The sequence below is a fragment of the Dendropsophus ebraccatus genome, chromosome 2 (genome assembly GCF_027789765.1).
Source record: "Dendropsophus ebraccatus isolate aDenEbr1 chromosome 2, aDenEbr1.pat, whole genome shotgun sequence".
In the NCBI taxonomy this organism is placed as follows: Eukaryota; Metazoa; Chordata; class Amphibia; order Anura; family Hylidae; genus Dendropsophus; species Dendropsophus ebraccatus.
The window spans coordinates 67,183,715-67,255,803 of record NC_091455.1 but is presented as its reverse complement, the minus strand read 5'-3'; the positions used below and the strand labels follow the sequence as shown (position 1 = coordinate 67,255,803).

General features: G+C 40.9%; 1 protein-coding gene and 1 long non-coding RNA gene across 5 annotated transcripts; one reads left to right on the top strand and one right to left on the bottom strand.

The window, feature by feature from the left end:
* Nucleotides 1–382: 382 nt before the first annotated feature.
* Nucleotides 383–2,222, bottom strand: LOC138784495 (uncharacterized). Its single transcript, XR_011361861.1, has 3 exons — nucleotides 2,137–2,222; nucleotides 1,594–1,628; nucleotides 383–748 (listed from the first exon to the last, which is right to left on the bottom strand). It is a non-coding gene; the product is annotated as an uncharacterized lncRNA (long non-coding RNA).
* Nucleotides 2,223–22,911: 20,689 nt separating this feature from the next.
* GATA6 (GATA binding protein 6) lies at nucleotides 22,912–56,702 on the top strand. Of its 4 annotated transcripts, none has more exons than XM_069957709.1 (7): nucleotides 22,912–22,979; nucleotides 27,330–28,248; nucleotides 35,735–35,901; nucleotides 39,866–39,991; nucleotides 41,364–41,457; nucleotides 42,968–43,077; nucleotides 54,096–56,702. In XM_069957709.1, the coding sequence occupies exons 2-7, from the start codon at nucleotides 27,375–27,377 to the stop codon at nucleotides 54,264–54,266; spliced, it is 1,542 nt and encodes a 513-aa protein (XP_069813810.1). In that variant the 5' UTR covers nucleotides 22,912–22,979; nucleotides 27,330–27,374; the 3' UTR covers nucleotides 54,267–56,702. The 4 variants fall into 4 exon arrangements, with proteins under 4 accessions (XP_069813810.1, XP_069813808.1, XP_069813809.1 ...); XM_069957707.1 differs by lacking the exon at nucleotides 22,912–22,979 and adding an exon at nucleotides 26,524–26,578; XM_069957708.1 differs by lacking the exon at nucleotides 22,912–22,979 and adding an exon at nucleotides 26,559–26,582.
* The last annotated feature ends 15,387 nt before the right edge of the window (nucleotides 56,703–72,089 follow it).

Sequence of the window (72,089 nt, the reverse complement as noted above, 5' to 3'; positions counted from 1 at the left end):
TCAGTTTTGCGTTTTCATTTTTTTTTTCCTCCTTGTCTTCTAAGAGCTATAACTAATTTTTCCATCTACAGGTACATGTGAGGTCTTGTATTTTTCAGGAACAGGTGTACTTTGTAATGGCGTGAAGTTAGGAAAGAAAATGCCATTCTGCAAATTTGGGGGGTGGTTGTTTTTACGCAATGCAGTTTAGGGTAATACTGATATGATATCTTTATTCTATGGGTCAGTCTAAATACAGCAATATGCAATATATACATAAAATAAGGCAGCTCACCACACCAGACTGTTCAGTTAGAGGTAGATTTCCAGGAAGGAGCACGTGGATGAAAACGGGCCGTACACCAGCAAATCCAATGAATAATTAGACGAGGGGTTCCACGGCTTTCATAAAACTTCTCAATTTTTATTTCGGCATATAAAAATATAACACAGTAAAATCGTATTCCTACGCGTTTCGATTAACCCTTGCTCACAGCAACACATTCACACAGTACCAAGAACAAGATTGTATGCCAACTCCGTCTGGGAAGGGAGACCAGCTGCCATTAAGCCCCACCTAGGTCGAAACGTTGCCACAGTGTATGTTGCTTGGATAAATGTTCATCACTTTCACTACTTGATGCTGTCAGACCAAATTTTTCTGTGATGTTTAGCAGCCTTTGCTTGGTATTGGAGACCTTCTGACGTGCGTTGCACTTCTTCGATCACAAGACGCGTCTTCTCTACTGATCAGGTGCTGCCGGACACTCTTTTTTTAAAGGTAATATGTAGTCAGGTTATGGCGGTATTATTTGCCCCTTGTGTTATTTTATATTGGTAAAATAAGCCTTAATATACAAAGTTTTTTCCCTCACAAAAAGTATGGTGTTAAGATTTAGTTACTATGTGGTGGTAATATGTGGCCATGATGTGGCGGCAATATTTGGCCTTTGTATTGTATAATGTTGGTTTCAGTATGGTGGGTTTTATTTCAGTACAGAGGTAATATGTATGCTTTTGTTCCTTGTAAAGTGGTATTTGGTAACTGTATGATTATTATATAGAATTACATAGTCCAATATGCTGGTACAAATTTACAGCACAGATTCTTTGTACACAAACCAGTAGGATGTCCAATATGGGGATGCGCCATTTGAAGTTTTAACTTCAGGCAAAAGAAGAGTTAGAAAGCAAAAGGCTAGAATCAGCCCGATATGTAACAGTATGTGCAGAAGGTGAAGAATTACTGAGAATGTATGGCAAGGATAAGAAGAAATGTTGTTATATTATCATAGTAAGTAAGGCGGGAAAAAAAACATATGTCTATCCAGTTTGGCATATTACCCTACCTTTTTTAGTGTTGATCCAGAAAAAGGCAAAAAAAAGGTAGAAGTGTTCCAGTATGTAGCAAATGCTAAATAAAATCTATAAAATGAAGAATGCCTGTAAACTCCCAGTTACATTTCTGAGTGTGTGTCAATCCATGTCTTATTTACACATGTCTACAATGACTTCTCACTGGAGAATCTGTCAGTAACATAACACCTGGATATCTATAAAGTTATTTATTAAAATTGTCCTTTTACATTTACAGCCCGAAGTTTAGTCACTTACCTTTCTCTTTGTCGAGCTGGCAGCCACTCTGCCTTCTATAACAAAGTACACACATATATAATTACTTTATCTCTTATTATAAAGTAATGTGTTTGCCCATTTACTATGTGCTACAAGTGATTTCCTGAAGCTTATCTTTATATCTCGCACCAGCACCGTTTGTTTATAAGCTTCACTATAAGAAATTCACTCTATTCTTAGAGGATTGTGATCTGGGATAGAGAGGATATGTCCACTTCCTGATTCCCAATTATTTTTTTTTTCTTAAATTTGTGACAATCTTGAGCACCATGAAATCTTGTGCGATATTTACTTACTGGATCATTTTCAGGCTATGTTCACACACTGTCAAAATGATGGCCAACTTTATTGGACGGACGCCATTTAACAGCAATTTTTATAATAACAGCCGTATAATGGACATTATATGTTCTTAAATTACGAACATCCTATAAAAATGTCCGTCATTTTGACTGTGTGCGCACATAACCATAAGACTTACCCAGACTTTACCCATATGACTATATTTCACTTGAAACATACCTGAACATCTGATGGACCTCTGACCTACTCCAAGGACACAGCTCATCACCAGGAAAAGCCAGGCCACTGAGCCAAGATGGTGAAAGATATCTGCTTATTTATGAAAGAAGTGAAAAAAAATACAGATTTTTTTTTTATCTGATCAGTATAGTCTAAACAAGATTAACATTTTATGTATCTTACGAAATGTTATGCATCAGTATTGCTTAAAGGAAACCTGTCAGCCGGGTCAGATCCCTCGAACCCAACCTACCCCCGAACAGGGCTCGGCATACATACCGCCTCCTGCGCTCCCGACTCCCGATCCCACTGCAGAGGTATGGCCATCGGTTTATCTGCGCTCTCAATATGCAGATAAGCTTAGATGAGTCTACTGGCCATAGGAAATCACTGGAGCAGTGATTTCCTATGGCCATCGAACTCATCTCAGCTCATCTGCATATTGAGCACACAGATGAACTAATGGCCATACCTCTGCGGCGGGACCGAGACCGGAAGCAAGAAGCGCAGAAGTCGGTAGGTATGCCGAGCCCTGTCCGGGGGTGGGTATGGGGGAGCTGACAGGTTTCCTTAAGAGGGGTATTGTCATTAGCCAAAGCTATCCCCTATCCAAAGGCCCTATTCCACGGAACAATTATTGGCCGATATTGTCCGTCGTGGACGATAATCGTCCCATGGGATAGAAGGCAACGATCAGCCAACATCGTTCATGTCGGCTGATGGTTGTGTCGTTTGTCTTTCAAAGATGTTGAAAGACAAACGACTCAAACAGCAATGATCTGCTGCCATTGCTCTGTGGAATAGAAGCGGCGGAAGCAGACCGCTGCTGTATGCTATGGGCTGCCCGGATGATCTAGCGATCACCAGGGCAGCCCCTCCGCAGCTCCCCATGCCCCCCCCCCTAATCACCAGCTTTCTGCTGCCGCATGGAATAGGGAGGGGGGGGGGGAGCAAACGAGTGCTAATAGAGCTCGTTTACTCCTCTCAGTCGCCCAGTGGAATAGGGCCTTAAAGTATATATATCAACTGTTTCAAGGGGTTGTCTAGACAGGAGACAGATGGAAAAAAAAGAAAAACTCACACTTAGGGGGCATTCCCACGTTTTGTAATTACATTCCCTGTACGAAAGATGGGCTATAGACCAGAATGTGAAACTCCCAGCATCTTAATTCATTATGATATGGGGAGCTCCGAAACTGTTTAAATCTTTCTGCTACTGTACTGACACAGTGTGTAGCATATCTTCCGTGCACGGCTCGTAATCACAGAACCCTTACCGTCTTTACTTGTTTTTTATGAAAATTCACATTTTTCTGAAATCTATACTATATTTATGTAATAAATTACTTTAACCATTTTTATGTGTCCTTTTTATCTGTGCAAACACTGCTCATTCTTGTAAAACTGGTGTGTCCTACATTAAAGCTGAGCAGGTCTAGTGTTTTATCATATGTTGTAGAAATCCAGTATTTACTTTATTGTTTCCTGACCTTGTGCTACAGGTTATTTCTTTTTCATTTTTTATGTACTCAAGTAGGTGACTTTTCCTTCCGTTAATAAGTGTCCTTTATGTATAAATGGAACTGATAGACGGCTCATAAATACGTCAGCTGAATTCTGCTGATCTGTCCATGTACAGTACTCATGATGACCTATTAATACCCCGCACATGCCGTCTGCCCATGCCCGTTCACTTAATGTGCAAAGTCTACAACCCTTTCCCTTGAATTCTGAAATAAATTACCAATGTCACTTGCAGAGAATGCTTTGTCCTGCAGACAAAATGTAACAAGGTCATGGAAGCTAGAAGCTTCCGTATCTAATTAAATGCTTCCTGTAAGTCTCTGCTCCTTGTTGGGCTGGAATATGAACTGTAAGAAACCCTTTCCCTTAAAACCTGCTTCCTGTTTAACAAGAATTAACAAGTCCAACCAAACATATGTAACAACACCAAACCTTTCTTAAGTGCGTCTCTGCGTCTTTAACTCTGTCCCCTCTCAGTCAGAGATCCAGCGAGGCAATCCCTTTAAAGTCAGGCCAAGATGCAAAGATTCTTTGCTTACGATGAGTCACTATAGAACTATATAAAGTTGGAGAGGTCTGATGACTATATGGGTAGCTTTACACACACCGTATCGCAGTGAATTTTCTGCTGTAGAAACGCAGCAGATTTGATGAAAATAACTGAACACAGCATCAAATCTGCACCATCAAATCTGCTGCAGATCTGCTGCGCATCGGTTGTGTGTGTGTTAGCACCCTTTATGTGTAAACCAACTATGTTTAAAGGGGGTTTTCCCTCTCATGATAACCGTTAGGGGCAATATGGGCATTAAAAATAAAATATATTTTGCTGGGGGAGGCATGAAAAAAAAACAACATATACTTACCTACCTGGTTCCCCCAAAGTTCCGATGGGTCGCCACTACAGTCAGTGACTGGCTATCACTACTGTGAGAACTCTTGGAAGTAGGAAGAGGCGGGAACTGAGGGAGAGAGCATGACATCACAGAGGGAGTTCCAGGAAACCCAGGTAGGTAAGGATGTCTTTTTTAGGTCACTCCCAAGAAAATACAATTTTTTGTGCCCAGATTACCCCTTTAGGGACATAACCTATTTTGGACCTTTAAAACTCAGAAATTTCATTTTCTTTTATTGAAACTTCTGAAAAGTGGTAACTAGTGATGATTAAACTTGCTCCGTGGTGCTGCATCCGACTTCTGCAGCCACTGGGAGTCAAACAGCCAACATTCGAGTTCATCCAAAACTAGTGATAACTGCATCAATCGCATCAAGTTGCTTAAATGCGTTGGTTTGCTTTTGGCTGATACGAGGATCCATACTATGGACAGTGGACCATATGTAGTCACTAGTCCCCGGGAAATCCGAAATCTATGTGGGGAATCTCCTGTGCAGTACTAACAGAGCATGCTACCGGCCGGGACGCCTCCATTATGGACATTTATGGTCCGTTTACATAGAGCAATTATCGTTCAAATCTGCGCGATAACAATCGCATTTGATCTATTATAATGCTCCTGGAAATGCAGCTAACGATCAAGCAACGAATCGTTCACCGTGGTCTTTCAATATGTTCTTAAATCATCGCTGGTCTTTCGCTGATAATTTGCAGATCGCTTACTCTAAATAGTCTTTGAAAGATTCACCCTAGTGTGTGAGATGGCCTTAAATGATCTTAAAGCGATCGTAAAAATTATTATTTATTCGCTGCATCTAAAGGCATAAATTGGCATAAAAACAAAATTGTTGTATCAAAATTTTAAACGATCGATTGAGCGATTAATTGCTTAAACGGTCCACAAATGCGCTGAATACTCACTTTATCTTTGTCAGTCTACTTTATGGTGGTGAGGCAGACCACGTGGTCACAGACAGCAGGTTCTTCCACATACAATAACTTAAAGTGTCACTGTCATTTATTGCAGAAATCAATAGTACAGGCGATTTTAAGAAACTTTGTAATTGGGTTTATTAGCCGAAAAATAAATTGTTATAATGAAAAAGCAGTTTGAAGCTCTCCCTCTGTCTTTATGGTTTTCCTATGGAGAGAGAAAGTAAAAGCAGCAAAACAGGACAACAATGAGTTAATTTACATTTACATTGCAGGCTCTCACCTCTGACAGTCACCACTGACCTCTCTGACCTCTGGATAGCACTGTGAATAGCTCCCCCTCTGAGCAATCCTTTGTTCTTGGCTCTCAGCTGCCCACTAATCTCGCTCCTTCCCCCTCCCCTCTTCATAGACCAGACAGATCTGACTGATGAAAAAACTCTCGAGATCTCCTGATTCTGAGCAGTGGATGACAGAAAGGAGAGGAGGGAGGGACCTGGGAAAAGGCTTTTTGCATGCAGATAATGGGATATTTGTCTAATAAACCCAATTACAAAGTTTCTTAAAATTGCCTGGACTATTGATTTCTGCAAAAAATGTTTTAACAACAGTGACTCTTAAAGATAGAAATGTCACAAAACAAAAAAAAAACACAACCAAAATATTCATGTACTAAAACACACTACTTGGGGGGGGAGGGGGGTGGGACTCCAGAACCCCAAAGAAACATAAGAAAACCAAAATGTATAAAAATATATGTGAATGAAGCTTATAGGGTTTTGGAAAAAGCTCAGGTTAAAGAGGGAAAATCCCATAAAATAGCGGTGATGACATTATTCTATACCCATTGCTGGCCTCACCAGTCTTGCAGTGTACAACTATGAAGCAAGTGATGCACATCATTGTAAACAAAGTCCAGCAGGAAGTGTATAAGCTTTTAGGATATATAGTTATCATTCTCTCCTTGGAGCTTGACATGAGCAAATGTATACTAAAGGCTGTATTAGATGGCCTTGCACTGTAAGGGTGGGTTCACACTACAGAATTCTCGCGGATAAATTCCATGGAATTCTGTCGGCTGTCCGCGCGCATGCCCGCGTGCCTTTCTGCCGGCTCCATAGACACCATTCTATGGGCTGGCAACATGTCACTTCTTTCGACAGATAGCGGAATACACCGGCCCATAGAATGGTGTCTATGGAGCCGGCGGAAAGGGGTGGACACACGACGGAATTCCGTGGAGTTTATCCGCAAGAATTCCGTAGTGTGAACCCACCCTAAGCGAGTGCTAATCTGCTGGATCAGTGCTCGCTTACAGAGACTATTGGGCAGCTTGATAATCATGTGGCCAGGACTGCAGGAACATCGCTTTAGTCAGCTGCCGGCTGTGCATCACCCCCTACAAGGAGAGATGGGCATCCCTCAGAAGAATATTTTTACATTTTTTTTAACATGTTGAGAGACAGCGATCAGTCAATGTGCAAGTGTTTGCTTTGACTACACAGGGAGACATCTGCCTAAAATGGCAAATAATTGCTCTATGTAATAGGGTCTTCAGATTTTCTGAAAAAATGTTTTTAAGACTAAACAAATCAATGGTCAATTCATTTCAAGATGTGGATTAGACACATCATACTGTAGATTCGCTTATCTTATTGACACATTGCAGGAAATGGGTAGCTATTACTAGCATTACATCAACATTACTGCTCTCAGTGTGATTGGCTGAAGCGGTAACACGGCTATATAGGCAGGTAAACACTACAGCCAAGTAATGGCCAGTATGGAGAACAGAAGCAGTGGTGCTGAAGTGCTGGGGCTGATTCAGTATGCAATGGCTCTACTGTTATTGTGAGCCAGTTTTAACTTAAAGAGACTATGTCAGTACCTTCCTTGTGTCCTATCTCAGGGTAGCATAAACTATCACTTACATTGTTCTGTGCAGCTGATCCAGAGATATCCTCCTTAATAACATGGACAATAAGTAGTCTTCTCCATTATGTGAGTGAGTCCAGCAGTCCTGGATATTCATGAGAAGCAGAAAACTCTCCCCACCAGCTACTGATTGGCAGTTATCTATCCATGCTGTGTATAGGCAGACAGCTGTCAATCAGCAGCTTGAGGGTGGGGGAGGGGTGTGGCAAGAATCCTATTTTCCTGCATATTAGGAGAACGGCTGAACAGAATGATGTAAGTAATACCCCGATCTGTTCAGTATTTCTGTCACTAGTTTATGCTGCCCTCATTTAAGGTGGAATAAACCTAGTGACAAATTCCCTTTGAGTCAATTGCTTTCTGAGTTCAGAAAACCCTTGTAAGGCTATGGCTAACTATAATATAATATAACATTATATTATATCTACCTATGTAGGTACAAAATATGACTCAATGATTAGTAAAGTGTAGAGTATTTTTCTCTTAGACATATCAAACTAAATATGCATGAATTCTGAACTTTAGTAACCGATGTCAACAATGAGTAGTATGGGAGCCCCTGCCATCAACAACCCCTAGCCATAATAAAACAGAAGGACATTGTCTATTGAGAAAACTATTATATGTAGATATCACCCTGCATCATAGTCTAACCGTCATCAAGGTCAGAAATAATTACAATTCACATAAACATGTTGTAAAATACAAATGTAACACATTTTCTATTAAGTATTTAGTGAAACTGAAAAGACATCTCATGTAATAGTGGACCTGCAATATTTATTACCTTCCCAGTTTTCATTAGGTTTGAAGCCGCCTGTCTATAGTCATACAAATAGAGACACTGTTGCATTGATGGATGAAGTGATAGGAGATGTTGGGAATTTTTTTCAGGAATTTCCCTGTATTCCGGCAAATAAGAATGACTTTTTTCCATTTTACTTTGATACCCTGAGCCAGTTTTACAATTTTGCTGGCTCTTGGCAGCCCCTTTAATGCTCTGGCCCTGTTCTGGTTCACCCATGGGGATACAGGTAAATTCCTGAAAACATTTCTTATCACAGATCACTTCATCCATCAATAGCATGGTGTCTTTATAATTTTGCTGGGACTGTACAACCCCTCTAAGGAATCCCCAGACTGCCACCTAGAAAATGCACCATAAATAGGGCAGAGAGCTTGCTATTTCTTTTTTTTTTTCTTTTAAATAATCTTTATTTATTGAAATATATCATATAACAAATTTCACACCATTTAACACTTATTCTATTTTCTCCAGATATCCCCCCTCCCACCGAGCAGAGCTAAGGGGAAAAAAATTCCAACTAAATAAGTAAATAAATAAATATATAGATTTATATACTCTAACTTATTCATAACTTTCATAAAGTTCTCATGCTTTCTTTCATGCATTTATGTTTGGGGCATTTTCAGACATTCACTTTTTTACTATTTGTAATCTCGCAATAAACGAACTTTTTTTTCCCCATTACTTACAACACCGGAATCCTCCCCTAAAATTATAAGTCTTGGGTCCAGAGGGATATACATTTTTAGCAAACTTTGAATATCTTTTACCACGCTTCCCCAGTAATCCTTCAATTCAGGGCAGGACTATAACATATGTAACCAGCCCGCCGGCTCTCTACCACATCTCATTGAGCTGTTTCTCTCTTCTTTATTTTATGCAAGAAAGCGGAGGTGTAATAACGTCTATTAACCAGATTTAACTGTATTATTCTATGGTTATTATTTGATAATACCTTTTTTATATTTTTTAAAACTAACATCCACTGATCATAAGATATCATTCAGATTTCTTATACCCAATGCTCATTTAGGTACTTTCTATAATAGAGTTTCGGAGTTCCTGTCATTGCAGGTCACTTTCTTGGATGATCAGTCGTGTGTGGACACAGGGAATAGTACTTTTTCAGGGCATTATATGATAATTTTCTTTGATTTTAGACCCTGCTCACTTACTGTCTTTTTTAGTGAAATAACAGCCATTATTTTCAGTCTTCGATGATTTCCATTGGGGTCTATATAAACAACAGCCGTTAGTTCACACAATGCATAGAATGACGGCTATTGTTTGCAGTGTCTGTCAAATTAAAATTCAGGACATTTATTGGCGGCCATTATTTATCCTTTATAGTTTGGAGAGCAGAAGTGGTTTTCTATGGGAGTTTGCTACTTCTCTGGACAGTTCCTGTCACGGACAGAGATGGCAGCAGAGAGCACTGTGTCAGACTAGAAAGAAAACAGTACTTCCTGCGGGACATGCATCAGTTGATAAGTACTAAAATATTGGAAATTTTTTAATGCCTATGTTCAAACAGCTTTTTTTAGCTCCTTTTAAAATTAAGTCCGTCGTTTTGAGTGTAAAATAACAGACGTCATTAAGCTGTCTGGCCTCCCCTTAATGCAATGACGGCTGTTGGCACATTATTCTAGTTTGGGTTACTAAATGGACTTTGGTTATGGCTTAATTAAAAATCTTATTGAATTTATTAGTAAAAACGGAGAAAGGACGTTGAAAAATGAAAAACTGTGTGAACAACTAAAAAATAACGTCCGTTGTTTGCAATAGACGTCCAAAAAGAATTGTCATGATCATTATTTTGACGTCCGCAGGGATAACGTCCGTTATTCAATACATTGCGTGCATTGGACGTCCGTCTTTCCATTGACTTCAATGCTTTGCATTGCAGTCAGTTAAATCGCGATAACTGCGTTTTTTAAAATAGCAAAGGCGGACGGCTTTTTTAAAAATAGCAAAAGCGGACGGCTTTTCTCTATTTTTGACGTTGTGTGAACATTTTTGACGTTGTGTGAACATAGCCAATTACAAATCTTTGGCACTTTATGACCCCAGCTGATATGAAAGAAAACATAATTCCAAGAACTTGAATTCTTTGAACGTTCATAGTATTATTCCTTGTTGTTGAATATAAAAGTTCATTACAAGCAGGAACATAATGACAAAGTACAATTAAATATAACAATAGAAACTCATAAGACGTGTATTATTTTTGCAAAGTTCACTTTGCCATTAAACAGCTACGTTGTACTTTTTGTGGACTTGCCACAGTAGATAATGTGAACGTAGGCATTTTCTATTGAATTACAAATTATCAGAATGGAGATTTATAGACTGATTTACTAGGGGCGTAATTTGTTTCAACACAGCCATAAAAGTTTATTTTGGCTTACCTCCACTATTCCCATATTTACTGAAGTACCATAACAAGCACTTGAGGGCTATGATGCAAAACATTTTTACCAAACCATGACCTCTTTTAATATTACTAATTACTTTTCATTGACAAAACTATTTACCCAATGCTTGTGTGGTTTATCACAAATTGATCATTTAAAAACATTATCAAATAGCGCTATAGCCAATTAACTGGATGCATTTAAAGGCCGAGCCTCTGGGGGAAAACACATATTAGAAATTGCAATTTGTAGTGTTTAAGATGCCTATAAAGATCAGATGCAGCTGAGCCATAAACCACAACAATGATTACTTGTGTGAATGACAGGTCCATGAACAGGTAAGATGCCAATGTCTATTACAGCCAATGGCTTTCTATTAGGCACAGAACATGAATTCTTAGTTGAAGCCCTATGGGCATATATGCCTGCCTATTTTGCAGCAGTACTCCCAGCTAGACTTCTTTACTCTTAGCTCTCTTGGTAATGACAGGACAGCACCTACTTGTAAGCCATCTTCCTCTCTGCCATACTATGACATAGGGTACTATTACACGGAACGATAATCGGCCAAATCAGCCCGATTCAGACGATTATTGCTCCATGTAATATATACAACGATCAGCCGATGACAACGATCATCGGCTGATCGTTGATATAGGTTTGGACCTATTTTCGTCGGGCGCCGACCACGCACCGCTATTATAAGTAGCGACTGACGATATACATGACCTATCCACGTTCCAGGGCTGCTGCTGCGGTCTTCTTCTCCCCAGGTCCTGCGCGCTCTAGCTTCAGAGTAGCCTGTCAGCTGACAGGCCGCCCAAACCAATCACAGGCCGCGGCGGTCCCGGCCTGTGATTGGCTGAGCGGCCTGTCATCTGACAGGCCACTCTGAAGTTAGAGCACGCGGGACCCGTGGAGAAGAAGACCGCAGCAGCAGCCCTGAAATGTGGATAGGTAATGTATATAGTTAAGCAAGGGCTGCAAGGACATCGGTAACGATGTCCCTGCAGCCCTTGTTTTACGATTATCGGGCCGTGTAATAGGCCCAGTAAACGAGCACCGATCTAGCAGATCGCTGCTCATTTACAGGTATTATCGGGCCCCCATCGGCCCATGTAATACCACCCATAGTTCTGGAATAATGCACTGTACTGAATAGATGGCAGAAAGGGTTATTGAGGCACTGGATTTGTAATGTTGTATGTGAGCTGAAAGGAAAAAGGAAGCAACAGGATTACAGCAAAGAAGCGTTTCATGACAAAAGCAGCCCTGGTCTACGCAGTGAGCTCCTGTTGATAAAAAGGATGACTAAATAGCAGAGTGATATGCACATCAGGAAAGGGGTTACATGACAAAAGCAGCCCTAGTCTAAGCAATGAACTGCTGGCTGTGATGATGACTAAATTGAAGCAGAGAGAATGACAGCAAAGAAGGGGTTATGTCACAAAAGCAGCCCAGCCCTGTACAGTGTGGGAGGAATATTACATTTAGGAGGAATTTACACAAGGGACAGCTGCACAGATTTTTGGGGGTTATAAGAGAGGGAGCCCTTAATTTACCTGTCAAGCACAGTGTAGACCTGCTAAAGAAGGCAAGCAGGCTTAGGACACATGCAGTCAGTCCAGGCTTTTATTCTTGCACAACACTATCTAAGCCTTACTCCATACTTCCTGTGTTTTTTCTTGGTCTCTCTTTTGCTAGAGACAGAATTTCCCTAACAACAAGCAGTGGACAGCAGATTACAGGGAAGCAGCTCCGACACACCTAGTGGACAAAGGTTTTTTTTCTGGGGTAAGGAGTTATTTTTGATAAATTAAGTAATTTACAAGTTTAAAAAATGTACACATGAAAGGAACTTTCTAAAAAGTAAGTGACAATTATTACATGGATAACATATTAATGTGCATACCATTAGGAATAAGTACACTAAATTAAAGTTTTATGTTCACTTATTATATAACCCACTTTATAATGATCCCTCCATTTTGAAGTAACTTTACTGTGTTTTCAGTATTTTCGATTAACTCAAGAACTACTGTTAATACATTTGTGTGGGGAAAATAGAAGCTATCGTTGATACTGTATTTCCCCCAAAAAACAGCATCAATTATCTAAAAGTAATAACCTTCAAAAAACAAGATGATGCTGATCACCACAAATGTGGATTCTCTAGCCTAGGCGATCATTTCGGCATGCTTTTTCCTATTGAAATGATCTGCCAGATCTTTCTAGGTCATGGTGGGGATCATCGTGGTAGCTTCCCTATATTACACCCATGTACCCTAACAGATCCTATAAACATGAATTAGCTTCATTAGACAGATATGACATATAGTCAGAATATAACAGAATTACATAACAGAATACCAGTACAGTCCAATGGCTGCTTAGTGGTGTACATTCAAATAGCTCTTTAATGTGAAGAACTTTTATAATGTTGATAAAAATAGCACGATAGAAGAGGGAAGTGTAAATTAGTGAACAGCTTCATAATAAATACTTAATAGGTGTTATAGCACCAGTAACAGTACTGCCATTGTTGGTCTGCTTGTTAAACTCGCTGTTTACTATGGAAAGAAAAGCTGTAGCCTCTGTCAGAGCGGCCAGGAATAATACCACCAGCAACAACAGGTTTGTTGTATTGAGTGGAGCCTGCAGACCATGTGATGTCACCTAATGCTACGTGAAGAATAGAAAGCTTACAGCACGCTGTACATTCAGGGGCCATGCTGGTCTGGGCGCTTCCTCTGTCACGTTACAATATCTGTAATATAACTTACCAGTTTGTTATGGGAAATTCAGGATGGTTATTTTTTTTTTCCTGTCAAAAAACAGATAGATTGCACTATGTGAAAATAGTGAAAAAAATCAATTGATCACGTAGGGTCATGTATTAATAAAGTTGTGTATAAATTGTTTTTAGCAAAAATCTTGCTTTAAATCGTTGTTCCACACTATGCCATAAATAACCATACAGTGCATTTGTGATGGTTTATGCTATAGTTTGTTTCTAATATGTGTACTCAATTGTGCATTTTAGAATATTTCTTACTTGACCCTTAGGCTATGTTCCCACAATGGGAAAATGACGTCCGTCTTTCTGGACGGCCATCATTTTAGCACCTAATGACAGCTGCTTGCCTCAGTTTGCTCTAAAACATAAAGGCCCTATTACACGAAGCGATTATTGGCCGTATTTGGCCGATAGTCGATTTGTGTAATAAAAGACAATGAACAGCCGACTTGCTGATCGTTGTCTTTCAACAGGCTGAAACACAAATAATCAGCCTAACAATTATCTGCTATCGTTGATCTATGTAACAGGGGTGGTGGCAGCAGACCGCCGCTATCTCCTATGGGCTGCCTGAATGATCTGATGATCCAGTACTTATCAGCTGCTGTATGTTCTGCAGGAAATGGTGTATTCTTTCCAGTCTGACACAGTACTCTCTGCTGACACATCTGTACATATCAGGGACTGTCCAGAACACCAGCACAGCCCCATAGAAAAACTCCCCTGCTCTCTATACAGGAAAGAATACCTCTCCCTGCAGGACATACAGCAGCTGATAAGTACTGGAAGACTTGAGACTTTTTTAATAGAAGTAAATTACAAATCTCTGGCATTTTCTGGCACCAGTTGATTTGAAAGACGGCGGCGTTTAAGTGTAGATGACAGGAGCATCTCCTGCTTCCCTTCATGCAGCCTGATCTTCAGTCTTCTGAGTCTGCCACAGACAGGCTCTATCAGAAGATCGCAGATAATACTGATCCCTGCTATGTTACTGATCTAATGTATGTATATGTATGTATGTAAAAGTCCCCTAAGGGGACTTAAAAAGTGTAAAAGAAAATCAATGAAAGTTTTAAAAATGCCCCAAAACCCCTCCCCCAATAAAAGTGAAAATCACCCCCTTCCCTTTTTATACATAAAACACAAAAAAATAATAAAGTTAATTAAAATATAATATACCGTAGTGTGCGTAATCGTACGATCTATTAAAATAAAACATTATTATTCCTGCATGGTGAACGGCGTGAATAAAAAGCTGTAAAAAACGCACAGATTGTTTTTTAAAATTACATTTTATGTATAAAAATTTTTATAAAAAGTGATCAATACGTTTAATCTAGGAAAAATTTTACTAATAAAAACTAGAGATCATGGCGCAAAAAAAATTAGACCCTATATGACCCCGTAGGTGAAAAAATAAAAGCGCTATAAGAGTTACAATAGGGCCATTTTAAATATACCTATTTGCAAAAAAAGTTTTACTGCTAATAAAAATAGTAAAACATTAGAAAACATAGTAACCATGCATATCGCTGTGTTCAGACTGACCCATAGAATAAAGGGAAAATGCCAGTTTTACTGTAAAGTGCATTACGTAAACATGGAAGCCCGCCCAAAATTTGCGGAATAGCATTTTTTGATCCAAATTCATAATTCATTTTATGGCAGATTGAAAGATGCCATTACAAAGTACATGGCCCTGTAGCTGGAAAAATTAAAGTGTTATGGGTCTTAGAAGGCGAGGAGGAAAAAATGAAAAAAATGCAAAAGTGCCAATTGGCCTAGTCCTGAAATTCCCCTTCTGCATGTTCTTAGGAATCCATTTATGGCATAGACAGGAAGCAGCAGAATGGTACCTGGCCATTGCACAACTTTTAAAGGGGTTATCTAGCGAAAATATTTTTCTTTCAAATCAACAGGTTTTAAAAAGATATATAGATTTGTAATTAACTTCTAAAAAATCACAAGTCTTCCAGTACTTATTAGTTGCTGTATGTCCTACAGGAAATGTTTTCTTTTCAGTCTGACACTCTCTCTGCTGACATCTCTGTCGGAAACAGGAACTCTCCAGAGCAGCAGTAAATTCCCATAGAAAACCTTTCCTGCTCTGGTCAGTTCCTGTCTGGGCCAGTGATGTCAGCAGAGAGTCAGACTGAAAAGAAAACAATATATCCTGCAGGACATACAGCAGCTGAAAATTATGGGAAGAGTTAAGATTTTTAAATATAAGTAAATTACAAATCTACTGTATATAACTTTCTGAAACCAGTTGATTTGAAAGAAAAAGATTTTCACTGGACAACCCCTTTAAGAACAGGTAGAGAGGGAGACAGGGAGAGAAAGGGAGGGATAAAATGAAGGTAAGTAAAATAAAATTTATTAATGATTTCACCAGAAGACTAGTGTTAAAAAGAAGTAACACATTTTGCGCTAAGCTTAAATTTTTTGAGCAAAGCACAGATAGAATAAAAACATATTGTGCAAATAAGTGCTTGGTTAAAAATTTGAAACTAAAGTTGTTGTTTTTTACCAAAACCTAGACAAAAACCACTGGTAATTTCCGCCTATGCAGCATTTTGTTGTACATTACTACAGTGGCATTGGCTAGTAGTTCTAAGGGTACAGACAGATATGCAGACTGGTAATGTTTTGTTATCAAAATACTGACACATGTCTGATGGGATTAGAGAAGATGGGCTCTACCTTACTGAACAGCAAGCAATACTGCTGACCCTGGTGACTCCATAGTGATATGGACAGGGCTAATTGGGGTGGTCTGCCACACCTCAGACAGCTGTACCATAAATAACTGCAAGTCCTGCACATATCTCAGTGTGCATTACAAGGAAGTCTTGCAGATGGCCACAAGGATGATGACATGGGAAATGCAGTTGGGGATTATTCTCTTCTGGGACAATGCACCTTACCCATCCTGCAATGTCACAATCTCCGCCCTTATTCCCACGTCCCATGAAATTGTCTGTGAACGTGGATCTGTGGCCACAGGCAATTTTAGGGGACACTGAATCCTATGCATCTATTCATACAATCCGTGTTGTGATCCGCGCCACAAAAAAATAGGACAAGTTCTAGTGTGAAGGTGGATCACAGAACAAATTCCCCAAAAGAAGTCTAAAAAAGTTGCAAATTTCTGCTTAAGGGTGGTTTTACACGTACCTTAACCGCACCAGATTTCACGCTGCTAGTTCGTTGCGGCAAGCCAATGCACTGATTGGCTGAAAACCCAAAGCAAGCCAGAGCGTGGACCGTATGTATGTACCGGGCTGCAGGGGGTTAAGGAGGCTGACTTTTACATACTCGCAGCGGGATTGTATGGAATCTCATTGAAATGACAGTGAAGGTATCCGCAGCTGATTTGACTGCAAACTCGCAGCATGTTGCAGATACGGCGCGTGTGAACTCACCCTTAAGGAAAACTCCAGGACACAAGTAAAAATCAACTGCAGGCTGGGGGGTGCCAAAACAAAGTAAAGAACGTGTACTTTTCTGTCCTTGTGCCGCTGTAGCATTGCATCGCTGCTAACAGACCCCTGCTGGCCTTCACCGGCTCCCACTCCTGCAATGTCACAACTTGGGCCCAGGAATACCCACTCACACTCAGGCGAGACACCACTGCAGTGACTGAGCAGGAACTTTCCCCTGGGTCGTAACATACCAGGAGAAATCGGGAGAAAATGGGGGTGGTGATTCGGCGCTATGGGGGCACAGGATGGTAAGTATACATTCTTTATCGCCTGTTTGCATAGGAAGATGTGCAATCAATTTTGCCGCAGACCAAAAGATGCGATCAGCGGAGGATCGGCTGGTCACTGTCACTTTTACACAGGCTCATTATCAGCCGAATGTGTATTTCTAGCCCATGCTGCATTCACATATACTAGGTCAGTCATGTCAAACGCTGGCATGTGCGCGCCATTATTTTTGGCCCTCCTAGGCCCGACAATAGGACATCGCAACAGATTATAATATGGGCGGTTTTCTTGACCGCCCATACTATGACATGTAGCTATGTGCTAAAGGAAACCTGTCATCCCTGGATGGCCCCCGGAACCCACCCCACCTTACCCCATCCTACTGGTCCCGCTCCTGATGCTGGTCCCGCTGCAGAGATACGGCGGCCCGCTTATCTGCGCAAGGGCGGCCGTATCTCCGCGGCGAGACTGGCATTAGGAGCGGGGCCTGCAGGATAGAGCAAGTATGAGGGTCGTATCCAGGGGTGGGTTCTGGGAGACGTTAAGGGGTGACAGGTTCCCTAAACTTCTAGGCCGCAGGCAGATCCAGCTCCTCCCCCTCCTCTCCTTCAGGCACGTGAGCCAACCTCCATGTAGGAGATAAAATGCGGGCAGCACTGTGCAAGGGCAACAGAGACATGGCCCTTCTCCTAAGGCAGCAAGAGGAACAACTGTGCTCCTGTCCCCAGCAGATGTATCAGCGGCATTCAGGGCCCAGGGTGGCTACTGCGTGGGGCACTATTATAGGAGGCTGGCTACTATTGTGAGGGTTGGCTACAATATAGGGGAACTATTGTGGGGGGCTGGCTACTATGTTAGGCACTATTGCGTGGACTGGCTACTATATTGGCCACTATTGTGGGGGCTGGCTACTATATTGGCCACTATTGTGGGGGGCTGGCTACTATATTGGCCACTATTGTTGGGGGCTGGCTACTATATGGGGCACTATTCTGGGGGCTGGCTACTATATGGGACACTATTGTGGGGTGATGGCTACTATATGGGACACTTTTAAGGGGGCTGGCTACTTTATGGGGCACTTTTACTATGTGAGGCACTATATGGAAAATCATTGGGGGCTGACTTCTATATGGGGCACCATTGTGGGGATTTACCATATCATTTATCGTAGTGCAAAGTGCTTGGTGTCACACACCGCTCTAACAGTGCCAGGAATGCTGCACGCCGCTCATGCTACTTGTACGCTTCAATGAATATCAAGGTTGGCCCAAAATGATTTGATTTTGACACCCTTGTACAATGTGGTCTAGCTCCCACCTTTTACCAGAAACTGCTGACAACTGATACCACAACTAAGGTAAGAATGCATCAGTTGTCACTATTTCTTTAAAAAAAAACACCACTTAGCCTGCTGCAATTTTGTAAAACTGCCAAGGAGAAGACTAATTCCAAAATGTCAATTTTGGTGGTTTCTTTTTGTTTTGCTTTTAAAAACTTGTCTGGCATCACCCTTAAGGCCCTATTACACAAAACGATTATCGGCCGATTACTGGGTGTTCCGGACAGTAATCATTTCATATAATAATGTAAAATGCGAATGCAAAAAATGCATGATGTTGGCTGATTGTTGTCTTTCTGCATGTTGAATCAAAACAACAACAATAGCAATGGTTTCTCCTCTGTGTAATGGGCGCAGTAGCAGACTGCCGCCATCTTCTATTGGCCAGCTGGACAATCTAAAGATCCTCCGGTCACTTGCTCGCACTGCTCCTCGCTGCCAACCTGTCGGTGCATGTAATAGAACCAACAGTGAGTAGGGAACAAGGAGCAAGTGAGCATTGATCTAACATGTCGGCGCTCGCTTGCTCCTTTACTGCGCCATGTAAAAGGGCTCTTAGTCTATGCTCACACAACATTTTTCCAGCTCTGTTTAAAATGACGTCCGTCATTTTGAGTCTAAAAAATGACCGCCTGGCCGCCTGTCAGTTCAATGACGGCTGTTGAAACATTATTCTAGATCAGGTGGACTAATTGCCCTTTGAATGTGGCTTTGATTGAAAAGTCCATTGAATTTAATCGTAAAAATGGAGAAAGGGCGGTGACAAAAGAAAAACTGCGTGAACAACAAAAAAATAACGTCCACTGTTTGCAATAGACTTCCGCAAATAATTGACATGATCAATATTTTGACGTCCACACAGACAATGTCCGTTATTTTATATAGGAATGGTCCGAACCGAGTTTGGTTCGGGTTCATACGAACCCGAACGCTCGACAATGATTCCCGCTGTCTGCCCTCTCTGTGGAGCGGCCGGATCCAGCGGTAGGACCGCCTGGAAAACTGGGATACAGCCACGGAGCGGGCAGACAGCGAGAATCTGATGCAGAGCGTTCGGGTTCATACGAACCCGAACCTCAGCAGTTTCGGACCATCCCTAATTTTATACACTGTGTGCATTGGACGTACATCATCCCATTAAAGGGGTGCTCCACCATGGGGGCACTTTCTGGGGGGGACCGGGGAGGAGGTGGCTGAAATAAAAGACGTCCACTCACCTCCCCGGTTCCAGCGGCGGGTCACTCATCGCGGCGCTCCGGTACCCGGTTCTCGGACGCTTCCTGGTGTCTGACGCCGCCTGAGACGCTACGTCTCAGGGCCGCTCAGCCACTCAGTGAAGGAGGCGGGATCTGAGAGGACTTCAAACGGATCCGGCCGGGGACCGGAGCTCAGCGATGAGTGACCCGCCGCTGGAATCGGGGAGGTGAGTGGACGTCTTTTATTTCAGCCACCTCCTCCCCGGTCCCCCCCAAAAAGTGCCCCCACACTGGATAACCCCTTTAACTTCAATTCATTGCATTGAAGTCAAATAAATTGCGGCAAAAACAGACATTTTTTTAATTAGGAAAAAAAAGGTAGGTGGTGGAAGGTGGTCGTGTTGTAACATCATAACCATTACTAGCAACTAGCAGTGTCTATTTAACTAGATGGCCGCCTTCCGCCAATGTTAATATGAAGTGGGAACATAGCGCTAAAAAGCCTTTTATTCAAAGAATCTGTGAGGAAAGAAAGGTGGTTGCTAGGGGCAACTGAGCCAATTCTACTTTACACCAGTTTGATAAATCTCCCCCATAGTATTTTGGCTAATGTTTCTGTCTGTATTTTTGACAATATTTTTCTATGTTCACACTAAGTTAAAAAAAAAAAAGAGAGAGAAAAGGCGTCCGCTTTTTCTTTTAAAAAATGATGTCCATTATTAGGCTATGTTCCCACAATGGTTCTTCTTTTCTGTTTATAATTTTTAAAATAAGGTCCATAATTTTATACACTGTGTGCATTGGATGTCCATCATTCCATTGACTTCAGTTGACTTCATTGAGTCAGTAAAATCTGGGCAATAACAGACGTCTTTTTAAATAGAAAAATCGGACATCTTTTCTCTTTTTTTGATGTTGTGTGAACATAGCCTTACTGCATTTTATTTGACCGCAATGGAATGCATTGAAGTCAATGGAATGTCGGAGCATCCAATGCACACAGGGCCACATGTATCATCCGGCGAACGGATGATTTTCGGCGGAAAGTGACTATTTGCGTATTATTTTATACGCAAATGTCCGATTTGCAAATAAAATATTCACAAATCGGCACTTTCCGCCGAGTACGCCAGGGGGGCGGAAAGGGGGCGTGTAGTGGGCGGAACGGAGGGCGCGGACTCAGAGTCCGCGCGATTTACCATCCGTTCCGCTTAAATATACGCCGAAAACCTACTCCAGTCCTCAGCTGGCGTAGGTTTTCGGCGGTGCGCACCGGCGCGCACGGGATTTATGTAGAGGCAGTGAGCCTCTACATAAATCTCCGTAGCGCCGGAGCTGAGGGGGCATTTTTAAGTCCGGCGTAAAAAACGCCGGACTTAATAAATGCCCCCCACAGTGTATTAAATAACTGACGTTGTTTGCGTGGACGTCAAAATAATGATCATGACAATTATTTTCGGACTTCTTTTACAAAACATCAGACGTTATTTTATAGTTGTTCACACACATTTTTTCTTTTTCTACCGTCCCTTCACATGGTCCGTGTACGTGGAGCGATAATTCGCCCAATTAATTGTTTAATGATTTTGAAACAACAAGCGGGGGGGGGGGGGGGGGGGAATGTTGACAAATAAACTGAACAAAATACTGTGTGTAAACATAGCCAAATGGTGGTAAAAGGGTTTTGTATCAATGGATTCATGGATTCATTTCTGCAATGTGTATTTTAATGGTGATGCCTGTTATTGTAAGACATTTTATAAAGATGCCAGGAGGACTATAAGGACTATGTATAAGGACTGTGTTAGGGACACACACTTTAATCTAATAATGTGTTTAATTGAAGTCTACAAAGAAGCTTCTTTGTAGTGCACAAACTATTGAATAAAAATTTTGATAATGCCAATGTTGTTATGATTTTACAGCGTCTGAACATGGCCGCACTGTTGTTTCTGAGCAATTTAAAAAAACTATGATGAATTAACAGCAGCTGGTATCAATGTTCAATGTTGTAGTCTGCCGGTCATTGACCTTGATGGAAAAAATAAATATATATGATGAAAATATATATATACAGGACCCAAAAAAAAAAACACAAAAAAAGATTTTTGGATGCTGGAAGAAAATTTCCTCAAATGATAAAGTTGCAGCTGTATATTAATTTTCATCTCAAAGAAATAAATGGCAATTGTCTAATGCAAGTGTGAACCTTGCCTCAGGGTATGTCTTTTTTGCATTGATTGTCTTATCCATACTCCACAGACCTGAATTTGTACTTTAGCATGAAACCTCTGACCTATGAAACAGTGACTGACGAAAGCTCAAGAGCATGAGAAGAAAAAAGTTTTATAGAGTATATAAAAAAAAATCACAAAAGACACCTGCAGTTTGTAGTTTCTTTTTTTTATCATTACATTGTTGTCTAATTCTTGAAATAGAGAAGTATAACAATATAATAATAATAATAATAATAAAAAAAACAACAATAATAATAACAATAATTACTACTATTATTACCATTACCTATGGTGGCAGTAGTAAAAATAATGGTAATTTCTAAGGAGCATTAATTTGTATTATTATTATTTTCATCATCATCATCATCATCATCATCATCATCATTTCTACCGCTACTTATATAAGTAATAGTAGCAATGGTATTTAAAATGACATTTATCTCCCCCCAGCTTGACAATCTTCTCCTCTCACTTACTACATTAGATGTCATATCACATAGCACCATGCACTTATCAGCCTGTGACTGGAAATCATTTACTGTTGGGATGGTAACCACAGACTGACATTGTCTTCTAGGATTTCATTATCTACATCCCAGTAACAAGCTGTGCATTATATGTACAACTCTTACATTGTCACCCTTACAATATATTCTGCCCCATATGTTACATACACATGTCATATATTGTCAATGTATGTACAGTATTATCATCTATCAACATTACTGGAACTGACAAACAGATTCTGCATACAATCCCAGGGAACTACATGATGATGATGGTAAAGATGATGATGAAGGAGAAGAAAAGGGGAAATAAGAGAAAGAAAAGAAATGTATCTGCAGTATGTGTGGAGGAGGGGGAGACATAGCATGGAGTCAGCTCTTATCAGCCTGACTGCAGTGTATAAAGTACAAGAAGTTATATAAACACAGCATGGAGGAGAATGGCTTGTACCCTAGACCTAATGACAGCCATCCTCCTCTCTATCAGAAGGACTGCAGCCTCTACTGTTGTCGCAGCAGCAATACAGAACCCAGGATTTACAGGTAAAATTACTAAATATATATTTTATACAGATTTTATACATATTATTGAAACTCAGATGCACTAGAATATATATATATATATATATATATATATATATATATATATATATATATATCATCTAGTGCATCTGAGTTTCAATAATATGTATAAAATCTGCATAAAATATAAACTTACTAATTTAGCAAAATAATAATATTTCAGTTATGTCGTGCCTTGTTTTCTACTGGATAAACATATATGTGCCAATATAGAAGTTTAGAAGATCAGACTCGTCAGATGATTGGTGATGGGGAGAGGAGGGAAGAGGTGCCAGACCTGTATATAGGTGGTGGAGGTCTGGTGTCTGTGAGAAGAGATAAGTGATAATTCCAGCCCAGCAGGGCTCAGGTATAGACTCCAGCGCCAGGGTGACAATTACATTAGTTTGGGCTCCTGCTGAGCCCTGGAGAGGAGCAGGCCACTAGCATCATGGGGACATTTGTCTCTATATGTGCTATATGGTAATTGCTGGTAAACAGACTGTAATCAGCCCTCACTATACATGGATGGATGGATGGGGTGTGCAGATAAGACTGCGGGTCACCAGCCAGGCATACTGGGCAGCAGAGCACTTATCACTGGGCTGCATGGATCCAGACACACAGACGACACTACTGCCTGCTGCCCTATCCCACCTCTCCAGACCCTGCTGTTCTATTGCGCAACAAGGAGATTGTTGACAAATATTTATTTACTAATTAATTTATTTATTTATTTATAGGTTTTATATTTAATAAACTGTTCCAGTGCTGTGCGACATCAGCTCCTAGAATGTCGCATCACATCACAGTCTATTATTTATTATTATTCCTAGCTGAACCGAATGTACAAGGAATACCATTCTTTATACAGATTTGTCATGTTACACATGTAGCATTAAATGACCTTTAAAAGTAAAAACAAATCTATAACACAAAACAACATGATGCCCTTTACATAAAGTTCTCACAATGATTTTTTTTTTTTTTTTTATTATTATGTACTTGATGTAAAATGTGCATATTTTCCTTGGTTTTTGTTTGTTTGTTTTGTTTGTTTGTTTTCTTCATTCTTTTTACTATTATTATTTTATTATTGCAATTACTAACATTCTACCACTAAATCCATTAAGATTGCAAGCCTATATGGACAGGACTGTATGTCCTAATGTAATTCACTCTGTGTATGCCCTGTAAAGCTAATAGAAGTAGTAATAGTAGTAGGAATAGTAGTAGTTATTTTTGTAATAATAATAATAATAATAATAATAATAATAATAAATATTATTATTATTATTAATAATAATAATAATAAATATTATTATTAATAATAATAATAATAATAATAATAATAATAATAATAACAAGTAGTATTATTTATTTGGAAACAGTTGTATCATCTTTACCCCGATTGTTTTAGGTATTGTACAGTTGTACAGACCTTTATAAAGATATCATACTACTATTAAAATGTTCGTGATAAATATAAAAATGTTATACCTTGTGTACATCTTACTTGTTATATATATATATATATATATATATATATATATATATATATATATATATTATTAAATACATGCCCAGCAGATACATGAATACAGACTTTTTGTTCTCCTTATCTAATACTAAAAGCCACATAAAGGTAAAACAGTAAACTTGTGGTCTTCTGGGTAACATGGTCTGTGCTGAAATAACACACTGTCCAATATATAGGCCTGGAAACCCAAGGGTTAAAAAGGTCCAGAGGTTCTGAGACTGATAACCAATTATGCATGCTGGGTAATGTGTGCATCAGTATATACTGTCAAAGGCATTGGTTTTAGGGCAATATCAGCACCAAGAGTGGTTGTTGTTGTTGTTGTTGTTGTTGTTGTTGTTGTTGTTGTTATTATTATTATTATTATTATTATTATTATTATTATATTTTATACCATTACACTATTCCACAAGTAACAGCCAGACCCTGGAGGAGAATGCCCTGTGTGAATGTGAGAGCCCTCCATCTACCTACTGATTGTATTTTGGAATCTAGAAATAAGGAATACAATAATCCTATTGTTTGGCACTTGTTTAGTGTATTATTCCTCCTGTGAGTGAGTTACCTCTCTCCAGACTATATGGAAATGTCTCCTTCGATGTGGATTATTAGGGAAGAAACAATACCCGGCTATGTGCAAGTGTTTGGGAATAATCAATCAAATTATCGGATTGACGAGATACAAGTCCAGGACTTGAAATGACTTCACATTATGCGGTTTTGTTTGTGTAAAGAATTTTAGTTTACAAATAAAACAGATAAAAGGAAGTATAAAGTAATCCACATCCATAAAGAGAAGGTTACTTATTATAGGCTCATAGGATTTGTTTCTATTGCATAAATATAATAAACTATTACATCCAAATGTATTGTGCTATATACCGCAGTCTGCTGGATACATTATAATAGTAATAGAATGGTTCGGATATTACTGACTGTTGTAGAATAAATTGTTGGTTTCCTATTGTCACTTTTATCTAACACAATACAGTACTACAGAATAACATTCATTTGTTGTATTATGTTGCTGTTTTACATCAATTTCAGCCAACATGCAAAGACCTTCACAATGAAGCTGCATGAATAGAAAGACTCCAAATAATAGAGACAAAATAAATAATAAAAATCGATGTTTAAAAAAAAATCATAGAAACAAATATAACGCGATTTATTATAGAAAACTAGAAAGAAGTGACAGACGCATTGGTGATGACATGTATATTAGATGTGATGTACAGGCTGTGTTATATACTATATAATATATATGCCTGTGAACTTGTGCTGATCATACTTACACCTCAGCAATGTATCATGCCCATGATCGATATGAATAGATATAAACAGATAGACTCCAGTATAACTCTATGGATGGCTCTGGTGACAGATCTACTACAGATAACCCCAGTACTGTATATAGTGTGCACCATGTCACTATGTCCACATACTTGCAGCTCGTCCAGGTGCCAAGGAACCAGAAGTCTTAAAGGTGGCCATCCCTATGCACTTACCTGTACAAGTCACTGGAAACCATTACACATAATATGCAATGTGAATCATTTTCTCATTTTTTTCTCTCTTCATAATAAGCCTAAAGTTCTGGCTGTAATAAAATACTCTCTGACTGATGACATATATGATATATGATGTATATTTGACCAGTCTCGGTGCCATATGTATGTTTAGCAGTATTTGGGGCAGCAGTAAGTGGGCTGTAAAGCTATTATAATAGCTTTGATCATTAGTCATTAATGTGTTGGAGGAGAGGCTGGTGTTTGTGTAGCCCCTCGTTGGTTAGATACACACACTGTCTGGCAGTCAGACTGGATGGGGCATGTGGACTGGCACCCTGGGGAGAGCAGTGTTTATTCAGAGCTCTAGGAGTCCAGTGGTGAGTGGCTGCAGTGTTCAGGCAGAGCTGGGAGAGGCGCCTCCTCCTCCTCCTCCTCCTCCTAACATTGGAGCTCCCACAGCTCTATCCACCCTTCTCCTCTGCCTCTGTCACTCTGCACTCACAGGATCCATGGACACAGCTCTGCATTAGGTTTGTACGTCTCTATTGCTTTCTAGGCTGCAGGATACTTAGAGTGACTATATAGCTACACTAGCTGTAAGAAGGAATCCTGGTGTCTCCAGAGATGCCCAGGATCTGAGTGCTGGTTGGCGCACACACCAGGTGATAGGGAGTTATGGGTTAAAGTGGTAGTAGTGAGATAAAGCTGCCTGTGCCTTGCACACTTGTCACTTCCTTCCTGCTTGTTCCTCACTCTCAGGTGAGACCTCACCTCACACCAGAGTCCAGGGATATAGGGGAGCTGCACTCTCATTGAGACTCCTAATGTTGATAGTGGAGAGCTGCCATCCTTAAGGTGTGTTGGAACATGTAACCAAATGTAAACCTTGGGAGGCCCTGAGTAAATGGTGCTGACTGGCACGGACACCCTCCAGAAGATTGGCTTCCCCTGACTCTCCCCTCCCATAGGACTGAGTCAGAGTGTGTGGATGGAAGACTCCTCCACAAGGAGAGAGCAGCAGAGCCGTCTACTACACATGGTATATGGTGTGCTGGCTTCTAGATGGTTCCTGTAGCCTGGCTGGTGGACTTTCCATAATCCTCCATGATTGTGTAGATGAGTCTGATCCTATTATGCAGAGTCCACGTCTGATCTGTTGCCTTTGTCTAGAAGTTGCCTAATTAATTGAATTAAAGGGACTTCATTGTCTTGAGTTGTTCTCTAACCTTGTGCTTGTATCTTTTCCTTTTCATATATCCTCCTTATGGGCTGTGCTTAAAGGACTCCAGGCTCCAAGTCCCCATTACTTTCCAGCTTCCCACCTGGATGGACCTTCCTGAGGACACCTGGTCCGATGTCAAGAGACTCAGTGTGGGGGGCTCCTTCTATCCCATCAAAGTGAAAGGGACTGACAGCTCTTCTTCCTCTCCATCTCCCAGCTCTCAAGGAGGAGACCTGCTCTCCAGCAAGCCCAGCAGCAGCCAGCACCAGCAGCCTGACCAGGACAGGAGCCACCCTGTGCAGGAGGGCAGGTCGCCCACCTCTGCCCACCACTTTGGCCACCATCTCTCCAGCTTACCCACCCCGGAAGATATCATTCTCTTTAGGGATTTGGATCACATTAACAAGCTGATCCTGCCCAGCAGAGACTCCAGGTTTGGGGCTTTGGCTGAACCCCAGGGGGACATGTACCAGACCTTGGCCATCACTGCGGCCCAGGGGCCAGTCAGCTACGATGGATCCCCGGGAAGTTTCATGCACTCCGCTGCCAGCTCTCCGGTCTATGTGCCCACCACCAGGGTTGGACCCATGCTCACAAGCATCTCCTATCTGCAAGGGAGCGGACCCTCCCAGGCCTCCCACTCTGTGAACAGTCACTCAGTGTGGTCCCAACCAACCTCAGAGACCTCCTCATACAGCAGCAGCAGTCCACACACGTCCAGCAGATACCACTACTCTCCCAGTCCACCCATGGCCAATGGGAGCAACAGGGACACTGGCTACAACAATGCCATCAACGTCAATGGCAGAGATCAATACACACCTCTTTCTAGATCGATTACTGGATCTTACCATAATCCCTACACATCTTACATGACCCCACCTCTGACTTCAGCCTGGTCTACTGGACCTTCTGACAACTTCATGCTTCACAGTATTCAGGGAAGACCTGGACCTATCATGAGAGGACATCCTGGAGGTAAGGCCATCCACATAGCATATGGCATCTATACTGTAGCACTTGTTTCCTATGTTTATAACTCACAATTACAATCAATATTACAAAACTGGCGTTTTAATGTTTGATGTCAGGTTGTCATAGTCTATTTGTACAAAATGGCTGTCAATGTGCTTTATGTTAATGGTTAAACCAATGCTGAGTTGCATAATGGACACCTAGCTGCTTAGGCAAATGATACTGCACAATGGTCAAAGGAAATTGCCCAATGTTATAACTGTAAATCTGTTCTAAAGATGAAAGAGACTGTAGATTCACAATAATTTCCAAAGGTATTGATACTACTGGTATTGATAGCAAATGCTTGATCATATTATCGATCAGCTGGAGCTGCAGAACCTGCTGTATCCATCATATTCATTTCAGATCCCTGTTATAATGTCAGCTATACATTACACTTACACATGTTAGTGAGATAAAACTAAATACCATAGGAAGCATGTTGGTTCTAGTAGTTCCTCAACAGCCTTGAAGTTATATGTTGCCTACTGAGTAGTAAAGAGGATTAAATATGTATAAAGTTACCTAGAGTGGAGCCAGAAGCAATGTAAACTTTCATTGACAGGACATTCTTCATCTGCTCCCTTATCATGTCATGCTGTCTTATCAGATTGATAAGACCTCTCTAGTGGATCCCCTAGAATAACAGAAGGGTTGGAGGCTTGCATCACCATCTAGAGATACTGCTTCTCCAATCTGCCATGTGTCACATGGCTGAGTGCACTCATGGTTCCAGCTGTCATTGACAGACCATGCTATCATTGCAGGACACTAATATACCATAGCAAACATGCACTTTGTGGCAGGTTAATAATAGGTATGATTACTATTATTATTAGTAACAGCAGTATTATTAATAATATTATAAGTAGTAATAATGAGGAAAAAAAATAATTGCAATTATTCAATACATAGCCTGGAACAGATCATAAATGGACACCTAAAAAATGGACATAAGAGAATAAAAGGAGACCTATAAATGCACATAGAGTAGGACATCTATAATGGTAAGACTGAGGGGTGTCCCCTTTGCAAAAGGATTGTCACATTTGTCACACTCAGTAATTATAAATACATTATTAATAATTATTATTTGTACAGCGCTCTGGAATCTGGAAGAGCACTTTATACATAAATAATAATAAAAATACAAACGTGCACAGATGATCATATTCTAACAATAACACAATTATTTAGGCCAAAATCTAAGGCTAGCAAAGACTTTTTTTTATCACTTGGTCTAATACATGGGGCAAAAACTGAAGTGTACATTGTTTAAATGGAGAGAGGAAAGAATCACCTCCCAAGTATAAAAGACACCTCTGATCCCCAGGGGAAACATTGACAATTCCCTTTTATACCTGGACAGCAGGCCATCAGTAGCCTGTCAGCTAGGCCCCATATCATTGTAGGGCTATGCTCACACATCATTTTTCACACACCATTTTCTGTTGATACTTTTTGCCTTTGTTATTTTTTTCCAGCTATTTTCAACTTAAAAATGACCCAAAACAAGGCTTAAAAAATCAGTATGTAAACATTCTGCCTGAATATGTCTATGGTCAGCACTGGACATGAATATTTTGGTTGGTGTTTTACAAATCTCATCTAAATATGGGAAAAATTGAAACAAAGTGTTGCCAGCATCCTATTTATTTACCTGTTTTAAATATATTTTTGGATAGGTGAGTGCAACAGTTTTTTTTTTTGGATACACATTGAAGACTTCATTGATTCATTGTGTACTGTTGAGCACCACCGCAGCACAGCTATCATTATGAGGGTGGTCAGAGATTGTAATGGCTTCCCCTTTAAGGGTCCAGTCTTGGGTTTTCCCATTGAAATATACATGTATTCTCATCTGGGCCAAGAGTACATATTTATGGGTAGGTTGACAGAGAAAGCTGTTTATGTGTAAGTTGTTATATAATATATTCATTTCAGGCAATATTGATTTGGGGCCTGTTAACATATATCCACTCATTTGGGGCCAGGTAACATATACCCAATCATATAAAAATAATAAGTGGTTAATTGGATCACAAATTGCTGCAAAACTGACAAAAAGCAAAAAGACAGAAAACTGTGTGGACAACAAAATGGTGCAAAAAAAGGTTCAGGGAACAAAACCTCACAATGGAAACCCACAACCAACCATATTTGCCCATATTGACCAATCACAGGGCAGCTTTCATTTCTCATCCAGCTCTAGTAAAATTAAAGCTGAGTTTTGATTGGTTGCTGTGGACAAAAAAGGTGATGCTAGGAAATCGGGGACAGTTTACCTGTTAAATTCAAAGGGTTCCAGCTGATTCTACAGAGCGGAACATATCAAAGAGTAATATTGAGGCACAAGCAATCTTGTGGACTGTTGAATGTCTCAGTAAAGTAACACATTATTGTTAGACAGTAATTGGTTCACATTTTTCTCAGAATTTTTTTTCTAAAACCAGGAAAAGAGTTGACAGAGAAAAACTATAAGGCTTTCTTCAGAGACATGTTTTGCATGGCCTTTTTAGGCTAAAATTACAACAGAAAACTGAATTTTCTGACGTTTTCTCGTTTTAGTATAAATTATTATAGGCATTTTTATTTATGGGGTTTTATCCACTGCATTTTTTTTTTGTTTTTTTCAGTATAGGTCATGTAATACTTTCATCATGTAACTCTAGGATTTTTATTGAAGACTTGCGGAAAAAATGCCAATATGCATATAGACATGGCGTTTTTTTCTGATGTTTTTCCCCACCTATAGGCCCACCCACTTCAGGAAGATAGCAGAGAAAGACGTCCATCTTGTTATAATTACAGCCGTGAAAAGTCATCTACATCATTATTGGCAGCTGTGATTATAACAAGATGGCCGCCTTGCCTCGCTATGTTCCCAAAGTCCCAAAATCCCACTAATATTTGAAAGAAATGCCAAACGCAGGGCTTGCCGCAATTTTATTAAACTGTCAAGGTGAAGAAAAACACCAAGATGCCCTGAAAAAAAACATAAAACCTAAGAATGTGGGTATGGGATTTCCTATTTCCCCATTGACTCCCAGCTTACATTTGGCTGCAGCCAAGAAGACACCAATGTGCCAATTTTGGTGTTTTCATTGGCTTTTATTGACTTACACAGCTGTGTAAGCCAGACATTATAAAATCTGGTGCAAAAAAATACAACAAAAATCGGATCAGTGCAAGATCAGAGAAAGCAATGGACACATAGTTTAGGAGTCTGGTGTATTCCCAGCTTCTCTCTTCTCCCTCCTCACAGTTATTGATGGACTGCTGTGTATACATCGTCAATATACCAGACTCATAAACTATGGGGCAGATTTGTGAAAAAAAAATGTCTCTACCCAAAAGTTTTCTTTGCCGGCCATAGCGACCACAGCTTAGCTTATATTTTCCAGAGCAATCTGAGAAATACTGAGCTGTGATTGGTTAATACTGGTAAATAGCATGTTTTCTGTCTCAGTATGTGTCCTGTGTATTCTCTGAACACTCATATTTGGCAAAAAAATAGGAGAGCATACCAGTCCCATACCATGCTCCCCTTAGGCGGGGTTGACATATGTTGGGTGACCTGGCACCACCTCAATGGAAATGGATGGTGACGCCAGATATCACTAGCTATATCCTTTGCACCCAATGTCTCATCTGTTGCCCAATAGGGTGACATGGAGCACCTAGTCGGAGCTACGGACCATCTGTTATTTGTGCTGGCCAGTGCTAATTAGCTGGATGGCAAATATGAAAGACAACAGAGATATGTGAACAAGCTCTTAGAGAAGTGTACGCTGATGACAGATCTGCTTTGGGGTGGAATCACGCTTAACATTTTGGAAGATAAAAAAAAAAAACCCACACACAAAGAACACCAATAATAATGCCAAAATTGTCACATGGCTTTTTTTTGCGGGGGAGCGAGAGGGGGGGGGGGGCTCAAAAACCTTGCGGCTATAAATTAGCTTAGAGTCACTAGGGAAATATGAAACACTATACCCCAATGATGCTTTTGTGTTTGGCCATGTCTTTTGTGGGTGCCATGTCTCTATTTATTTTCCTAGGAACCCTAGAGTAACATTTTTTGGGTGTTTTTTTGTGACACCTCTTCAGCCTTGCAAAATTTGTGTCTGATGGAAGCCCAAATCTCGCCTTGGGCCACTGTCACACTGCAATATTTTCATCAAAGCTATCAATAGTTCAAAACACAGATGTGCAAATCTTTCCATCACAGTTTTCTGTGCAGAATCTACTCCTCTGGCTTACCAACACTGGTGTAGAATTCTGATCAATGTACTGCTGTGTGACAGCTGACTTACAGGGATACTTTATCAAAGCTCTTTAACTATATAATACAGATCCAACTCTTAACTGAACATTGTTCCTGCAATTTGTATAATTTCCCACCAGTAAAAATAATAATAATAATAATAAAAAGTAGACAATGTAAGTTTCATTTCAGTTATCTGACTATATCCAGGATCATATATGCCACCACTTTAGTTATAGTTGTGACATAAATAGCATGAGGCTAAATTATTTCACTTTAAAGATAAAATATGTAAATGAGGTGGATTGTGCAGTATATGGAACAGTTACAGACTTTTACAGTATATCCACCACACATGGACATACCTCATATGTATACTGTACATAGTCCAAGGAAACCCGAATAATCATATCACTTACCTACATTGCTGGCAATATGCAAACAGCTGGAAGAATCTGTTGTCATTATACAATGATTATTATTATTATTATTATTATTATTATTATTATTATTATTATTATTATTATTATTATCATTATTTTTATATCATCCACAATGATGATAGTATTTAAATTACAGAAGAAATAGCAGCTTTAAGTAATTTTTTTTAAAAACCTTTTTAAGCAAACCAGTTTTTTCCCCCAATGTCTTTGTATACAGATTAATATACAATGTAAAAAACACAAAAATAAATCGAGCTCTATGAATTACTCACATAGTTATAAGGACTAGAGATTGTCCTACCATTCAGCTGAATGACTATATCATTGGATAAAGACAACCCTATCCAGTAATAATCCCATGAATTCAATAGGAATATTTGTGGGCAGTAACATGGTTTTTCTATCTATCTATCTATCTATCTATCTATCTATCTATCTATCTATCTATCTCCTATCTATCTCCTATCTATCTATCTATCTATCTATCTATCTATCTATCTCAATTGTAAAGTGCTGTTGGCAGTGTGTGTGTGTGTGTGTGTGTGTGTGTGTGTGTGTGTGTAAAAACGATTTCTATCTTTACTAGATTTACATTTTATCTTTTATCTAGATTTACAAGTTAGCAAAATTAATTAAAATACCAACATTATTTGTTTCATTCCCTATCTAATGTCTAAGGCATAAACATAAGAGGTACCCAGTATTAGAGGTCGCCACCTGTCGGTAGCTGTTAAATACCCTAATGTGTAACCTTTAGATTTCCCACAGTCTGCTAGAGAGGGAGGTGCAGAATGAAAGGATATGTATATATATATATATATATATATATATATATATATATATATATATATATATATATATATATATATAATGATTTCCCTGTCCCAGCTTCCTCCCATCAGCCTGAGCACCCTGCACACTATAGTGCCACTTCCAGAGAGTTATTGATGTGGAGCACACTGACAGTTTGTTTATCATAAAATTCCTGAGAGATTCTTCTTCCAGTCAGCCAGGATCAAGGGAACAGACAATGGAAAACAAAATATTTGCTTTTAGTTACAGATTAGAGAGGAAGATTACAGAAAATTATTTATTCCTTTCAGTTCCGATAATATTAGTTTAAATATCCAACCTGCAGTTTACAGGACGATTGTGCTCTGGGTGTACAGCACAGCAGGGACAGCAATTTGTATTGTTCTTTAGCACAAACAATTATATCATTTCATGGAATGTTTTACTTGCTGCTGGATAATTCTGCTCTGGAGCCTAATACATGGAGAATATAGCATTTACATTTTGTTTTCCTAATATATATTACTATACTAATACTATATATTGCTTTATTTTTAGTGTTTCTCTACTATATATTTCATTACATTATCCTATTTATATTAAATTAGAACAATTCCGAAAAAAAAATAAAAAAATAATATAAAAATAATAAAATATAAAAAATAACATGACTGGCAGAATTTATTACACAGATACAAATAATATTAATTTGTTTCATATGAATTATGAAGGAAAAACTATGGAAAAGAGAGTGAAGTCATATTTTAGGTTAATGTTTCATTGAACAGTGAATATGACTTTTTTTACTGCTCGAAAGGTCAGCTTCTTGTAGATCCGCAGGGTTTAAACCTTAACTCGTGTTCTTTCTCTGTTATTAGTCATTGCATTGTGCAATATGGCAGAGACTCATCCAAAGCTTTCACAGATTGCTGGTTAACTCCAATGGCCTTGAAGTGTCTGTAACGTTTCAGATTGCCAAAGTTAAAACAAAGTAAGCTTGTTGGAGCCTATATTTCCAATTTTTTCAGGAATATAATAAAAGAGCAAACATAGACTCAAACACTGTAAATTACGGCTGTAATCTGCTGATCCATGGCTGGCTTCATGTTACCATTAACATTGCCCCGAATATTTCCTTCAATGTAAAAAAAAAAAAAAATGCTAAAGAAAAACACTATAAAATACAAACTGTGATATCGGAGTCGGCTCTGACATGAATAAATACATGAAAATAAAAATAAATTTTATATATATATATATATATATATATATATATATATATATATATATATCATGCTGCTTGCATTGTGTTGATCGGGTTGTTATTATATGTTTCGTGCTCTTTGTATTGCGTTGATCAGGTTATATTATTATTATATGTTTCATGCTCTGTGTATTGTGTTGATCAGGTTATATTATGTCTTTCCTGCTTTGTATTATGCTGATCAGGTTATATTATTATATCTATCGTGTTGATCAGGTTAAATTATTATAATTATTATGCCTTTCCTGTTTTGTATTATGTTGATCAGGTTATATTATTATATCTATCATGGTTGTTGTTATTATTATTATTATTATTATTATTATGTGTTTCTTGCTCATTGTATTGAACGGGTTTTAGGTAGTTTTAGGTATTTGTATTGATATCTCTTTATTATGGAGCGTTATAAGATATTCATAAAGCTCAGGGACAAATATAAGCTTGTATTCGTACGATCTAAACTACATGCTATTATTACCTGTGTCAGGATAAGTTTCTACTGGCAGGGTATGCTGCGCCTTGTAGTCCCACAGTTGTGGATCTGATGGATTCCTGCAGTGGTTGTGTGTGTGATGTTTTATTGTTATGTATGCTCCTTCTATGTATGTTGTGGCTGTAGGGAGCGGTGTGCAGGCAGGTGCGGATCCGCGCTGCGTATACTGACATCTCTTCTCCCCGCAGATGTGCTGGACGAGCTGCCCGAGAGCCGCGAGTGTGTGAACTGTGGCTCAGTACAGACCCCGCTGTGGAGACGGGACGGGACGGGCCACTACCTGTGTAATGCCTGCGGCCTGTACAGCAAGATGAACGGCCTGAGCCGACCTCTCATTAAACCGCAGAAACGAGTGGTGAGTCAGCTCCTGCGTTATTCCTGCCGTGTATAATGCCGGGGACACATTGTTATATACATGGACACCATGAGATCGATTTATTATATCCCAACAATACACATGTATGATGTCTGCTGGCTCCTGCCATCTACTCCTCATCTTCTCCCACACATACTGGATCTAGATAGCCCTATATATATATATATATATATATATATATATATATATATATATATATATATACATCCTTTGCTAATAATATATACATAGCATCTCTTATCTCTTATGTTTTTATTTATGTAAAAAAATAAAAAAACACACACACACACACATCATACATACATACACACACATCATACATATATACATATATATATGTACACATCATACATATATACACACACAAACATCATACATACATACATATACACACATCATACATATATATACACACACATCATACATACATACATACATAGACACACACAAATCATACATACATTAATATATGTGTATTTATATATATACACATCATACATACATATATATACACACACACACACACACACACCATGCAATAGGGGCTTCTTTTGTTTTAATACTTAAAATGTACTGAGCAATGTCTAATATAGATATATAACATTGTTAGGTCTATTGAGGCCTATCTGTATAATGATGTATCAGTGGTCATTGTTCTTTGTCCCACTTATAGTAAAATAGCATCCAGGTCATTGTGCTCCGCTGTGTATGAACAGTGGCCTGTATAGTTTATAAGCTGCCACTTCCAGACTGCTGTCCTGGACCAGTCACTGTGGTACATGAATTTATTAGAGATCAATACTGGACTGTACCAGCTGTCCAGAAACATTTGGTGTTCAGCTAAAACTACCCAGTATATGGGGTTCTGTGCATACAGGGGCAATTTAAGGATTATGATTATGGATTTATAATTATTATTGCATAGTATTGCAGAGATAAATAGGACACAAAATCTGAAACTTAATTTAACCATGTTGTACAGTGTTCTCTTCACAACACCAGTGGTTCCATGAGATCACATGCAGCAAAATACAATGGCAGTATAATGGAGAAAATAGCAACTAGTTGGTGCATGTGCCAAGCTTCAAAGGCTCCTGTATAAGCTGATATGATCTGTGAATAATTCAGGGACCATTTACACCAGGTGCTGAGATAATAGTTTTCACTATGGCGAATGTCTTAATACTATTTAGTCAAAAGTCAGCTAAACCCACCAACTTAGCTGACTGCATAAAATATATGGGGGTGCTCCTGCCAGATGATGGAGGAGGGAATGATTCCGCATGTTGGATTTCAACTGCCCAATCCATTTGTTTTCAGAGAGATAAGCTGACGCCAGAGGATCCTGGCAGCAGCTTACTCCATCTGATTGTGCCAAATGTTCATATGCTGAAGGTGTGGACTTTAGGCTAGAATACTCCTGCCATATCTATGGTAAGAAGGATGCAAATGTATGTATGATCTGTCCCAAATGTGTTCATGTACCTAGTGTATCCCAGCCAAATATATGCCAATAGCACAACTTTTGGGGATTTTTCTGGCCATGACAGTCTATAAACATGGTAACATATGCATGATGTGAATTAAGTCTAGTCTCGGAGAATGAAGCATAAAGATGTATAGTTAGTTACGTCTATAATACCTTTCTCACTGGCCTCTACCTTCGGGAGGAGCTTCCCTGTATGCACCTGACATCTGCGTAATGTGACATCATTCATTACCATATGGCTGACACAGAAAATGCCATTGAAGCTACAATATAAAATATTTGCAGTAACAGTTTACAGCAAACTTCACAAGGTCTTTACAACCTGAAAGCAAGGACGCTTTATGAATTACTGGAAAGTAGAAAATGTACACACACCTCATCTAAAAGGGATGTCCTATTCATATAAGTGGTATTTTCTGTTATCATCACTTATGGCCAGTAGTAAGCAACACCCCAGCACCCATATGTATAGGTGATCTGTTCTGTTATGGAGACATCAGATGTCAAACTCTCCTCTCGCAAAGACCTAGACTGCCACGTGACAGCTATGTGTATGTATGTGTGTGTGTGTGTGTCTGTCTGAGTGTGTGTGTATGTATGTGTGTGTCTATATGTATGTGTGTGTGTGTGTGTGTGTGTATTTATGTATGTATGTGTGTATGCGTGTGTCTATATGTGTGTGTGTATGTATGTATGTATGTGTGTGTCTATATGTATGTGTGTGTCTGTATGTATGTGTGTGTCTATATGTATGTGTGTGTGTCTGTGCGTGTGTATGTATGTGTGTGTATATGTGTGTGTGTGTGTGATAACACTTTTTTCACTTTTTTCTTTGAGATACTGTAATATTAAAATGAATGGGAGTGGGGTTTTTGAGGTGACACTGTTTGGTTTCTGACACATAAATCAGTATGGTTTCCTTGTGAAAAACCACATGGTTATAAGCCTTATGAACCTTGCATAGCCACCAGTCTTATTTATTGTGTCGATCACTGGGAGCTAACCTTCTGATTCACCAGTTGCATACATGGGGACAATGGCTAAGCTGCCAACAAGGTTACCGGCTCCTTATTCTCTAGGGTCATATTATTTGTCCAAAGTGTGAGCAGTTTATGGTTATATGATGGCCGTATAGAATAACACATAAAAATTCTAATTGACGAGCTGGTCAAGTTATTTCCCGTATTTACTAAGATTTTATTTTTTTTATATAATATGCCCCTTTGTATCTTTGCCATTATTATTATTGTTATTATTATTATTATACCCATTTGCCTTTCATTCTGTGAGGGAGTCATTGTCCATTGTACACCCTGGAACTCATAAAGCTGTGTTTAGTTTTGTTATATGGCTGCTTTTAATATGAGGCTGCTGTACCTTGGCTTCAAAGTGCTGGATATGGAGTCATAAAGGGCTTATTTGTAATGTGGACTTTGCTGCCAAAAGTTCACTTGTAGTTTGATAACAGATTAAGAAGGGATGGTGCATTGTCCATATGGCATTTATTATTCTCTGCTTCACAACAAGCTGTCTACTTTTTGTGAAATATAACCTAGTTATTAATGTGTAACAAGAGGTCGGCTGCTACCTACATTACTAGTCTTTTATGGCCCATCATTTTCTGACAGATTGACAGACCAAGAGTCACCACATTAAAGGGGAAATAAACCTAAGTCCTCCTGATTTGCCGTATTTAAATAGAGGAGTTATAGGGGATATAGGCATAGAATTATCTAACATGATGTAAAGTGAAACTGGCTCAGTTGCCCCTAGCAACCAATCAGATTCCACTTTTCATTTTCCAAGGAGTCTGTGAGAAATGAAAGGTGGAATCTGATTGGTTGCTAGGGGAAACTGAGCCAGCTTCACTTTACACCATGTTTGATAAATCTCCCCCAATAGGTCTATCTGGCTACCGACATTCACTAAAGTCATCTCGCCTTTACTTATAAAGGGATATATTAGGATTTTGTATGCCCGCTGGGCCAGGTTTTGCTTTCCCTCTGGGTAACCTATTGCATAAGATAGGGATTGGGAACCTTTGGCCCTCTAGCTGTTGCAAAACTACAATTCCCATCATGCTTGGACAGCCAAAGCCAAAACCAAAGCTGCCCAGGCATGATGGTAATTGTAGTTTTGCAACAGCTGAAGGGCCGAAGGTTCCCCATCCCTGGCATAAGACATTCATTGCAATACTGAATCCACATCAGTCACTATCTCTCCTTTACTACATTTATAAGTACCTTTATCTCTGGCGTTTAAAAACAACCATTAACTTTATAGCTGGAGATAAGACATCTTAATAGATTATTACACACAGGTGCATTGATCTTTTTTTTTCTTTTTTTACAATTGTTAATTAGATTTATGAGAAATATTTAAGACCCTGGCAGTAAATGTAATGATTGCGTCTTTAATCTGACATTTACAGAAGTTATCTTCTTTTTTATGCAGCCTTCTTCAAGGAGAATTGGATTGTCTTGTGCCAACTGTCATACAACGACTACAACACTATGGCGCAGGAATACAGAGGGGGAGCCTGTATGCAATGCCTGTGGTCTGTACATGAAATTACATGGGGTAAGATTTTTTTTTCCATTGTTACATTTACTTTTACAAACAATACGTAGTATGTGTGGTTCTAATTCTTTAACTGCGATTAAAAAAAATAATAATAAAATGTGAAACTAGGTGTTACCTATTTAAGTATTTGTTGAGTTTCTTCCATATACTTTATTATTAGGATTCCTCTATGTTTATTAGGCATTGCATCTGGACCACTGGGGTCTGTACAGCACGCTCTGTAGAAGCTCATTAAAAACTTTAACACAGCCTGTACTCCTCTGCTTTACCTCCTCTATTCACTATGTACGGCGAGCAGCTACTAATACAAATAAGCTTTAAATAGCTCTTTCTATATGTAGCCATTTAAGGCGTGTAAGTGATGTTGTCCCCTCTTGAATGGAACTGCGACAAGGGGCGAAAAATTTGAGCATGCTTAATAATCTTCATTTAGGGCTATTAAGAGAAAGAAAAAATATATAGAACTTCTTTAAGGCCATGTTCCCACTGCGTAAGTTTCGTAATAATCACGACTGTTGTAAGAACGGCCGTGATTACTATAGAACTTACGTAGTGCTTCCTTCTAAGGAATCCCGGCCTTAGTGTACACTCCGTCCAGGATCCCTAGCGGCGCCGCAAGAAACTGGCATGTTTTCTGCGACCTCTATTCATTGAATAGTGGCTGCAGAAAACCCTCTCAGTTCACACAATGGAGTGTGCGGCTTCGGCTGCACGCTCCATTGTGCGCAGCGGAGAATGCGCCTGCATCTGAATTCAGCGGCAGTAAAGATCCTGTAGTACCGGCCGGGATGATCTTCTCTGACACTGGCCATTCCGTGACCCGTTTGGGTAACGGAACGGCCGGTGTCTTACAAAGTGGGAACATAGCCCAAAGTGGTATTCCAGCAAAAACTATTTTTTTCCACATATACTGGTGCTAGAAAGTACCAAAGATTTTTAATTTACTTTTATTAAAAAATAATCTCAAGTCTTCCAGTAATTTTTAGCTGCTGTATGTCCTGCAGGAAGTGGTGTATTATTTTCAGTCTGACACAGTGCTGTCTGCTGCCACCTGTCCAGAGCAGGAAATTTTTTTCTATGGGGATTTCTATGGGATAAAACATCACTTCCTGCAGGATAAGCAGCAGCTGATAAGTACTGGAAGATTTTTATTTTATTTTTTTTAAAATCTCTGCCACTTTCTGATTTTAAAAAAAATGCGGGAGTACCCCTTTAAGCTAAACAAGGTGACTTGATCAGTCCATTTTTTTTTTTTGCAAAAACAGAACATTTGGTTATAGAAGTGCATTAACTCATATTGATTTGAAACCATTTAAGTAGCAATAAGCAGAACCTTTTGAAGAGTAATCTTGTATTCCTGATTCTGCAGGTTCCGCGACCGCTGGCCATGAAGAAAGAAGGAATCCAAACTAGAAAACGAAAGCCAAAGAATCTAAACAAGTCAAAGTCCTCCTCTAGTAATGGTAGGTCATATGTTACTAACATGGCGCCAGTAAATTGCAAAGTAATGAATTTAAAAAAAAAAAGTAAAATAACAAAAAAAAAATATTTCTAAAGTTGACCTTACTGGGCAATATATGGATTGCCAGGGAGCACTGTTTACTGTACAATGGGTTGAGGCTGGGATGAAAGTGGGCTGCGAGTGGGAGCGAAAGGCCACACCCCCTCCCCACCTTAATGCGCCCCCCTTGCCCGCCCAAAAGGCGAGTGAGGGATATAGCAGGTGTACGCCACAGAAAATGCTTGGTTTACACCTAGTATTTTGGCCAGTGTTTCTGTCAGTATAAGGCTATGTTTGCACATAATATTTCTGTCAGTCTTTTGGTCAGTCTTTTTTCAACCAAAACCAGGAGTGAAACTAACAAAATTATAATGGAAAGATTTGCACAGCTTCCATTTTCAACCCTCTTTTGGTTTTGGTTGGAAAAAATGCTGACTAAAAGACTGCCAGAAATACTATGTGTGAACATAGCCTAATAGTTTTTTTTCTGTGCTGGGGCCATTCCTGGTTTTGGCTAAATATACTGACCAAAAGTAAGACTAAATACTGATCAAAATAATTAGTGTCAACCCACAGTTTTTTAAATGGCTGGAAAACAGACCAAAAACAGTTTACAGCTAAAAATGAGGATGAGAAAATGGTGTGTGAACATAGCCTAAAGAGGTCAGACATAGATCACAGTCTATTATAAATATCAATTAAACATAGTAAGGAAATTATTGCTTAAAAATGTAAAAAGTTAAAAAACAAATAAAGCGATGCCCTGAGGGTGCCTTTACACAGAGAGATTTATCTGACAGATTTTTGAAGCTAAACCCAGGAACAGACTATAAACAGAGAACAGGCCATAAAGGAAAGACTGAGATTTCTCCTCTTTTCAAATCCATTCCTGGCTTCAGCTTAAAAAAATCTGTCAGATAAATCTCTCTGTGTAAAGGCACCCTTAGTGATGGCTAATTGATGTACTTCACTCAGCATAAATGTGGCTGCCACCACCACCACCACAGAAAGTTGTCTTTTTGCTTTTTCTGTGAAAATGGTTTACTGCTGCCTTCAGAACCTCCAAGTGATCTTACAGGGAAGAGAAAAAGGAAAAGTCCCTATAGTACTAAACCTTGAGGCTATATTCACACAATGTTTTTTTTTTAGGTGAAAATACAGCTGCATTTTGATAATCACGGCTGTAAATAATGACCATAATCATTATTTACGGCTGTAATTACCAATATATGACTATATTTTCCCCTCAAAAACCTTGTGTGAATATACCTTGAAAATTTATGCAAGTGGAAGAACTGGGCCAAAGTGGAAAAACATACATACAAAATTCTCAAAACCATCTAAATCATAGCTGGTATTGTGCACTCAGCTCTAGGCGTATGGCTAACGCTTATGTGTCATAGTTAATAAATCTATACAGCAGCTATTTGCTATGTGAATAAAAATCTTATGGTGCCATATGTCATGTACAGGTACTGGTAACCACCAAATCCCTATGACTCCGACTTCCACCACATCATCCACAAACTCTGATGACTGTGTAAAGAGCGGTTCTCCTAACAATCAGAGCACGGCTTCTGGGGTAAGTGTCAGAATGATAACCTAGGAATACAACAGTGTCTTATCTCTCTCACTATCTTATCTTGGGGAAGTTATCTCCGCAAACATTTAGCTTTCAATGTCTGATAGCATGAATGCAAGAACATCAGCAGTCATAACCGAGCCAATATAAAAATAGGACTCTGCATTGATTTTATTAAGTTGTATCTAAAAGTAAAGTCCATAACTGATGGTTATATGGGCAACAACTTTTTTTTTATGTTAAAGCACTAACAGTTATTCATAGACACATTGCAAACTTTGGCACATTCATCATTCAGGGGCTTTTGCTTTTTTTAAGGTGGAGTAGATGCTTGGATTCAGTGTTATAACTGATTATAAACATAGAACTTTCAGTATATTAGATATAGAGTGGACCAGTAACTTCCTTTCAGGTTGGTGTTCTGATAGCCCAATGTTTCTAACAGGGGGTTCCAATGAATTTGGGGACATCAATGATTCTTTCATTTACAGTCGTATTTGTAGGGGGTTCTCACATGATAAAAAAAAAAAAGGCCGAGGATGAATGAGATGAGAAGATATTGTTACTAGTAGGGATGGTCCAAACCCTCTGAGGTTCTGGTTCGTATGAACCCGAACGCTCGGCATCAGATTCCCGCTGTCTGCCCGCTCCGTGGAGCGGGTGGATACAGCGGGAGGACCGCCTGGAAAACTGGGATGCAGCCTATGGCTCGGTTCGGACCATTCCTAGTTACTAGTGATGAGCGAATAGTATTCGATCAAATTGTACGCTATTCACGCTATTCGATTGCATTCTATTATTCGAACGATAATGCAGTAAAAATTCGATTCGCCCTCCCACATCCCCTGGCACTTTTTTCCAGCCAATAAACATGCAGGGGGGGGGACAGGCACAAGGAATAGGCAGGACTTAAAAAAAAGTTCTAACTGTGATTGGCTGGTTAAACTATGTCACCTCCTGAGTATAAGAATAGGGGATTTCAGATTCGTGTCACTTGCTGGTTGGAGCTAGAGAGAGACAGACTGTTCACCAGGGAGAGAAAGCTTTTAGGTAAAGTTAGGTAGGAAGGGCCCCCAAAAAGTATAAAAATCATATATTTAGAAGCTGTTGTGAGACAAGCAGTGTGTTCAGATATCTACTGATATATACTGTGATTGCTGGATAATACCTGTTATCTTGCTGCTACTGATTTGCGCAGTCTGCATCCTGTAAAGGAGGTGAACGGCTCTTTCATTTTATTATTGTAAAAAACAATTATATATCCTGTATTCGGCTGTATACTGTGATTGCGGGATAATACCTGTTATCTTGCTACTACTGTTTTGAAGTTGTCGTTAATTTTTGTTATTACGTATTTTACACTGCACCTGACCTGATACTACGCAAGTGCATACCGCTAGACCGAAATGTACGCTTCTACTTCGTAATTTGTTAGTGAATCTTCGGTGAACACGAACCTATCACAAACATTTTTTTTTTTGTTTGTGTTCTTGATCTGAACCAAAAATTGGGATGTTCGCTCATCACTGGTGTTAGATGCCCCCAGGCATGCTTCCCCTGCTGTCCCATATGCATTTTAGAGGTGTTGGCATAATTTCCTGAGGTGTCATTGTGCACTTGGTGACCTCCTAGTAGTCGAATATTGATTTCCAGGTCCCAAGTATTTTTCTACCATAGACTATAATGGGATTCCATATTCATTCGAATATACGAGTATCAAGAGCTATTCAAATCGAATTTTGAATTATCGACTTTTTTACGATTCGCTCATCTTTAATTGTTACTGAATCCTCCTGGAACTAAAGGCATTCAGTTGCAAGCTTAAGTACTGAGTATATGTTCTTCACGTGCTCATCAGCAAAGTGACTCACACAACAGAAAGCAAACAGAAACCACTGACCATAACACTATAAGGGATTCTACTCCTGTGGGAACCAGAAAGTAGCTTTTTAAAAAATCTCAGAATATAAAGAGTCACACATGTAGACAATAGAAGAAACAAGGGAATGTTTTATTATATTGATAAAAATCATTAATTGCTAGTTATACTCAGTATGATATACAGTATGTGTGTGTGTATTTTATATATATATATATATATATATATATATATAAAATACACACACACACATATATATATATATATATATATATATTATATATATATATATATATATATATATATATATATATATATATATATATAACAGAGCTGAGTAAAAGTAGAGGAATTCTGAAAGAATTCACTGTTTAGGGCACTAAATGGATTTATTGCAAAACAGTTCCCAGTACTGAGAGACTCTGGCTTAGATCTATTCACTAGAAAGTGGTGTCAGCAATTTTATCTTCATACCACAGATATTTCATCTACACACCCTATCCTATTCACGGTGACGCTTCACTATGTATCCAAGGGAAAACTCATTAAAAAGTATTACATTTGTTATTCACTTGAAGATTTCAATATCTTTATGGGGGATAGTATGCAGCTCTCTGACACTGCCTTTTGGAGGTGGCTTTCCTATAAAGCCAAGGCTTGACTCCATTAAGAAGTCTTAGAATATGACTGGGGATTTTATTAGCCAAGCCATTGAGTCCTCCAGAAGGGGTAGTAACAGTTGTTTTGGGGTTGTTGCGCCCATCGGTACTGAGGAGCTAAAAGCATGTGGAGACCTATAATCCACTGGTAATTCTGGCTTTTCTCTGATGTCACCTTTTGGGGGTAGCTTTCCTTTCAAGCATAAATGACATATATGTATTCACACCCCTTTATGGTGCTCTCCTAAAGGAGAAGTAGAATAATAAGCCCTTTTTCAGCCAGCCAGCACCCTGCCCCCTACTGACAAAGCAACAACCCTAAAACAGCTGTCTACAGATAGAGTTAATATAGGATAGGATTAGTGGCTTAATTCATAAATCCTCAGACATGTTCTAAGGGCCTTATTACACAGGACGATTATCGTGCGAAATCGTGATGTTTTCCCAATTCTCAATTTTACTCTCTATTTTGTAAAATTATCTTGAAGTACCGTAGATTGCCATTCTGGCCACAAGGCCTAAGGGTCCTATTCCCCGGGCCGAGCAGGGCCCAATCAACGATGTAAACGAGCGCTCGTTTACTGCGCCTATTCCACGGCCCGATGATCGTTGAGCGAGGGCTGCAGGGACATCGTTACCGATGTCCTTGCAGCCATTGCACCATACATTACCTGGCAGGACTTCTCCTCCACTCACTCTGTCTTCCTCCCCGGGTCCCGCGGCGCAGCATCCACTCGGGTGCGGCCTGTCTGAGCTGTAAGACCGCTCAGCCAATCACTGGCTGCGGCAGTCCTGGCCTGTGATTGTCTGAGCGGTCTGACAGCTCAGTCAGGCCGCTCTGGAGCTGCTGATGCTGTGCCATGGGACCCGGGGAGGAAGACGGAGCGCAGAAAAAGCCCTGCCAGGTAATGTATGCTGCTTCTCAAATCTTCGGTCGCCCACCGCGCACCGCTATTCCACCTTAGAGATACGCGGTGGGGGACCGATGATTTTAGGTCTGGCCCTAAATAAACGATCAGCCGATGATCGGCTGATCGTTTTCTCTATTCCACTGAGCGATAATCGGCCGAATCGGGCCGATTCCGCCGATTATCGCTCCCGTGGAATAGGCCCCTAAGACTAAGCTGAGACTTCCTGTTCGTACAGATCATTTCCCATCAGTGTCCTTCTTATCAACATAGGCAGGAGTACAGTGAAAGGTGACACCAGTATAAAGATAACAGAGGTAAACACAATAGCTATTGCCCATAACTCAGTGCCCCTCTCCCTATATAATGACCTCTATAAAGGTCACTGAGCATGCCCAGATGCCTTTCTTGCTCATCTGAATTAGACAGGTCCTGTCTGTTGTGTTCTTTAGTCCATTAAGCTTGCTGTAAAGCATATCTCTAAATGCTGGAAAAGTAGGTTTCTTTCGAAAAACAAATAAAAAAAAAAATCTTCTGCTAAACTCTTCAGTTATATCCATAAAATACAATCCTGATATCAGAGAGTCTTAACTTTAGGTTAAGTGGGTGGGTGGGTGGGGTGAATTTACCTACAAATGGCACCATGGGACTTTATATTATTGGCCAATTACTGTAATTCCATACTTATTAGATCCTTGTTGCAAATCTTGATGCCATAATTTACAGTGACAACTTAAGTATAGCTGCATGGAATTCCTAGCAGAGAACGCCTGATATGTCTGGCTTTGTGAACTCCTCAGAGAAGGAAAACACAGATTTATCTTGAAGTTTGAGCTTGGAATCCTTTAAAGTAACAGATTTTGTTAAGCAACTTATCGACTATATTTCTTGTGGAACACAAATAGAAAAAAATATAGATAATAGGTCAGATCCTAGTTCGCACAAGTTCTTGTACACTTTAGTGCATATGCAACATGTTCATGAAAATGTCTAAATACTTTATAGGGCTATTAGAGATGAGCGAACCTGGAGCATGCTGGAGTCCATCAGAACCCGATCGTTCGGCATTTGATTAGCGGTGGCTGCTTGTCACGGCCGCGGCGGCGTCCCGTGTTCCGGGCCGCCACCGCGACCTCCTCCTGCCCCATGCAGCCGCCGGGGTCCTTGTGCAGGGACCCGGCGCTGCTGCTAGTTCGGCCCCTGGGGGCGCCTCACCTCTCCTCCGCTCCTGTTTCCGTCTGTGCCGGCCGGCGCGCGCGTCCCCGCCTCCTAGGGCGCGCGCGCGCGCCGGCTGTCTCGGATTTAAAGGGCCAGTCCGCCCTTAATTGGTTAGTTGCACCAATCACTCCCTATAAATCCCAGCATGCCCTGTCCCTTGTGTTGGAGCCTCTACATGCTTCCCATAGTGTTTGGCCCAGCCCCCTGTTGTTCCTGTTTCCTATCCGCTACCTGGTCCCAAGTCCTTGTTCCTGATTCCTATCCGCTACCTGGTCCCTAGTCCTTGTTCCTGGTTCCTGCTCCCCTGTCACTTCATTGCTCCTGTGTTCAGCCTGTCACCTGCGGTTACGCCTACAGACCTCTGCCAGCACCATCTCCTGCCTACTGCTCCTGCCACGCCTCGCCTGCCGTCACTAGCAACCAAGCCAGGGGTAGCGACCTGGGGGTCGCCTGCCGCAGCAAGTCCATCCCGCCTTGCGGCGGGCTCTGGTGAAAACCAGCGGCTCCTTAGACTCCGCTCCCTGGTGAGGTTAGTGCCATCGCTGGTGACGGTGGATCCACTACTCCAGACGTTACAGTAGGCTCCAACCATGGATCCCGGCGAGGTACCTGATATCCGCGAAGTAGCCCGAGTGGTCGCCTTACAGGCGCAACAAATCCAGAAACAGTCGCAGCAGATCCAGCAACTCACTGCCGCCTTACAGCAGCATACTACAGCCCAGCGCACACCACCTCCTGCTGCTTTTTCTACACTCCGACTGGCTCTCCCAAGCAAATACTCTGGTGACTCCAAGTTGTGCAGAGGATTCCTGACTCAGTGCACCATGCATATTGAACTTTTAAGTAGTCAGTTTCCCACCGAGCGCTCTAAAGTGGCTTTCATCATCAGCCTATTGGAGGGTAGAGCTCTGGCCTGGGCCACGCCGCTGTGGGACCGTGATGATCCTGTGGCTGCTAATCTCCGAATTTTCCTGGCCGAGTTTCGCTCCGTCTTTGAGGAACCTGCCCGTGCCTCTTCAGCTGAAACTGCTCTCCTCAACCTCTCTCAAGGGAGCTCCTCTGTTGGTGACTACGCCATCCAGTTCCGCACCCTGGCGGCAGAATTAGACTGGAATGAGGCCGCTCTAATAGCCACCTTCAAGAGTGGCCTGTCCAGTTGGGTGAGAGACTTGCTTTCCGCCCGAGACCTACCTACCTCCCTGAACGAACTCATCCTACTGGCCACCAGGGTCGATACTCGTTTTTCTGAGAGAGAGGAGGAGGTCTGGCATGAACGGCGACTAGGCCTGTCCCGTCGCCATCACCAGCTGGCGCCGGTCTTCCAGAATCCTGACGTTCCGGAGTCCCAGTCGACTCCTGAGATTCCTATGCAGGTGGAACGGGCTCACCTGACGCCTGATGAAAGACTTCGTCGTCTGGAGCTGAATCTCTGCCTCTACTGCGGTGGTTCGGATCACTTTTGGCTGAGATGTCCCCAACGTCTTTAAGTGTCCGGGAAACTCCAGCACCTAGGTCCGGTGGGAGAGGTCTCCCTGAGTGTGAATGCCACCTCTCCAAGTTTGTCTGTGCCAGTCTCCATCCAGACATCCTCAGGACAAACTCACCAGACTACTGCCTTTCTCGATTCTGGGTCAGCAGGCAATTTTATTGCAGCTACATTGGTCCAGAGATGGCGGCTACCCTTGACCCCACTAGCCAGACCCCTGACTATCTCCTCGGTCACGGGCGAGATTCTTACCGACCATGTGCACTACCAGACCGCACCTCTAGTCCTCCAGGTGGGCACTTCACATCTGGAAAAGATCTCCTTCTACGTCCTGCCCCATTCTTCCTCCACCATCCTCCTGGGACTCCCTTGGCTGCAATTACATGCCCCTAAACTGGACTGGAGAACCGGGAGGATTCTCAGTTGGGGTCAGGACTGTTCCAACCAGTGTCTGAGGTCACCTCAGCCCAAGCACTCTATGTTGTCACCCGAGCCCGCCAAGCCTTTGTCCGGCCTACCGGCGGAATACCAAGATTTGCCTGATGCCTCCTTCTGTAGGCAAGAAAGAGGGGGAGGCCAAAGGGGGGGGGGTACTGTCACGGCCGCGGCGGCGTCCCGTGTTCCGGGCCGCCGCCGCGACCTCCTCCTGCCCCATGCAGCTGCCGGGGTCCTTGTGCAGGGACCCGGCGCTGCTGCTAGTTCGGCCCCTGGGGACGCCTCACCTCTCCTCCGCTCCTGTCTCCGTCTGTGCCGGCCGGCGCACACGTCCCCGCCTCCTAGGGCGCGCGCGCGCCGGCTGTCTCAGATTTAAAGGGCCAGTCCGCCCTTAATTGGTTAGTTGCACCAATCACTCCCTATAAATCCCAGCATGCCCTGTCCCTTGTGTTGGAGCCTCTACATGCTTCCCATAGCGTTTGGCCCAGCCCCCTGTTGTTCCTGTTTCCTATCCGCTACCTGGTCCCAAGTCCTTGTTCCTGATTCCTATCCTCTACCTGGTCCCTAGTCCTTGTTCCTGGTTCCTGCTCCCCTGTCACTTCATTGCTCCTGTGTTCAGCCTGTCACCTGCGGTTACGCCTACAGACCTCTGCCAGCACCATCTCCTGCCTACTGCTCCTGCCACGCCTCGCCTGCCGTCACTAGCAACCAAGCCAGGGGTAGCGACCTGGGGGTCGCCTGCCGCAGCAAGTCCATCCCGCCTTGCGGCGGGCTCTGGTGAAAACCAGCGGCCCCTTAGACTCTGCTCCCTGGTGAGGTTAGTGCCATCGCTGGTGACGGTCCAGTGGATCCACTACTCCAGGCGTTACACTGCTGTACTTGGATAAAGCCCTAAGGCTATGTGGAAAACATGAATATAGTCATTGGCTGTATCCATGTTTTCCAGACAACCTTAGAGCTTTATCCAAGTTCAGCAGCCACCGCTAATCAAATGCCGAACGTTCGGGTTCGGATGGACTCGAACCCGAACCCGATTCGCTCATCTCTAGTGGCTATATTCACACTGTGCTAAAAAAAAAAAGCGTCCTTTTAATAATTTTTATTTATATAGCGCCAACAGATTCTGCAGCACTTTACAATTCTGGGGGTACATACATAGACAGAAATCAGACATTACAGAGATATACATATAGTTATCCATACATGAGGAGTGAGGTCCCTGCTCTCATGCATCAGCTTACATACTATCGGGAGGGGGTTTGAGACAGTATGGTAGAGGGGCAAAGTGCATCATTGTTCTTATGGTCCGGCCATCTTTATAAATAAGGCAGTGCAAGTAAGGGTGGGTGAACCTGTCACCAGCCAATGCCTGCATGCACAGGTCTAAGTGCTTAAATGCTTGGTGTGTGTGTGTGGGGGGGGGGGGGGGGGGAGGGGGGGGGGGTTTAGGGTAGCAGTCAAAATTAAAGGAACCTGGTAAGCCTGCTTGAACAGATGTGTTTTGAGGGCACGTTTGAAGCTTTGTGTATTGGAGGTGAGTCTGACAGTCTTGGGTAACGCATTCCATAGAACTGGTGCAGCTCGGGTAAAGTCCTGGAGACGAGAGTGAGAGGTGCGGATTAAGGTGGATGTTAGTCGTAAGTCGTTAGAGGAGCATAAGGCACAGGTAGGACGGTAGACAGAGATGAGGGAGGAGATATACAGAGGTGCAGCACTGTGGAGAGCCTTGTGGGTGAGCAGGAGGACTTTGTATTGTATCCTGTGTTTAATAGGGAGCCAGTGTAGTGACTGGCATAGGGGGGAGGCATCGGTGTAGCGGCTGGACATGGAGATGAGCCTGGCCACTGTATTAAGAATGGACTGGAGAGAGGAGAGTTTAGAGGAAGAAAGGCCGATTAGTAAGGAATTGCAGTAGTCAAGACGGGAATGAATAAGAGCGACAATGAGAGTTTTAGCAGATTCGACAGGAAGGAAGGGACAGATTTTAGAGATGGTTTTTAGATGCAGATTACAGGAACGTGAAAGAGATTTAATATGAGGAGTGAAGGACAGATCCGAGTCAAATATAACCCCAAGGCAGCGGGCTTGTTGTGTAGGGGTTATGGTCGCACCACAGACAGAGATGGAGATGTCAGGTGGAGGGTGTTTAGCAGAGGGAGGAAAGACAAGAAGCTCAGTCTTAGAAAGGTTTAGTTTTAGGAATAGGGAGGACATAGCGTTAGAGACGGCAGACAGACAGTTACTGGTGTTCTGTAGAAGTGCGGGGGTGAAACCACGGGAGGAGGTATATAGCTGGGTATCATCAGCATACAGATGGTACTGAAAACCAAAATTACTGATGATTTGTCCGATGGGTAAAGTGTAAAGTGAGAAAAGGAGAGGGCCCAGGACTGATCCCTGAGGAACCCCGACTGTAAGGGGGAAGGAAGATGAGGTGGAGCCAGAAAGTGATACACTAAAGGAGCGGTCGGAGAGATAGGAGGAGAACCAGGAAAGAGCAGAGTCCTTGAGGCCGATAGAGCGGAGCGTGGAGAGGAGGAGCTGGTGGTCTACAGAGTCAAAAGCTGCAGATAGATTCAGGAGAATGAGCAGAGAATGGTCACCTTTAGATTTGGCGGAGAGGAGATCATTAGAGACTTTAGTAAGGGCAGTTTCTGTAGAGTGGTGAGGACGGAAACCAGACTGAAGGGGGTCAAGAAGAGAGTTTTCAGAGAGGTAAAGGGTTAGGCGGGAATAGACCAAACGTTCCAAGAGTTTAGAGATAAAAGGGAGATTGGAGACAGGTCGATAGTTGGCAGCACAGGATGGGTCTAGAGAGGGTTTTTTCAGTAATGGAGTGATGACGGAGTGTTTGAAAGCCGAGGGGAAGATGCCAGAGGAGAGGGAGAGGTTGAAGATTTTAGTAAGGTAAGTAGTGACAACAGGAGAGAGAGACTGGACAAGGTGTGAGGGAATAGGGTCACTAGGGCAGGTGGTGGGGCGAGAGGAGGCTAGGAGTCTGGAGACTTCCTCCTCTGTCACTGGCTCAAAGGCTGAGAGGGATGAGGAGGAACAGTGAGAGGGATTAATATTACCTGGGGAATGGGAGATGATCTCCTGACGGATTGTGTCTATTTTGTCCTTGAAGTAGTGGGTTAGGTCTTCAGCGCAGAGGTTAGTTATGGGTGTCTGAACTTTCGGTTTAAGGAGAGAGTTGAGGGTATCAAAGAGGCGTTTTGGGTTATGGGAAAGAGAAGAGATCAGAGTGGTAAAGTAGGATTGAAGAGTGGAGTAGTAGCTTCTAAGCATAAACTTGTAATGTAGAAGGTTGGCTGTTGTCTTGGATTTCCTCCACAGACGTTCAGCACACCTAGAACACCGTCTAAAAAAAAGAGTTCTGGATGTGTGCCAGGGTTGTGGCCGCCTGTGTCGGGCTGTTTGGGGTATAGGGGGTGCAAGTTTGTCCAGGGTGGTTTTGAGGGTGTCGTGGTATTGTTTGGCAGCCAAATTAGGACAGGAGAGGGAAGAGGTGGGGGGCAATGATGACTGTACGGTATCTAGCAGTTGTTGGGTGTCTATAGCACGTAAGTTCCTATATGTGAGTGAGGTCGGGGTGTCAAGAGGAGGTTGAGAATTTGTTATGATAAAGGAGAGGAAATTGTGGTCTGAGAGGTCAGTGGTAAAGTTAGAAAAGTGGGAAACTGGGCAAAATCTGTTAAATAAAATCAAGGGCTTTGCGCCTATTTTTAGGTGAATAATTGGATTTTTTGCCCATTTTTGGTCTAAGTTCTATTTATGAACCATTATTCGACAGGTAAATATTTATTTAATGCAACTTTTTTTTTTTTAATCTGCTTGTTTTGAGTATTTATCCAAAAATGTGCATAATTTGGGATTTTTTTTTTGATTAGCTGGTGCCAGAAAGTTATACAGGTTGGTAAACTACCTCCATTAAAAAAAACCCTGAAGTGTTCCAGTACTTCAAGTACAGTATCCATTGCTTTATGTGCTGCAGGAAGTGAGAAGGAAAGGTTTGCTATGGGGATTTGCTACTGCACTGGACAGTTCCTGACATGGACAGAGGTGGCAGCAGAGAGTACCTCGTCACAATGGAAAGAATACATCACTTTCTGCAGCACATACAGCATTTTTAAATGGAACTGATTTACAAATCTATATAACTTTTGGGCACCAGTTCTAAGTTCTACCAGTTTTGGGCACCCTTCTAAGCTAAGTTTCTTAGTTATCTGGAAACATGCTTCAAAATAGAAATAGATACATGAACTACTGCTTTTACTCAATATTCGTTCCGTTTTTAAAGATTTGCTCCTTTTACATAAATGATATTGCTACATCTACATTGGTAAAAGTCAGTTTGTACATCTTGCCTTTACTAATGTGTAACCTTATTTCTATATTATTTAATATGCTTTTATTTTCCTCTTCTTTAAAAGGTTGGGACATTATTGATATCTTCTCAGCAGAGTGGGAGCACCAGCCCAGACAACAATGCACTAAAATACACAGGGCAAGATGGCCTCTACTCAGCCGTCAGTTTGGGATCGACCTCGGAAGTTGGCGGCTCTGTTAGACAAGATTCTTGGTGTGCTTTGGCCTTGGCTTGATAACTGTTGGTATGGATTTGGCATCAATGAGCCCCCTCTTATGTGTTGAAGCAAGTCTGCAGACTTTGGATCTTCATAAATCCATAAAGAACACTTTCTAATCCTAAGTGCCTTGGTTCATGTGGAGATTTTTGGAAAACATTGTAGATCATCTATGCAAGAGGAATGAGACCAACGGATAAAGATCTTACATGATTATGTTCTAAGAAGCCACTGGTGAATGAACTTCCTAACCTGGATGAATGCAGATACTGAAGAAGGCCTCTATACTCTATGACACATAGGGAAACGCTGCCTTGTGAAAAAACACTTGAGCCAATGTTTTTGTCCAGACTTCCAGGTGGTGAATATCACCAAAATGGTCTCATTTATTTTAACTGGCTAAGTCCACCATTTCAACTTTTTTAATCATCTCATGTAGTTTTACCGTCACTCCTATCTCTACTCCATTCAGAACAATAAATGCCTGCTGATTCTGAGAAGCATTTTGTGGCATAAAAATCCCTTTATAGCAGCAACAGCAGCAGTGGCCGCACACACTACATGACCTACTTGACTTTGGCCCCTTGTTGGCAGATTGATGAAAGCAGATATGAGTTGACACCATTTTTTATTAGACATACACTGGTTGTCAAGCTAGGCTGGTTATTAGATGGTCAAATGGTCTGAGAGGTAAATAACTTCATATTCTCCTGCTTTTTAAGTTGTCTTTCCGTACACAGATATACCTGAAACACAAATAAATGAATGTGTTAATGGTTGATGTTGTGTAGGTAGGAATGGTGTACAATCAATTTTCCATTTTAGAAAATAAGTTGTCTTTCTAATTTGGATTAAACTGTTTGGAGATGAGGAAAAACAGCAATAAAACTGAGAAGTTAGTAGTTTAGACTTTTGACCAAATAAACTTAACATTGGCACCAAAATGATCAGTCTTCATAGGAGACATATACATTTCCCTTAAGCTTTTAATGTAAATTACCAACAAGACTTCGCCATTCATCACAATGTCAACCTTTCACTTAATTTCCTCTTGAAGGTATAAAACAAGTCTCAACCACCATTTATTACTAAAGCAAAAGATAGAGTAACAGACTCATGACCGCAGCTATTAAAGGGGTTGTCCAGGATATACACATAATCGGGGATGCTGCCAGGCTGAGGGCGACATGTCAGTGATGTATACTTACCTGTCCTGATCCGCTGCAGCTACTGGTTCCCAGCCGCCCATTCTCAGCATTTGCACAATTTCCACTGATGTGCCACTGCCAACGGCAATGGTTGCTCAGCATAGACAGTATAGACTCTATGCTGAGCAGCCACTTCCGCTGGGAGCGGCACGTCACCAGATATTGTGGAAATGCTTACAGCCTTAAACCCAGCAGCTGTGGCGGAGCAGGACAGGTAAGTATACATCATTGTCATGTCCCCCACAGCCCCAGCAGCATCCCAAAAGTGTTAACTCCAGACAACCCTTTGAAACTTGACAGTATCCCATCATAATACAACACAGACATCACTTAGGTTTAATCCTCATCAATGACATGGAGATTGTTGACCCTGGATGATAATGGCTTCCAGGATAGTGGACAAAAGAAAACATTTCTAAAGGTTTTGGGGAAAGGTTTCATATTTTTCTTTTCCAGGGCCTTTTCCCATTTATGATTAAAAACAAAAAAAAACAAAAAAAAACAAGAAGAACAGATCTTCCAAACTTGAGTGATAGCCCGAACCTTAGTGATAACCAAAACAGCAATCTAGGTTTCATAACCAACCTTAAGGTGGAGGGTTGATTGTTCTTTGAGGTTTATGTATGTGACTGGATTGTTCAGTCTCTATTTGCATACAGGGTAGCAAATTCTATTTTTCTTCCACAATACAATATTTTTGTAAAGAGAAAAGTGCAATTGTCATTGCAGCAATCAGTGTTAAATCATTTACAGAAGATTTAACAACTTTTTGTATGGAATGTATACATTTTAACTTAATGGTACTCTAATAATTTAATAATAATGTTAAGCTGGCATTTTTATAACTTTCCCAAGTCTTGACAGGCGCTCCTATGCCCCTTCCCCTACCCTTCCTCAACAAGATTTAAATGAACATTTTGTGTTTATTTTATTTTATTTTTTCTAATTGTAATTTTCTTTCAAGAACAAATATTCTCAGGAAAATGGTCTTTATTATTGAACTTTATAGAAAATGCAAATAACCCCACTACCTATTTGCTGTTGAATGTGTGCAAAGTGCGACACATGTTAAATTTTAAAATGTTTATGTGTTAAATATGTACATAAGGTAAAGAACCACAATTGTGTGACTGGCACATTGCTAAGTTGGTTTTATGTTATTTTTTGCCTTTTTTTATGGGATGTTGTTTGAAACGTTGCCATAATAGAGCTTTAAAAATAATAAAAAAGCCTATTGTTTTTATCATTGATTTTGCTTTTCTTGACTCCCTCAGCTATGCTACAGTCATGCAATGAATAGTTACACAGCTGAAATGACTAGAGATAAGTCAATCACTATCTTTGATCGGCAAACGGCTTTATCAGCCTGCAGCCTGTTCCGCTCCCCGCTCCCAGTCCTGGGAGAAGTTTCCCAGGACTGGATCCAGCAATCTCTAGAAATTACCCTTTTCTAAACCAACCTAAAATTCCACAGATTTAAGATAAATGAGGAACTCTGTTACATTTTTCGGAAGCTAACGGCGGCGGCAGGAGCGGGGAATGAGGAGCAAACCATCACTGACACTGCTCGTTTGCTTTTCCAGTCGCCCCGTGTAATGGGGCTTAAGCTGAAACTTTCTGTTCTGTCTGTGGCGATAAGAGAAGACTGCTGTAAAGGATTTGCACAGCACAGTGACATGTGACACCAGTAGATAGAGGAGACAATAGGAGCTCCCTGGGGAATTAACTCTTTCAAAGTCACAGAACGTGCTCAGTGCTAAAATTTTACTAAGGGGACAGTGTCTGCCTATAGTTGTCTATGTCCATGAGTCTTGGTGTAATGCTGAATGCTGTTAAAACAGACAAGATGGCAGCCTCCATTACAATGTACATAAAGTAAAATAAAAAAAATTACAGTCAGAAAATCGAATTACACAGTTAACCTAGATTTTAGGTTCCCCCCACCCCAAGCACTTTAAACCCTTTAGCATTAGAAAAACATGGGCACTTCCTTACAAAGTGTCTTCAGTTTGGGTGGGGTTTTGCAGCTCAGTTCCAATGAAGTGAATAGAGCTTGAAGTGGAACCTGTAACCGTGAAAATGCTACCTAAGCTATTAGCCTAATGTTATAGAGCAAAAGGAGCTGTGCGGATTGATATATGTCTTTATGGGAAAAGATTCAGTATAACTTGTAATTTATTGATTGAAATCTATAGAGTCCAGTCCATTGAGTGACACTATCTACTGGACTCCTTAACACAACTTAATTATCACAATCAGAATGACTGACAGCATTTAAAAGGCTGAATTGCAGGTGTCAAAGTTACCATGGTAGCGGAAGGGCTTCTGAAGGAACTTTCCTAATTCAGTCTGCCTCAGGCAAAACTGAACAAGAGAAGCGCTGAGATGTGTGTAAGCAATCTCTTAAAAGTCCATTTTGTTTCTACAACAAAATAAAAACTCAAAGTACCCCATTTTTTCTTATTGAACAAATAAAAAAATGTAAATAAATGAAAAAAATCAAACAAATTTCACATTGCTTCATGAAGAATTACCTTAACTACTAAAAACTAACTTAAAGCGCAACTATAAAATATTTTGACCATTCAGTTTTAGTTAGCTTAGGTCATGATAAGACTTTTTGCAATACACATTAATAACCTAAAATGAACAGTTTTTTAAATACATAAGGCTGACTATGCCCTTACAGCTCTGTCTGGCTCTAACTTATTTCTGCATTCCTGCTGGACACGCCCCCTCCCTGCAGATCCGTCCTGAGTGTACGGACTCTGACAGGAGGATCAGATAACAGCCCTGACACAGAGAGAAACATAAACAAAACCTCCTCCCCACCTCCTAGCAGCAGGTTCTCCCCCCTCCCCTCACAGAGGTGACTAAGCAGAGCTGAGGGTGTTGTGTGTGAGGAGCAGCGCAGGGGAAGAGCTGGATGGAGGGACAAGTGTATCCAGTGCCACCATGACTCCAATGTACTGCATGAGGGAAAGTGGGTGAGTCACTGAGGGGAGGACTACAAGTCCCAGCACAACACAGCTGTAGTACTTCCATAGTACATATAACATTCACTATCAGATGTCTGCAACAGATCCTCCCCCTGTCTGGCTGACATTATCCTACAGTGTTATGAGAGCAGATGACTGTATCTAATCCCACTGTGTGTGATACCATCGGCTGGGGCTCTGTATCTAATCTTACATTGTGATACTGTATGTTGGGGCTGTATCTGATCCTGCTATGTGTGATACATCTGCTAAGGTGCTGGTCAGTGACTGGAGGGACCCAGCCAGGGAGATGAGGGATAGGCCACGCCCACTTTCTCTCAGCCAGAAGAAAAATTCATTTATTCCTCTGAGCCAAACAACTGGGGATATCTCAGCGAGCGTACACGCTATCAACGCAGTTTAGGGCTCTTTTTAAAAGGTAACACAAGGGCTTTTTATCTGAGGAATTTCATTTTTTGGCTACTGGAATTATAGTTGCGCTTTAATAAAAGCTTCCAGAATTTTAGATTTTGGTCACATTAAAAAAATCTATAAAAAGTGGTAAAAAAAAAATCACATCTATGAAAAAATACAGACAGGAACTACAGATTATACAGGTTATAACACAGCTCCATAGGGGAAAATGCTATAGGGGGTCAGAATAGGACAACTCAAAACAAAACATTTAGAAATAAAGTTTTAATAGTTTAAAAATAGCAAAAGTAACCTAACAAAAATAAAATAAATGTTCTTGGTTTTAAAGGGAATTTATCACCTAAATTTTTGTTTACTGATTAGAGTCAGTCAGATACTACAACTTGTTTCTTTATTCTAATCTGTTTCTATTTTCTGGCTTTAATTTCTTTATTTGGCTTTTTGTACATTGTTCTACAGGCTTTCATATTGCTTAGGCTGGTCTTAACAGCATTTATTGACAAGCTTTACAGCAAGACTTGTGGACATAGACGACAATAAACAGACTCTGTCCCCTTGAGATTTTGAATAGGTCATTCCACAGGGAGCTGCTATTGTCTTGTATTGATGCTATCTACCTATCTACTGGTGTCACAGGTCGCTACAATGCTGTACAGTTTACTTTACAGTAACCTCCTCTTATCACTACAGACAGGATGTCTCAGCAAAGTTTTGGCCCCAGTGGTGAGAATGAAAACTGCAAGATTTCAGGACTATTTTATATTATAGGTAGAAAAATGGAAAATTAGAAAAAATGTCACCACATTTAAAAAAATATATGTTTAACGTAAAAACATTATTTAAACAATAGGTAATTTCCCTCCTTCTCCCTCTTCTTCATGAATAATCAATGCTACCCAGCCTCCTTATCACTGAGCTGTCAGTTAGCATCTGCCAATAGAGAACTGATCTGCAATGATATGTAGATAAATCTCTGAGCCCAAATGTGTTGGAGCTGTGGTCTATGGGTAAATAACCTGCTCATAGACCCTCAGCAGTTCTTTCTTTGGTTTGAATCCCCTGATGGAAATAAATATAATTTTTTTTTCTCAGTATTGTAACATTTTTTTTTTTTTTTATTTGCAAAAGTTTTTATTATCACATCCATAAATACAAAAAAAGTTTTACACACAAACAAATTTTCCAGTTTTCCCCTTTTTTCCAAAACCCCCCTCCTCCCTTATCCCTTCCCCTCCCCCCCCCCCTTCCCCAGGTGGACCTCCCATACTCAAACCAGACCAGACCAGTGTTTCTATTTTTACTCCTACTATCTTCTTCACTACTCTCTTCCTCTTTCCCATACCTTTTCATACTTAACATACTGTTTTACCAAATTATTCCAAGTCCCCACTCTTAATATTTCATTTGTATTCCAACTCCGTACAATCATAAGTCTTGCCACAAACAATCTCCTACCCAACACTTCCTTTTTTTTCCTATCCATTCCCCCCACTTGTGAATCATCTCCCAATATTATCAACGCTGGATACGGTACTATTCTATATTCCAGTTCTTCTTCTATTGCCTTTATTATTTCTCGCCAGAATTTTCCCAGGGCCGTACATGTCCAAAAGATGTGCAACCAATCTTCTACCTTTTCCCCACATCTTGCACAGTCGGCCGTGGATCTTTTGCCTATTTTTTCCAGAAAAGAGGGAGTGTAGTACAAACGGTGCAAAACATGAAGCTGCAAAATCTGGTGATTTTGGTTTACCGACACTTTCTTAACATTTTTTAGTATACTCTCCCATTGCCCCTCAGACATTTTACCTAATTCCTTCTCCCATTTCCCCCTACATCCCATTTCCATCTTCCCCTGATTTTCATCCATTAATTTCCCATATATTCGTGATACTCCCTTTTTAATACCCATACCTCTACTCAAGAGTGATATTATTTCCGGGGTAGTTCCCACTATAAGCAACTCTCTATTCTCAGTATCCCCGACGGCATGCTTCAACTGTTCGTATTCATACCATTCTTTCCCCTCTAGACCAAACTCATCCCTTAAATGCTGCCAAGTTTTCAATTTCCCATCTCGGAAAGCGTCTTTTACTTTACTAATCCCTGCTCTTTTAAGATTTTTAAGTATTCCTAATTTGCATATTTCCCTCAATCTGTTGTTATTCCATAAGGGTGTAATATCTATCGCATTTTTGATCCCCAATAGCTTTTTAAGATTCCTCCATACCTTTACTAGCATAGATACCGCGGGGTACTTACTCCATTCTGACCCTTCTAGAACTCCTACTTCTAACATCCCCATCATACCGTCGTGAACCCTACCTAGCTTTCCCTCTAAATATTTATACAATTCCACTCCCCTCCTGTACCCTAAATAATTTAATTGCGCAGCCAGAAAGTACAGCCTCATGTCCGGCAACCCCACTCCCCCCTCTCCTTTCGGCAGGCAAAGAAATTTTTGTCGCAATCTTACTCTCTTCCTCCCCCAGATAAGTTTATTTAACATTGCTTCTATTTTTTTAAAGATATTCTCCTCTATCCATACTGGAGTGGCACAGAATATATACAGTAGCTTGGGCAGGATTATTGTTTGGGCAAGCATGACTCTATCCGCTTTGGAGTGTATTAGGTTTATCCATATATCTACTTTATCGTTTATAGTTCTTAATACCTTATATGTGTTGTTTCCATGAAATTCACTGATCTTTCCTGACATCTCTATTCCCAAATATCTAAAACTTTCTCCCTGTTTCAACACTTTCATCTTCCCGTAACTCTCTCCCCCCTCCCCTCCCTGGTCCTCTAATAAAGGCAAAAGAATGGATTTATCCCAATTTATTTTTAACCCCGAAAAATTCCCATATCTCTCAATCACATTCACTACATACTCAACAGTCGTCTCTGGTCTACTAAGGAAAAGCAAAGTGTCATCCGCGAACAGGCTGATCTTGTCATTCGCTCCTTTAACCCCAAACCCCTGGATCTTCTCATCCCTTCTGATCATTATTGCTAGCGGCTCAAGTGCCAAAATGAACAACATTGGAGAGAGAGGACACCCCTGCCTCGTGCCCCTTCCTAAATCAAAATACCCTGATTGGACCCCATTTACCATTACACATGATTTTACATCTCTATATAGGAGTTTTACCTTCCCTACAAAGTTGTCCCCCAACCCAAACCGCTCCATGACCTTCCATAAAAATTCCCACTCCACCCTGTCAAAGGCTTTCTCCGCATCCAATGACAGAATGGAGTGGGGAACCCCCTCATCGGCCATCTGCATATTGTGAAACACCCGTCCAATATTACTCATAATCGTTCTCCCTGGCACAAAGCCTGCCTGGTCTTCATGCACCAAATCAGATATTATTTTTTTTAAACAGTTTGCCAATACTCTAGCATATAGCTTGACATCAACGTTTAACAGTGATATTGGCCTATATGCTCCTGCCTGCTGTAGATCCTTACCTTCTTTGGGTATGAGTGTTATACTTGCCTCTCTCATAGATTCAGGTAATTTACCCTTTTCCACCGCCCCTCTCATTACCCTACATAATGCCGGTATCATTACCTCTCCGTACCTCCTATACACCTCGAAAGGTAATCCATCCCCTCCTGGAGAGGTATTCCCTTTCACTTCCTTCAGGGCATTCTCAAATTCCCAAATCTGCAATGGGGCCCCCAGCTCTTCTTTCTGCTCCTCAGAAATAACTGGCATTTCCACCCCCTTCAGGTACTCCTCAATCTCCTCTGATGTTTTCTTGTTATCTGACCTATACAACCCCTCATAGTATCTTACAAACTCTTCCCTAATCTCACTCTGCACACTAGTTAACCTCCCATTCCCATCTTTTATTACTGATATTCCCTTCCTGGGCTCTTGACTCTCTATTATCGCCATTGTTCTTTTACTAGGCTTCCCTCCACTTAAATATCTCTCTTTTCCCATAAAAAAGATTTTGTTCTTCGCTTTTTCTTCCAACATTTCATTATATTCTTCCTGCGCCTGTAACCACTCCCTCTCCTTTTCCTCACATGGGTCCTCATGATATTTTTCCTCCATTCTTGCTACCTTTTTCTCTAGCTCTATTCCTTCCCTTCTGAACTCCTTCTTTTTACTTTCGATATTTTTTTTGAGTATGCCCCGAAGGAAGGCCTTCATGGCTTCCCATACCATCTCATCCGGCGCTGTCCCCCAGTTCTTACTTAACATCTCCTCTAATTCACTCTTTATCTGATTATCCTTATTCATAAGCTTAAACCAGTGTGCATTTATTCTCCACCTAATCAATCTCTGTTTTTCCCCTGACACTATATCTACACATAAGGGGGCATGATCTGATACTGCGCGTGTTTTATACTTTATTTCTTTTATATAACGTACAAATAAGTCATTTACCAAGGCTAGGTCAATTCGTGAACTTGTCTGGCAGGTCTTATTAAAACAAGAATAAACCGATGCCTCAGGGTTCCTCTCTCTCCATATGTCCCTCAGACCCATTTCCACGCCAGCTTTACTTAATGGGGTTACTTTAGCCAGATTTTTCACCTTTTTTCTTCTCAATCTATCTTTCTCTTCATTCATCACACAATTCATATCCCCCAAAATCATAACTGGTAACTCCTCCCACCCACTAATTATCTCATACACCTTATTCAAAGTGACGGATGAGTACGGTGGTGGTATATATACAAAAACCAGAATACACCTCAAAAATCCTATTCTACATTTCAATATTATATATTTTCCCTCTCTATCTAATACTTTTCCCTCTAATTCCCAAACAATTGATCTGTGCACTAAAACTGATAACCCTCTAGAATATTCAGAAAATGTTGCGTGATATTGAGAAGACCACCAGGGCCTATTTAACAAAGTAGTCGTGGACTTCGTGAAGTGCGTTTCTATCAAACATATAATCCCCGGTAAATAGTTTTTAATCACCCCAAATACTGCGTGTCTTTTTAACCGATCTTTTAAACCCCTTACATTCCAAACCACTATTTTCGTACTCATCCCTCACTTATCAGACGTCTTTCCCTCCCCTTTGGCCTAGGACCCATAAAAATAACTGAGGAGCGAGTAAAGTAATAGATACTCCTAAATAATTTGAGACAATTCTGCTTTTTACACCCTATTCCACCCGGGAACCCCCCCCCCCTCTCCTCCCCCCCTCCACCCCTCCCCCCTCCACCACTCCCCCATCCACCCCTCCCCTCCCCCCCCACTCCCCTCCCCCATCCCCCCCTCCTCCCCCCCCCCCCCCCCCCACCCTCCACCCCCCTCCTCCCCCCACAACCTGTCCCCCTGTCCTCACAGGAAGGCAGATTCCAACTCTTGAGTTTTCCCCACCCAGCACGCTCATCATTTCATTTTCACTTATCATTTACCGGCCTTGGCTATCCAACCACTTCCCCGTTTCTTCTGGTGTACCAAAAAACCACACTTTCCCATTAGCCACCACCCGTAATTTTGCTGGAAACAGTAACGAGTACTTTAGATCGGCCGCTCTCAAACGTTTTTTCACATTATTATAGCTCATTCTGTCCCGCCCTGTTTGGGCTGCAAAATCTGGATAGATAGAGATCCTCTGTCCATTATACATCAACTCCCCTACCTTCCGTGCCCTTTGCATAATGGTGTCTCTATCTCTAGCGGACATAATCTTCGCTATTATAGGCCTAGGATAGTCACCTGCTGTTATCCTCTTCCCTGGTATTCTATGTGCCCTCTCTACTTCAAACCCTGGGGAGAGATATTCCCCAAACCTTTCCTTTAGCCATTCATATATAAATGCGGTTGGGTTTTCCTTCTCTTCCTTTTCTGGTATACCAATTATTTTCACATTGTTCCTGCGCGACCTATTTTCTAAATCTGTGGTTTTTTCCTTCATCTCTCTACTGCTGTTCTCCAGATGCTCAATTATTTTTTTCATTTTCTGCACCTCATCCTCCACTGTACTGATTCTGTTTTCTGCCTCATCACATCTTTCTTTTATTTTCCCCATATCTCCTCTAATCAGGGAAATTTCTGACTGGATGGTCCCGATCTGTCCTATTAACACTTCTAATGACACATTACATTTGTTCACTGCTTCCAATATCTTTTCCAGGGTTTCACTGCCTTCAGCCTTTTCCAATTTACTCTGTGCTCCATCTGCTGTTTCTTCCAGTAAGGATTCCCCCAACCCTCTGTTAACTAATTTAGCTTTATTTGCTGCCTGTGACGGGGATAAATATTTTTCCATCTTTCCCCCCTGCTTCGTCTCCCTTCCTTCTTTAGTGGGACTCTGCTGATTTTTTTTGGTTCTCATCATTGTACCCTTTAGCACACAGAGTTTTCACCCCTCCTCCAATAGTTCTCCACAGGTTATTCCCCTCACTCCCAACAAAGGTGGAACCAAGCTCACATACAAGGTGGGAAGATTACAACATGCATACAATTACATGACCCTGCAAATCCTAACCCCAAAATAAATTACAAACTTAAGGACACACAGATGGGGTTTTTCCAACTCCTACTCAAACAGCTAACCCCTTTTTTTTTTTTTCTTTTTTTTTTTTAATTATAAGGTTATTTAACTTCTATTTTGTTAATTCGGCAGTCCTCTCCGTTGTTTCCACTCAGTAAAGCCTGGCCCAGTTCATATGTGCCCAAACTCTATGCGCCAATTAAGTGTCTCTTTAGTAATGTTCAATGTTGCAGTGTCTCTCTGCGCCTTGCGCAAGCTATTACAGTACACCATATACTTTTACTCAGTGATTATCTTTGTGCAGTTACTTCATACACCCCTCTGTTAGCAATTCCACAGTGTTTTGAAAAGTCAATTCTGCTCCGCTGGTTATACCAAGTGAGACCCTTCCACTAGACCCCCACTGCTTTACACACAGTATAGGTCAAAGAAAACAAAAAGGGCTGATCTCACCATCTGCTGTCTTCTGTGGCCAAGAATTTACACCACTCTGGTCTCTTATGGCTAGGCGAACCCCTTTCCTCTGACCAGCACTTCGGCTGTAGGGGATGGCCCCTTTAATCGGACCAGTGTGGCTATGGCAGGCCCGCACAGGCTCCCGTGGCCTCGTAATTCCTTGCACGGGGTCTGCCTCTCACCCAGACTCCCGTGCCTCCTGCGACTCGGCTTCCGCTTCTGCCCGGCCGGCTCGGCTCTCACCCGGCTGCTTCGGCTCTCAGCGTTCAGCTCCACTCGGCTCTGACGTCACCAGCGGGGTACTGCTTCCGGATCAGCTCCCGGCTTGCAGTAAGGGCTCCCGTCTCTCACTCGAGCTTCCCTCCTGCATCCGTCCAAGCAACTTGGCCTCTCCACAGCACCTCCCGGACTTAATCCATATACAGCGGGGCAGACTAGTAACCAAGGGGGACCCAGCGGACAGCCTCAGCATTCATTACTCCCGCGTGCTAGGTGGGCAGGAGAGCTTCACCTCAGCTCCTCCTCTTCCTCATCCTCAGTATTGTAACATTTTTAAAAGAGTTCCCAATCAGGTACAAATTAGTTTAGTATTTCTAATACAAAGATGAGAAAAAAACTATGTATTTATTTTTTATTTCGCATATAATTATATTTTAAAAAGTTTAAACTAATTTGGACCTTTCAAAAATTATACAATAATGAGAAAAAATGCAGAATTATATTTAATTTCAAACCATTCAAACCAAAGAAGGAACTGCTGGTGGGCTCTAGACGGGTGATTATACCATAGACCACAGCACCAACACATTTAGGCTCAGAGATTCAACTATATCTGCGTGTTTCTTTCAGACATAACCTGCCTACAGAGGACTGATCTGCAATCAGAGACACTGGCTTACAGCTGAGCGAGCAGGAAGCCGGGCAGCATTGATTATTCATGAAGAAGAGGGAGGAGGGAGGAGTGGTGAGGCGTGCTGGAGTGCGGCACAAACACTGAGCCACAACTCTTTGACTCTTCATTTAAGAAGGAGATGTGAGATTGTACATAATCCACTGCACGGACAAATTACCAAAAAGCCCCATGCTCACTAGGGGACTGCCAACTATAGCACACTGCTTACACCTCAGGTAGGGCCCAGGTGCTGAGAGATCCTTTAACCATACTGACCTTAATAATCAAGATAACAGGTTAGTCTTACCACACGACCAATGGCATAAAAAAACCACAAAACCTACATTTGAAAAGTTGCTACTTTTTTCAGAGAAGACAGGACACAGATCAGGTGAATCAGCTCAGCATCGCTGTATCTCTCAGCAAGGTAAGGCATCTCCAGTGACAATCCAAGCCCTGGGAACATGTGTAAAAGCAAAATTGGTTTCTTTTGAATTCTCTACCACCTAACAAAAGTTTAGGTGATGGAAATATCCCTTATAATGTACCAAAAGAAATATATGGCTAGATGAAATTTGTATATATGTTAGTTGTATATATTTAGATAAATATCTTTAGCCAATGTTAATGCAAGCTTTAAAAAAAGAATTCTAGAATGGTAAATAAAGTTGTTGTTTTTTTAATCATATGTATATGACACTCCTGAAGTTTTAGTTTTCATGTTTTCACGAGGATATATGAAGCTAAGTGAAGCTATATGAATACGTAAACCAGCCGAGTTTGTATATGATATTTAATGTTATCTACCAGAAAATATGACTCATTCACCCATAAAAATGAAAACAGACTTTGCCAGTATTTTTGTCTCTAAATAAAGTCATCTTCAATGATGTCTGGAGATAAACATTCTTATGCCAAGTGGTGAGAGAGGTGGTTGTTGTGTACACATGGCTACCTTTGTACCAGGTTTGAAGCACATGAAAGCAAACACTTTCCTTCTCCTGGTGGTTGGAAGCACTTTGTTTAGTGTGATAGGATCAATGAGTGTTGAAGCCTCTTTAACCACATTCTTCATAGTTCCTGCAGAAGTGACCCTGAGTTCAGGTGGTGGGGAACACTCCTGAGTACACATTGTAGGGAGAATATGACCCATAGTTAACATTAGACTGTTTGTTCTTGAAACTAGAGTTAAAAATTGCTCCAAATTGTAAAAAGTAATAATCTAAATTAATGAAATTAGTCTCAAATACGTACCACTATCTACACTGGTCAGCCATAGCAATAAAACTACTAAGGGTCCTATGCCACAAAGCGATTTTACAGTGATTAACGATAAAGGATCTCAAACTATCGCTATGGTGAATGACCTGAAATCGTCCACCCAATTACACGCAACAATGATTGTTACTTATGATCGTTTTTGTGGTTGTCCTGTCATCGTTACTGCATTCGTTGCTACTGCGAACTACATCTTATTACACCGAATGATGCGCAAACGATTTGCAAACGATCAATAATAAAACTAGGTCCAAATTCTATCAAGTGACCAATGATTTCTTGTTGGTCGTTAAACCGCTGTCTGCTATTACACAAAACAATTATCGTTCAATTATGAACGATCTAACGATTTTTTGAACGATAATCATTCCATGGCATAGAGCCCTTAAGCCCTTATTATACGGGGCAACAGAGAGGAGCAAATGAGCTCTGTCAGCGCTCGCTTGCTCCTTGTTCCCCACTCGCTGCTAACGCTATTACACGCTGGTGAGTACAGGGGGAGCCGTAGGTAGCTGCGGGGGCCTGCCTGGGTGATCACTAGATCGGCTGGACAGCCCATAGAAGATATCCTGTTCCATGGAGTGACGGCAACAGATCGCTGCTATATTAGTCGTTTGTCTTTCAACATGTTGAAAGACAAACAACAGCAACGATCAGCCATTATCGTTCATGTTGGCTGATCGTTGTCTTCTACCACACAAGACGAGTATCGGCCGTAATGGCCAATATCGTCCAAATATGGCTGATAATCATTTTGTGTAACAGTAATGTAATAATCACTTTGTCCGTAAATGTTCGTAAACCATTGATTTTCATGTGGTCATCCACACAACCACTTAGAAAACGAGTCAGTTTTTGGCCACTGATACATTGCAGTTTTGCAACAGCTGGAGGGCCGAAGGTTCCCCATTCCTGCTTTAGACCATTTAATACCCTCCTATCACTCATGCCATATGGATCTTTTGCCAGGACATCACTAAACTTGATTTCTGAGGTTCTAGAAAAAAACAAAACTGATGTGCAGCCTAACAGATAAAATGAAAAACATTGATTGTGACGATGGCCTCTGTGATTGTGGGATTTCGTAGGCAGCAAAGGAGCTGAGTAACTGAACTGATCAGGTACTGAACTGTGATGTCTAGACAACCGAGTCGGGGCATTGCCAAGCAGCCAAGTTATGTGGGATGTTTCTGGTAAGCAGTAGTTAGAATCTAACAAATGTAATCCAAGGAAAGACGGCGGGGAGCTAGTCTGTTTATTTTGAACTTGCAGAAGAGTTACTGTAGCAGAAATTGCTGAAACGGTTATTGCAGACCCATAAAAGAGATATTTCAATATTATATTGTGTTATGTATAGAATACTGTCTGATAATTAAGAGAACCTAAAGGGACCACACCCTAGGGGAAAAGAGAGCAATGGGCAATAAGTGACTGAACTGGTATGGTACTGCCTTTAAATGTTGGGTTATCAGTACTGGCCTTTTAGGAAAAGTCTGGAAATGTTCAGAACATATTATATTTTTGCCTTGTTGAAACATGATCAATTTCTTAATTAAAGGAATTATTGAATTTTGTTGTCCCATTGTAGACCTGAGAAAATTTGGCAACATCTCTTTATTGTGGTATTAGAAGTCATGGACTGTGCTCTCTTGACTCTGCAGGGTCCTTCTACTGCTAAAATTCTCCAGGCCAGACCTTTCCAAGCTGCTTGGATAGTCACCCATACAGGTAACTATTGCTTGAGATTAGATACTAACCCTTTCTTTAAACCTGTAATTGAGTAAAGTAGCTGTTCTTCCTCTGTTACAATCTTAAAAAAGATGCTAATATAGAAGAGTAGTCTACCAAACTACAATGGGGTAATGCTACAGTGTTTTCAGTATAATAATAATTCCTTTATTTGTATAGCGCCGACTGATTCCGTAGCGCTTCACTGATTCTGTAGCGCTTGACAGTTTTGGTCTCTGTCCCCAATTGAAACTTGCCTAACTGTATATTTTCACCATATTGTGGTATGCCAATCCATGGGGCATCTGATTAACTGGAAGACCCATTCAATCGACATGGCCATTTCACTGATAAAATGCCTGTATTCTAGAATTCATGTGCTGAATGGCTCTCTGGTAGCACCTCTCTACAGTACTGTACTACTCTCTGATAGCACCTCTCTACAGTACAGTACTGTACTACTCTCTGATAGCACCTCTCTACACTACAGTACTGTACTACTCTCTGATAGCACCTCTCTACAATACAGTACTGTACTACTCTCTGATAGCACCTCTCTACACTACAGTACTGTACTACTCTTTGATAGCACCTCTCTACACTACAGTACTGTACTACTTTCTGATAGCACCTCTCTACAGTACAGTACTGTACTACTCTCTGATAGCACCTCTCTACAGTACAGTACTGTACTACTCTCTGATAGCACCTCTCTACACTACAGTACTGTACTACTCTCTGATAGCACCTCTCTACATTACAGTACTGTACTACTCTCTGATAGCACCTCTCTACACTATAGTACTATCTGTGCCAGAGTTATCTAGCAACCAGATAAGGGCAGCTTCATTTTAATTTTCCAGTACTCTGCTTGTACTGTACAGGATCATGTAGAATCTCATGTCCTGTGCCTAGTGTTAAGGATAGCAGGGATCGTCCAGCTTTTTTGTCTGTATGCGATTCTCTCACAGCTGATTAATTTATGTAGAACAGCTATATTCCCGGCTTGTTACATAAGGAGTTTCTATTGTTTAGACCTTGTTTAGATCCCTGGCTTTGAAGTGTGGTGCAGATTATAGCATATTCTCTATGTGCTGAATCCCAGTATTCCTTGAATTTTTCCAGTCCCTTATTCTAGCCTGTTATTGTTCCTAGTCAACCCAGTTGGTTCTTGGTCCATTCTTGTGTAGTCCATACTTCTGTATCTAGTACTTGCTGTTTCTTTCTGCTTCGTTCAGTTACATTGAGTCCTTAGTTCTGTACTGCTTAGCCTTTTTGTCTCCTAGCCTCAGAGGCCACCTGTCAATTTTACAGATTTGGATTTTCATTAGGGATATATTCAGGGACTGAGAAGGACCCTAGCGTCTGGTGTTGGGATAAGTGTTTAGGAATCACTGCCAACCTCATAATTTGTACCATCATCAGCTTGGCTCTGATCCCACACCATGAAATGGACTGAATGAGAAATAGCTGTGTACTATGGAGTGGGCTCACAGGGGCCCAATGTCCGCAGTGAGAATACTAAAATCACCTTGTCATTATTCTGAAAGGTTAAAGGGGTTTCACAGGCAAAATGTACTGATGAGCCGATCTGTTGTGTGGCACCACAGCACATAGCGCTCAGAGTTTGTCTCTGTTCATTATGTAGTGGTGATCATGTGTAATAACAGCACAGCTCCTTTTTATTTGAACGGGACCTGGGCTGCAGTTACACCTCACCACCACTACACAGTGAGCGGAGACAAACTCTGTTTACTGTGTAGCTGATCATTACAGATGCCAGTGTCGGCTACCCGCTGATCAATTACTGTGGATAGCACATCAGTGACTTTTGACTAGTAATCCTCTGTAAGGGTGCCTTCACACGTACCATATCGCTGCTTATTTCTCGCACAAAACTCGCATCAAACTCACATAAAAGTAGCTGCGTTTTTGTGGTGTTGAACTCGCCTGTGAAAATCATATGAAAATCAAAACCCGCATGTAAAAATCGCACCAAACACGCAGTGAGAATACAAATACATTGACTTGATAGCAATCAGTATCACTGGGGATTTATGTGCGAGAAACTTGCAGCGATAAATACACAGCGATACGGTACATGTGAAGGCACCCTAATGCAATAGAATAATGCAGTTTTTTTTTTCAAATCTTTTAAAACAAAAGGTGGGCTTTAATTTAGATTTTTTTTCTCATTTTGGGTTGTTATTTTAGGGGCAGGGGAAATAATGGTAATAAAGTTACAAATGCTTCCAACTTGGGTGTCCTGGCAGAAATCAATGTTAAACTATAGGGATTACAGAATATCTCTGTTGTGTGTTTTAAAAGTATTTCCCATTTTCCATCCTTGCTTTGGAGATTATAAGTCATTGTGTTTTTTCCAGATCTTC

Excerpts from the sequence above, each read along its gene's own strand:
- GATA6 (XM_069957706.1), top strand. The coding sequence starts at position 27,037 with ATGGAAGACTCCTCCACAAGGAGAGAGCAGCAGAGCCGTCTACTACAC. Across the intron at positions 27,088-27,329 it reads AGAGCCGTCTACTACACATG|GACTCCAGGCTCCAAGTCCC; the intron begins GTATATGGTGTG and ends CTGTGCTTAAAG. Across the intron at positions 39,992-41,363 it reads TGTACATGAAATTACATGGG|GTTCCGCGACCGCTGGCCAT; the intron begins GTAAGATTTTTT and ends CTGATTCTGCAG.